Source organism: Nomascus leucogenys, chromosome 12 (genome assembly GCF_006542625.1).
Source record: "Nomascus leucogenys isolate Asia chromosome 12, Asia_NLE_v1, whole genome shotgun sequence".
Taxonomy (NCBI): domain Eukaryota; kingdom Metazoa; phylum Chordata; class Mammalia; order Primates; family Hylobatidae; genus Nomascus; species Nomascus leucogenys.
In genome coordinates, this window is record NC_044392.1 from 49,064,196 (window position 1) to 49,136,284 (window position 72,089).

The 72,089-nt window shown below is 40.1% G+C and overlaps 2 protein-coding genes and 1 pseudogene across 2 annotated transcripts; all 3 read left to right on the top strand.

The window, feature by feature from the left end:
* The first annotated feature begins 27,093 nt into the window (after positions 1-27,093).
* Positions 27,094-27,757, top strand: LOC105740563 (annotated as a pseudogene).
* An 8,968-nt stretch (positions 27,758-36,725) lies between these two features.
* TCHH (trichohyalin) lies at positions 36,726-44,310 on the top strand. The gene is made up of 3 exons (XM_030824503.1): positions 36,726-36,771; positions 38,051-38,217; positions 39,080-44,310. The coding sequence occupies exons 2-3, from the start codon at positions 38,080-38,082 to the stop codon at positions 44,156-44,158; spliced, it is 5,217 nt and encodes a 1,738-aa protein (XP_030680363.1). The 5' UTR covers positions 36,726-36,771; positions 38,051-38,079; the 3' UTR covers positions 44,159-44,310.
* Positions 44,311-62,461: 18,151 nt separating this feature from the next.
* On the top strand, positions 62,462-67,362 carry TCHHL1 (trichohyalin like 1). The gene is made up of 3 exons (XM_003259259.2): positions 62,462-62,500; positions 63,346-63,503; positions 63,962-67,362. Exons 2-3 carry the CDS (start codon positions 63,366-63,368, stop codon positions 66,536-66,538), a joined length of 2,715 nt encoding a protein of 904 aa, XP_003259307.2. The 5' UTR covers positions 62,462-62,500; positions 63,346-63,365; the 3' UTR covers positions 66,539-67,362.
* The last annotated feature ends 4,727 nt before the right edge of the window (positions 67,363-72,089 follow it).

The following is a 72,089-nucleotide window of genomic DNA, read 5'->3' on the forward strand; positions in this document are numbered from 1 at the left end:
TCCAGGGGATCAAGACTATTGATTCGTAGCTCCTAAGACCTGAAAACTCTTCTCAAGAAAATCTATGTGCAGATTATGAATTGTATTAAAATATCTAATAAATAATTGATGAGCAATGACTTTCATGACTCCTTTCTTCAATGTAGGGTTGTACTATTTTCACTTTTGAGCCATTTTCCAAAAATAACACCTTATTTCTTGACTTCTAAAATGTCTTTGTTCCCTGGGTTCTTGGGCACTGCAAAAAAATAAGAATCAATACAAAACAAATAATAAAGAGTCAAAATGACACTTATCTAAATATAATTTTCAGCTCCTCCTCCCTCTACTGAGTCATATTTTACCTTTACCACTCCCTCACCACCACATTCAAATTGTCATTGAGTCTTCCCAACTCTACATCCCCATAACTTTTGAATCTCTTCTCACATCTCCATCTCCACTGCCTTAATGGCTCTTCTCCTCAGTGGCTCCCCAGTGACTTGAGAAAAAAATTTACATCCCTCAATGTGGCACATAGGCCTCACTATCTGATCAGATGACCTACCCAGCCTACTCACATGAGAGGCCCCTCCCAGGAGCATCCAATGCTCCAGCCACACCAAGGACTTGGCCTTTTCTTGGTACACTTGATCTTTCATGAATTCATATCATTGAATGTGCCATCCCATCAGCATGGAATACCTCCCCACTATTTTCTGCCTGACAAAAACCTAGGCATCCTCTGGGTCCCAACTAAAACATCACCTCTTCTAAGCAGCCTTTCTGGACACTCCAAATTCTGCTTTCTCTAAGTTCACACTCACTTCTGTTATATCATTTGGCCCACACTCTGGTAATTTTCTCTCCTGGAAAATTGGGAATAAGACTATATCTTACTCAACCTTTTACTGCTCAGCACTTAATATAGCCAGTGATGTCTAGTAGTACCCATTGTTTTTGAATAAGTGGACAGATGGAGGAAATAAGTCTGGCTTTGTAATAAATTCAACTGGACATTAATTGGACATCTACTGCATATAAACCAAAGGGACAAACAAGAGAGACTGAATTAACTCCTCATTTAGTTATGGCTCAAGGAATGAAACAGTAACATTTTTAGGTCTTTTAAACAATAAGGGCTTTACTGCCTAGAACAATAAGGGCTGAATTATTAGAAATTAGAAATCAACCCCTGGGACTATTGAGTTCAATACATCATCAGACTTACAATCCAAAAATCAGAAACGTGATTCAGAAGCCTCTGACATTGCTGCCAAAATTGCCTATCAACATGTCTCTATAACCTTATTTGCAAAAATAAAAAAATAGCCAAAATCTTGGTATGATTGTCTCTAACTCACTTTCACCTTCCAAATATCATCCAAATATGCCTAATTTGAAAAACATTAATTCACATCTAGAACTCTAGCTGCAAAGAAGTCTAGGAAATATAGAAGGAGATAGGAATGGATGCTGAGGGCCATCAGATTGTATTTACCATAGGAAGAATATAATAACTCATAACAACAGCTGCTTTCCTGAAGGAAATAAAAATATAGTAAGACAAATATATATAGCAAACAACCATTATGCAAGGCACAATGTCATAAGTACAAAAAAATTACTGTTATGACACCAAGGGAGTAAGTAGCTATACCTAGAAGGACTGAGAAAGAGTCCTAAGAAGGACTTAGAAGAAAGGCATCTAAGCTAGGACTGTGATCCTGGGGGAGAGAGAAATGCAAAGGGCCATGGCTTGTCCTAGGCCTCAGGATCAACAGGAACGCCCATATGTTGGCTGCTGTTTAAATGACATATGTGTTCATGTGTAAGATGAGTCTCCTTCACAAATATTCTCTATAATTTAAACTCTCCCCAGCAAACTAAATCAGAAGGTGGAGAATCAGGGTGAAAGAACTCAAAATCTGGAAGCTGCTCAATATTCAGTGCATCATCTACATGACAAGTCCTTTTTTTTCTATCTCAAAATACAAAACAGCCCAAATCCATGATTCTTTTCATCTCTACTCCTATCATCCCAGTCCAGGTCACCTCTCCTAGAATACAGCTTCCTGATGGGACTCCCCATCCCTTTTAAAAAGGTAGACCACATTATGCCACTCCCTACTCGAAATTCCCAGTAGTTTCCCTCCACATTGAGAATAAAATCCAACTTTGTTCTCAGGACCTTCCTATAGGATGGGGCCCTGCAAAGCCTCATCTTTCACCATTGTCCTGTGCATCACTGTTTTCTAATCACTCTGGCCTTCTTTTCATGATTCTAGCAGGACAAGCTGATCCCCACCTGGAGACCTTTGAACCAGCTATTTCTTTTGATCAGAATAGTCTTCTTCTCGATCTTGGTGTGGGTCAATCCTTATTTCATTCAGGTCTCAGTTAAAAAGTCACCTCGTGAGAGAAGTTTTCTCTGGCATTTATTCTAAAAAGTATCACCCCAATCAGCCTCTACCATATATTCCTCATTTGTGCTGCCAATGTTTTTAACACTTTTCATATCTGATACCTTGTTTTTACACTAATCATTTATTGTCTTTTTCTCCCTACTGGAATGTAAGGCCCATAAGAACAAGGATTTTGTTTGTCTTGTTTGCTGCTGTACTCTTGCATTTCAGAAAATAGCTTCTCATGATGTACATCCAATAAATAAGTGTTGGTTGAATGCTTGTAGAAGCCGTCCATGATCTGACTTCAGTGTACATTTCCAACTCAGTTTCCAGCAATGCCCCTAGACTCCAACTTAACAGGACAACTTCCTAGCCTCCATGTCATTGCTTATACAATTTCTTCCACTTAAATGCTGTCGTGATCTTTGTCTGCCAAAATCCTACCCATTCTTGGGACTGGCACCACCCTCTGCACCTATCATCAGCATACAGCTTATCAGATTGTATTGAAGTAAATTTTAAACCCAACTGTTCCCCATCAAGCAATAAGGTCCCAGAAGACAGAAATTGCATCTTATTCACAGTTGTATATTTCACATCAAGCACAATGACTGACCAATTACATACATGGAGCTGAGATTTAAAATTTAAAAAAGACTTATATTTAAGACCTGCCTTCACCACTTACCAATTTTATGATCTTTAAAAAAAATTGTCTCTTTAAGTCTCAGTTTTCTCATCTGTAAAATGGGGTTTAAAAATCCAGTTTAAAAAACAAAAATTAACAAGTGGAACCTAATCAAACTAAAGAGCTTCTGCACAGCAAAAGAAGCTACCGACAGAGTAAATGGAAAACCTACAAAATGGGAGAAAATGTTTGCAAACTATTAATCCAACAAAGGTCCAATATTCAATATCTATAAGGAACTTAAATCAACAAGAGAAAAACAAATAACCCCATTAAAAAATGGGCAAAGGACATGAGCAAACACTTTTCAAAAGAAGACATACAAGCAGCCAGCCAACAAACATGAAAAAATGCTCATCATTAATCATCAGAGAAATGCAAATCAAAACCACAATAAGATACAATCTCACACCAGTCAGAATGGCTATTATTAAAAAGTCAACAAATAACTGATGCTGGCAATGCTGTGGAGAAAAGAGAATACTTATACACTGTTGTTGGAATATAAATTAATTCAACCACCATGGTAAGCAGTTTGAAGATTTCTCAAAGAACTTAAAACAGAGCTATATCCCATTACTGGGTACATACCCAAAAGAAAATAAAGTCTCCTACCAAAAAGACACACGCACTTACATGTTTATTGCAGCACTACTCACAATAGCAAAGACATGGAATCAACCTAGATTCCTATCAATGGTGGATTGGATAAAGAAAATGTAGTACATATACACCATGGAACACTACACAGCCATAAAAAATGAACAAAATCATGTCCTTTGCAGCAACATGGATGCAGCTAGAGGCCATTATTCTAAGCAAATAAATGCAGAAACAGAAAACCAAGTACCAGATGTTCTCACTTATAAGTGGGAGCTAAACACTGAGTACACATGGACATAAAGATAGGAACAATATACACTGGGGACTACTAGAGGGGGGAAGGAGGGAAAGGAATGTAGATTGAAAAACTTCCTATTGGGTACTAAGCTCAACACCTGGATGATGGGATTCATACCCCAAACCTCAGTGTCACACAATATATCTATGTAACAAACTTACACATGTACCCTCTAAAGCTAAAATAAAAGCTGAAGAAAAAATTCCAAAGTTTAAAAATTCTAAAGTTTCTTAGAGATAAATACAGATGATATATACAAAAGTGATTTATAATCTGGTCTCTCCTTGCTCATTTACTTGGTATGCATTATCTTTTCTTCTCCTACATTATTTTAATAGAAGCTTAACAAATACATTTTGATATGATTTGGGTGTGTGTCTCTTCCAAATTTCATGTTAAAGTGTGATCCCCAATGTTGGAGGTGGGGCCTAGTGGGAAGTATTTGGGTCATGGGGGCAGATTCTTCATGAATGGCTTGGTGCTGTCCTTGTGGTAATGAGTGAGTTCTCACTCCATGAGGTCATGTGAGATCTGGTTGTTTAAAAGAGCCTGGGATCTCTTCCTTCTCTCTTTTGCTCTCTCTCCTGCCATGTGACATGCCTGTTTGCCCTTCAATTTCCATCATGACTAAAAGTTTCCTAATGCTTTCACCAGAAGTAGATGCTGGCATCAGACTTCTTGTACAATATGAAGAGCTATGATCAAAAATAAACCTCTTTTCTTTATAAATTACCCAGTTTTTTATTATTTCTTATAACAATGCAAAATGTACTAATATAGAAAATTGGTACTGAGAGTGGGGTGTTGCTATAAAGATACCTGAAGATGTGGAAACAGCTTTGGAACTGGGTAATGGGCAGAGACTAGAAGAATTTGGAGGTCTCAGAAGAAGACAGGAAGATGAGGGACAGTTTGGAACTTCTCTGAGACTTGCTAAGTGGTTGTGACCAAAATACAGATCAAAATATGAACAGTGAAGCCCAGGCTGAGGAGGTCTCAGATGGAAATGAGAAACTTATTGGGAACTGGAGCAAAGGTCACCCTTGTTACACTGTAACAAAGAGCTTGGCTGCTAGGGATCTAACGAAGCATGAACTTAAGAGTGATTACCTAGGATATCTGGTAGAAGAAATTTCTAAGCAGCAAAGCATTCAAGATGTGGTGTGGCTGCTTCTAACAGGTTATGATCAGATATGGGAGCAAAGAAGTGACTTAAAGTTGGAACTTGTAATTAAAAGGAAATCAGAGCATAAAAAATCAGAAAATTTGCTACCTGGCCCTGTAGTACAGAAGGAAAGAGGCTTTTCAGGAAAGGAATCCAAGCAGGCTGCAGAGCAACCACTTGCTAAACAGATTTGAATGCCTAAATGGAAATAAATTGCTAATAGTCAACACAATGAGAAAAAAAGTCACAAAGGCATCTGAGAAGTTTTCAGGACAGCTCCTCCCATCACAGGCCCAGAGGCCTAGGAGGAAAGAATGGTTTCAAAGGCCAGGCCCAGGACACTGCTGTGCCATGAAGCCTCAGGACACTGCTCCCTGCAATCAGGCTGCTCTGGCTCCAATTGGGGCTCTAAGGGCCCCAGGCACAGCTTGGGCCCTGCTCCCGAGAGTGCAAGCCATAAGTCTTGGAGGTGTCCACATGGTGTTAAGCCTGCAGGTGCACAGAATGCAAGCATTAAGGAGGCTTGGCAGCTTCCACCTAGATTTCAGAGGATGTATGGGAAAGTCCAAGTGCCCAGGCAGAAGCTTGCCACAGGTGCAGAGCCCCCACAGAGACATTCTACTAGGGAATTTCCAAGGAGAAATATTGGGCTGGAGATCCCCAACATAGAGTCTGCACTGGGGCACTGCCTAGTGGAGCTGTGGGAAATGGGGCCACTGCCCTCCAGACCCAAAAGTGGTGGAGCCACCAGAAGCTTACATTCTGAGCCTGGAAAAGCCACAGGCACTCAATTCTGACCCAAAAGAGCAGTCACAGGGGCTGCACCCTGCAAAGCCACAGGTGCAGAGCTGCCCCAGGCCTTGGGAGCCCACCCTGTGCATCAGTGTGCCCTGGATGTGGCACATGGAGTTAAGGATTATTTTGAAGCTTTAGGGTTTAATGCCTGCCCTACTGGGTTTCAGACTTGTGTGGGACCTATTGCCCCTTTTTTGGGCCAATTTCTCCCTTTTGGAGTGGGAATTTTTATTTATTTATTTATTTATTTATTTATTTATTTATTTATTTATTTTGAGATGGAGTCTCGCCCTGTTGCCCAGGCTGGAGTGCAGTGGCATGATCTTGGCTCACTGCAACCTCCACCTCCTGGGTTCAAGCAATTCTCCTGCCTTAGCCTCCTGAGTTGCTGGGATTACAGGCATGCGCCACCACACCCAACTAATTTTTTGTATCTTTAGTAGAGACAGGGTTTCATCATGTTGGCCAGGCTGGTCTCAAACTCCTGATCTTGTGATCCACCTGTCTTGGCCTCCCAAAGTGCTGGGATTACAGACGTGAGCCACTACCACTGGCCAAGGAGTGGGAATGTTTACCCAATGCCTATGCCACCATTATATCTTGGAAGTAAATAACTTGTTTCGTATCTTACAAGCTCATAGGTGAAACGAACTTGTCTTGAGTCTCATGAGAGATTTTGGACTTCATGTTGGAATGAGTTAAGACTTTCTGGGGCTGTTGGGAAGAGATGATTATATTTTTCAATGTGAGAAGAACACAAGGTTTGGTGGGTTAGGGGTAAAATGGTATGATTTGGATGTCTGTCCCCTCCAAATTTCATGCTGAAATGTGATCCCCAATGTTGGAGGTGAAGCCTAGTGGGAGGTGTTTGGGTCATGGGAGCATATCCTTCATAAATGGCTTGGTGCCCTCCCAGGTAATGAATGAGTTCTCATTCTGCTACTTCATGTGAGAGCTGTTGTTTAAAGGAGACTGGCACCCCCTCCTCTTTCTCTTGCTCCCTCTCTTGCTATGTGGTGCACCTGTTCTCCCTTTGCCTTCTGCCATGATTGTAAGCTTCCTGAGGGTCTCACCAGAAAGAGAGTAGATGCTGGCATCATGCTGCTTGTACAGCCTGCAGAACCATGAGCCAAATAAACCTCTTTTTTTAAATGAATTACCCAGTCTCAGGCACTCCTTTATAGCAACATAAAACTAATACACGTTTCTTCAAGAAAAGGTTCATGCCTTATTCATTGTATCACCTAGAATACTTCAGGTAAATATTTGATGGATGCTTGCCAAATCAAATTCAACTGAACAGACTCTCTCCATCACATCATGACTCTCTTCCTCCATGCCTGGTCTATGCCCATTGTCATATCCTACTGGTAATGTTGCTTTCATTCACCTCACTTTCTCCCAATACACAGTACCCAACATTTTTCTCTCTCAGATTTCCTATGCGCTGCATCCCAACAAGCCCCTAAACACCCCTTAGGGGTAGCTAGGTTCCCCTTAGCACCACCAATGCCCTCCCTGAATTGCAGGATCCCAGGTCGTGACCATTCTATTTTCTCACTCCTTAGACACTTCCTTACTTCTTCCTCTCCCTTGGAGTTCAAACCCAACAATTCCTAACCATCAACTCCTTGAAAGGCCAATTCAAAACTTATCTTCTCTAATCATCCCTCAATGACAAACCCCTCTTTCTACTGTTGATTTTCATGTACTCTGGCTGAACTGTGTGCATTTTGCTTTCTGATGTCAGCATATACAAGTGTTCTTCTGTCGTTTCTGTTATATATTTCATCGTTCCTTTAAAAAGCTGTAAGGTCATTAAGAGGCTGACATGTCTCCTGTTTTCTTTGAGAACCAAGCAGAAAACGAATTTACACCATTTTTATTAGGTAACTTATTACAAGACTTATTAAGGCAGTAGGAGCCTAACTTGAATTAAGCATTTACTGAGTACCTACTGTTAAAATACAATATCTTAAAAAGTAACTTGCATTCCTAAGAGAAAAAGGCACTAAAAGCAACAATTAAACAAATACCAAAACCCCTCTCTCACACCACTCACAAAAATTAACTTGAAATAGATAATAAACTTAAATGTAAGACTGAAACCATAGAACTCCTAGAAGAATGCAAATCAAAACTACAATGAGCTAGCACCTGTTAGGATGGCTACTGTCAAAGAAACAGGAGATAACAAGTGTTGGGGAGGGTATGGACAAAAGGGAATCCTTGTACACTGTTGGTGGGAATGTAAACTAGTAAAGCCATTATGTAAAACAGTATGGAAGTTCCTCAAAAATTAAAAAAGGAACTACCATATGATGCAGCAATCCCATTTCTGGGTGTATATCTGAAGGAAATGAAATCAGTATCTCCCAAGAGATGTCTGCCCTCTCATGTTCATTGCAGCCCTATTCACAATAGCCAAGAAATGGAAACAACCTAAGTGTGAGTCAATGCATGAATAGATCAAAAAAATTGTGGTGTGTGTGTGTGTGTGTGTGAAAGAGAGAGAGTGTGTGTATGTGTGTTCTGTAATTCGCCATAAAAAAGGATATCTTGCCATTTGCAACAACATGGATGAAGCTTGAGGGTATTATGCTAAGGGAAATAAGTCAGACAAAGACGAATACTGTATGACTCACTTATATGTAAAATCTAAAAAAGTCAGATTCATAGAAACAGAGTAGAATGGTGGCTGCTGGGGGCTGGGGAGTGGAGAAATAGAGAGACATTGGTCAAATAATACAAACTTTCAGTTCTAAGATTAATAAGTTCTGGAGATCTAAATGTAGAGCATAGCAACTGTACTTAGCAATACTGTATTGTGTACTCGAAATTTGCTGATATTCTGATAAAAAAAGAAATTTGCTAAGAGAACAAATCTCAAATGTTCCCACCACAAAAGAAAAAGATAACTTTTAACAATTTTTATTTCTAATATTTGTGGGTACATAGTAGGCATATATATTTATGGGGTACATTAAATACTTTAGTATAGGCATGCAACACATAATAATCACATCATGGAAAATAGGGTATCCATCCCTTCAGGCATTTATTCTTTGTGTTACAAACCATTTATACTCTTTTAGTTATTTTTAAATGTACAATCAAATTATTTTGACTATAGTTGTTTGGATGTGTTATAAAATACTAGGTATTATTCATTCTTTAAAATATTTTTGTACCCATTAACCATCTCCACCTCCCCCCAACCCCCCACTACCTTTCTCAGCCTCTGGTCACCATCCTTATACTCTTTATCTCCATGTGTTCAATCGTTTTGATTTTTATATCCCACAAATAAGAGAATATGCAATATGCCTGGCTTATTTCACTTAACATAGTGATCTCCAGTTCCATCCAGGTTGCTGCAAGTGACGGTGTCCAATTCTAAAAAAGGTAACTATGCTTTAATTAACTTGATAATGATAATCATTTCACAATACATATGTATATCAAGTCATCAGGTTGTACACCTTAAATTTATACAATTTTGTTTATCAATTACACTTCAATGAAGGAGGAAAAATTAAATTTAAGATACAATTTAAAAGATTTTTTAAGTAGCATCAGTTAAAGAGAGAGAGAGATCCCTGGACTGGGAGTAAAGAAATTTGAATTCTAGTTCTGGCACTGTTACTAATACCACATCCAACCTTGGGTCATCTGTGTCACCAGACTGTGCTCCAGTTTTCTCATCCTTAAAATGAAGAGCTGAAACAATGCAATCTATAATGTCTCCTTCATGACTGTAATGCTATGATTTCATAACTAAATATCTAGATCAATCAGTTAGCCTGGTTAAGTAAATATTCCAGAGGCTGAAAACACCCTGGATGCAAACTGGAGAAAAATATTCCATGCAGTTCTAGTGCCGCCTGCTGGTCAATGGATTCCTTAAGACATTCCCTCCGTAAGAGATATCTAAGCAAAGTGACAAATACTGTTACAAAAACAACAGATCACAATTTGGTGCTCTCTGCCCAGTGAACAAGTAATACTTTTGTTGTATAGACTGGTCACCAGTTTCTGCTGAAACAGTTAATTGGTGTGAAAAAGGACACGTGCTGGTGGCTGCCTGATTGGGTGTCCCTGGCAACTGTTTTTGTTTGTCTTTTTGGTTTTCTATATCACTACCCTAAGCCCAATTATTGTAGGGCTTTGCTCTAGTTTGGCTTGCCACTGAATGAGACACATTCAGTTCATTCAGTAAATTCAATCCCAAATAGCTATTGAGCATTTTACTAGATTCCCTAACTGTGCAAACAGATGTAGTGTGCTATGAAGTTAAGAACAGAGGTTTCGAGTCCAATAGAAATTGATTCCAATCTTGGCCCACCTACTTAACTTCCTGTGTGACTTGAGCCTTGGTTTCCTCACTTTAAAATTTCAATGATATCTTCTTTATCAATTGCCTGTAAGGATTTGTGGGGTGGCTGGCATGGAACCTGGTGTGTTGTAGGCACTAGAGAACTGAAGACACAACTCATGCCCTGAAAGAGCTTGCAGTTAGGCAGGGATAGAGGCAGGTGCTTAGCTATGCATGTAACAATGATTCAGTGTAACAATGATTCAGTGTAACAATATTTGCTGATCACTTCATGTACACCCAGGGCTGTAACAGACGATGGTAAGACCCTAAGAAAGAAAACACAATGGAGGTTCAAAAGAGGGGCAGATCACTTGAGGTAGGGCAAGACAAATGTCTTCATTGCAGAGAAGGCATCTGTCCTGGATTTTAATGAGTGATAAGAATTTAAATAGACAGATTAATATTGTCCTTGTCCTTAAAATCTCACTTCATACTTCATCTCCATAAAGCCATTCCCTACTCCTACCTTAGTCATCAACTTTTCCACTCCACCTTTCTGCTCCTATTATTCTCAATCCTCTATTGTGGAATTCTAACTCATTCTGCTTATTTTAAAGTTCATAATGCACTAAAAGCAACAATTAAACAAATACCAAAACCCCTCTCTCACACCACTCACAAAAATTAACTTGAAATGGATAAGTCTTAAATGTAAGACTGAAACCATATAACTCCTAGAAGAATGCAAATCAAAACTACCTAACATGTAGGCTAGCACCTACATGTCTCCTGTTTTCTTTGAGACCCAAGCAGAAAATGAATTTGCACCATTTTTATTAGCTAACTTATTACGAGACTTACTAAGGCAGTAGGAGCCTAACTTGAATTGAGCACTTACTGAGTACTATTGCTAAAATAAAATCTCTTAAAAAGTAACTTGCAGTATGCCTTTCATGCTGAATCACAATCTCCCTAAAACCAAGGAAAGCATTGGTCTTATTCATTTTTAAGGCCCAGCAATGCAATGCCTGCTAATAAAAGCAACATCGTACATATGTACCTTGGGGCTGCAGTTCAGAAGCCTTAGATTCATGCATTCATTCAACAAACACTGATGACAACAATTTTCTGGACACTGTGCTTGGCACTAGGGGTACAGGTGCCAGATATCTTCTATCAAGGATTCACAATCTACGAGCAGGAAGACAATCACAATTCCATGTGATTAATTCAAAAGAATAAAACAATTATTTACAAATAGGAGTAAAAAACATAACCACTACTAGCTTTCCCTGAGCATTGAAGTGTGGCAGGCACAGTACTGAGTGCCACGTGTATCCTTATTCCATATAATCCTCTCATGAACTCTAGTAACTTAGATGCTTTTTATCATGTCCATTTATCATATGAGAAAGCTGAGGCTTACAGAGATTAATAACTTGCCCAAAGTCAAATATCTTCTAAGTGGAGAGAAAAATCATTCAAATCCATGTCTGACTTCAGGAGTCTATGTTTCTAAATCCCTTCTTTGCCTCCCAAATCAATGAAAAGAGCCTACACAATGGGTCCTGCAATCCGTGGAGCAGAGTCTTTTATGTAACTAAATCAAGCCAAGTCTTTGATAGAACAGCCACACATAAGACATGATGCACAAACATGAATCATGCCATCCCTGCCCTCAGAGTTCATAGCCTACTAAGAGATGTAGTATATTTAAATCACACATTTAATTCAAAGAATACTGTGCTAGGCCTATAATCAAGCACAAGGGCCAAGGGAGCACAGGTAAAGAGAAAATTACATCTGGTTGGGGAATACTAGTGGGACACTTGCTGGAAGAAGCATTTGACCTGAGCCTTTGAGAATGAGTAGGTTTTGGAGAAGCAAATGTGAGTGAGGAGGAAAAATGAAGGTTATCAGCTTTAACAATAGGTATGAGAGATATGGCTGGGGCTTTCATTGATTCTAATCATAACAGGAAGACAGCAAACTATAATTGCAATACCATTCAGGACATAGGCATGGGCAAGGACTTCATGTCTAAAACACCAAAAGCAATGGCAACAAAAGCCAAAATTGACAAATGGGATCCAATTAAACTAAAGAGCTTCTGCACAGCAAAAGAAACTACTATCAGAGTGAACAGGCAACCTACAGAATGGGAGAAAATTTTTGCAATCTACTCATCTGACAAAGGGCTAATATCCAGAATCTACAATGAACTCAAACAAATTTACGAGAAAAAAACAAACAACCCCATCAAAAAGTGGGTGAAGGATATGAACAGACACTTCTCAAAAGAAGACATTTATGCAGCCAACAGACACATGAAAAAATGCTCATCATCACTGGCCATCAGAGAAATGCAAATCAAAACCACAATCAGATAGCATCTCACGCCAGTTAGAACAGCAATCATTAAAAGGTCAGGAAACAACAGGTGCTGGAGAGGATGTGGAGAAATAGAAACACTTTTACACTGTTGGTGGGACTGTAAACTAGTTCAACCATTGTGGAAGACAGTGTGGCGATTCCTCAAGGATCTAGAACTAGAAATACCATTTGACCCAGCCATCCCATTACTGGGTATATACCCAAAGGATTATAAATCATGCTGCTATAAAGACACATGCACACGTATGTTTATTGCAGCACTATTCACCATAGCAAAGACTTGGAACCAACCCAGATGTCCATCAATGATAGACTAGATTAAGAAAATGTGGCACATATACACCGTGGAATACTATGCATCCATAAAAAAGGATGAGTTCATGTCCTTTGTAGGGACATGGATGAAGCTGGAAACTATCATTCTCAGCAAACTATCGCAAGGACAAAAAACCAAACACAGCATGTTCTCACTCATAGGTGGGAATTGAACAATGAGAACACTTGGACACAGGAAGGGGAACATCACACACCGGGGCCTGTCGTGAGGTTGGGGGAGGGGGGAGGATAGCATTAGGAGATATACCTAATGTAAATGACGAGTGAATGGGTGCAGCACACCAACATGGCACATGTATACATATGTAACAAACCAGCACGTTGTGCACATGTACCCTAGAACTTAAAGTATAATAAAAAATAAATAAATAAATAAATAAAAATATAATTGCTTTAAGAAAAAAAAAAGCAGGCTAAAGCAACCTTAGGTTAAATTAATAGAAGTAGTATCTAGATAGGAAGGAAATAGAACTCTCTGCTCTGTCACTGCTCAGTCCACACATTATGAGGAACATTGCAAGCTGGAGTTCTAAAGGATCATGATAAGGACTTCTCTGCTAGAGAAGACTTATAGAAGGTTAGAGGCTTTTGCAAGTATCTGAAGGCTGTCATGTGGAATGAGGAGCTATTCAACATTGCTTGAGAGAGCCAACAAGTACAAGTTTAAAAGAAGATGCCACTGCACTCCAGCCTGGGCGACAGAGCGAGACTCCGTCTCAAAAAAAAAAAAAAAAAAAAAAAAAGAAGGCAATTTTACCCATTTTAAAGAGACATGCCCTTATATTTATAAGCCCACTATTTCAGGAAATAGTAATCTTCTCATCACTTGCCCTGCATAAGAAAATGCTGCATGGCCACCAGACAGGATTACCACAGAGGGGCTTTTGCAATGGGTGAGATTTGAGTTAGATGATTTCTAAGTTAAACTAGATGATCCAACTCCACGATTCAATGATTTAAAGGGGTCATCTAGGGCAACCTCCCACATAACCCAGAAATCTCTGCCTTGGCATCATTGCCAAATGGTCTCCCAGCTTCTGCCAGAACGTAGTTTTAAAATAATAAAGCTGTGAGATATTTTCACTATGTATCTTACTCCCACTTATGGTATAGCCAGATGAGTTTGTGGTGAGTCAGTTGAGAAATAGAAGCAGCCACACTTGATACCTAATCCCTCTACGTGTCTGAGCAGAGCACTGAGGGGCTTGTAAATCACACCACAGTTGCTGTCCTAGTAGGTCCAATGGTCTATGCAGCTACTGCCCATATGCTTGCTCTGAAAAAATTCAGCCAAGCTCTTTTGGGAAACATCTATACTTCCAATCCTGCCAGCCTCTTCAGAGAGTTATTTCCCCACATTTACAAGCTAAAATGGTCTAATTCTTCTCCCTTCATTTGTCTTTGAAGTTCAAAGAAAGGGTCCTCTATTTTTATAAAATTTGCTCCCAAGAAAGATAGGAATTTCCAGAAGACTAGGAGTCACATTCAGGAGCTTGAAATAAGATTCAGTGAACTACTAACACTCCTCTTCTTTATAATTCGTTTCCTTTGAGGGGAAAAAAAAAAGCCAGAAAGCTGAAGAGCCATCTCTCCATGGAAATTAAGAAGACTTTTCACCACAATTTGATTAAATAAAACTCTATAAAGAAACCAACAGGAAACTAGTATAAGGAAAGGAGTCAGATTCCTCGACAACCTACTGGGTCTTTACCAGCTTGAAATATCCTGGCCATTGATAAGTATACTTTATTCAGCATTTATTTGTTAAGTTATTCATTCAATAAATATTGAGTGCCTACTATGTTCCAAGAACCATGGCACCAGGGATATAACAATTTTTAAAAACAGACAAAAAACATGGTCCATATACAGTTTACATCCTAATGAAGAGATAGAAGGAAATAAATAAGTAAAATACATATTATGTCAGACAATGATAATGCTACAGAAAAAATAATAAAGCAGTGAAGGAAAATAAGGAATGTTGAGGGTCACAACTTTAAGATGGCCAGTGAAGGTCTTCTGAGAAAGTAACATTGGAGCAAAAATCTGAAGAAAGTAAGAGAAAGAACCAAATGAATATCTGGCAGAACATTCCAGGGAGAAGGGACAGCAGCTGCAAAGGCCCCAAGGCAGTAGCATGCCAGATGTGTTCAGAGAACGGCAAAGAGGCAAGTGGATATAAAGTGAGTAAGGGTGTAGTCATAGGACATGAGGTAAGAAAAGTAACTCTGCAGGCCCACTAATTGTTCAGGATCTGGTTGGCTTAAGAGCTTTAGATTTTCCTCAGAGCAAGGGGAAGAGTCATCAGGTGGTTTTGCCTCAAACCTTTTCCATTTCCTGCACCTAGGATTTTCCCTTATGTGTTTGAAGCCTACAGATCTGGACTAGATGATACTGACTCAAGTGACATCTCATGCCTCTGCAGGCTGTCATCTGACCCTTGGTTCTGCTCAAAGGTCCAGAGGTCCTGTCACCTAGGAGCACCATCATCAGGGATGCAGCACTTGGTTAACCAGCATGAGACAGCCAATGTTATGTGGCTACCTAAGAATCACAAGAGCCAACTAAGCTAAACAGGGTCAGAAAAGAAACAAAATATAATTTCTGTCTTCAAGGGGTTTATAATACAATTGGAAAAATCAAACAAATACACACATACATACACACACACACACACTTTGGAATGCTTGCAAACAACCAGCTACAGGTGTAAAATTTAATAACATCACTCTATGGAATATCACATGTACAACATGATGTTTTGTTATATGTATACTTTGTTAAATGGTCACCACCCATCAAGTTAATTAATAGATCCATCACTTCACATAGTTACCTTTTTTGAAGTGAGAACATTTAAGACCTACTCTCTTAGCAAATTTTAAATATACAATACAGTATTATTAACTATGTTCAAACCATGCTGTACATTAGATTTTCAGAACTTATTCATCCTGCATAACTGAAACTTTGTACCTTTTGACAAATACCTCCTAATATAGTTCATTGTTAGTATACAGAGATGCAACTGATTTTTGTATGTTGATTTTGTATCCTGCAACTTTACTGAATTCATTTATTAGTTCTCACGGCTGTTTTTTTTTTTGGTGGAATCTTTTGGGTTTTCTATACATAAAATTATATCATCTGCAGAGACAATTTTACTTCATCCTTTCCAATTTGGATGACTTTTATTTCCTTTTTCTTGCCTAATAGATCTAGATAGGACCCCAATACTATGTTCAATAGAAGTAGCGAGAATAAGCACATTTGTCTTTTTCCTGATCAGAGAGAAAAAGCTTTCAGCTTTTCACCATTAAGTATGATATTAGCTGAATGCTTGTCTTATACGGTCCTTATTGTGTTGAGGTACATTTCTTCTATATCTAGTTTTGTTGAGAGTTTTTACCATGAAAGGATGTTGAATTTTTTTCAAATGCTTTTTCTGCAGCTTTTGAGATGATTGTGTGATTTTTTTTTCCTTCACTCTGTTAATCTGGTATATCACATTCATTGATCTGCATATATTGAATCATCCTTACATCCAAGGAAAAATCTCACTTAATCATGGTGTATCATCCTTTTAATGTGTTAGCAAATTTGGGTTTTTAGTATTTTCTTGACAATTTTTACCTCTACGTTCATCAGAAATTTTGGCATGTAATTTTCTTTTCTTGCAGTGTTCTTATCTGGTTTGGTATTAAGGTAATACTGGTCTCATAAAAGATGTTGGAAGTGTTCCCTTTCCTTCAATTTTTGGGAAGAGTTTGAGAAGGATTGCATTAATTCTTCTTTAAATGTTTGTTATAATTCACCAGTGAGGCAATCAGGTCCTTGGCTTTTCTCTATGCTAGGTTTTTTAAATTGCTGATTCAATCTCCTCACTTCTTGACCAGTTCAGACTTTCTATTTCTTGGTGAGCTGTGTGTTTCTAGAAATGTATCCATTTCTTCAAGGTATCTAATTTGCTAACTTATAATTGTTCATAGTAGTCTCTTCTAATCCTATGTATTTCTGTGGTGCCAGTTGTAATGTCTCCTCTTTCATTTTCAGTTTTATTTATCTGAGTCTTCTCTCTTTTTTTCTTAGCCTAGCTAAAGGTTTGTCAGTTTTATATTTTCAAAAAAAAAACCATCTCTTGTTTTTGCTAATCTTTTCTATTTTTCTAGTCTTAAGTTTATTTATTTCTGCTCTGGTCTTTGTTTTTTCCTTCTTTCTTCTAACATTTCATTCTTTTCCCACTTCTTTCAGGTGCAAAGTGAAGTTTTTTGAAATCTTTCTTTTTTGTTAATGTAGAAGTATATCACCATAAACTTCCCTCTTAGAATGGCTTTTGCTGTATCCAATTAGTTTTGGTATGTTGTGTTTTTATTTGTCATTTGTCTCAAGATTTCAAAAATTTTCTCTTTGATTACTTCTTTGACCCATTAATTGTTTAGGAGTATGCTGTTTAATTTTCACATATTTGTGAATTTTTCAGTTTTTGCCCTGTTATTGATTTCTGGTTTCGTACCATTGTGACCTGAAAAGATACTTGATATTATTTTAGTCTTCTTAAATTTGTGAGACTTGTTTTGTGGCCTGACATATGAGCTTTACTGGAGAATGCTCCATTTGCTGCTGTTAGATGAATGTTTTATATGATGTTTGTTAGGTCCATTTGCTCTATCGCGTTGTTTAAGTCCACTGTTTTCTTACTGATTTTCTGTCTGGATGATCTTCCCATTGTTGAAAGTGGGGAATTGAGGTTTCCTCCTATGATTGTATTATCTATTTCTCCCTTCAGTTATGTTAATATTTGCTCACTCTCTCTCTCTCCGATATTGGATATATATAAATTATTATATCCTCTTTATTAATTGACCCATTTATTATTATATAATGACCTTTGTTTCTTGTGACAATTTTTGACTGAAATTCTGTTTTATCTGATATAAGTATAGTCTCCTCTGTTCTCTTCTGGCTACAATTTGCATGGAATAGCTTTTTTCATCCGTTTGCTTTCAGCCTATGCATATCCTTAAAACTAAAATGAGTTTCCAGTAGGCAGCATATAGTTGGATCTTGTTTTAAAAAAAAATTATTTCAGCCAGTCTACATATATTAATTGGAGAATTTAAAGTAAGTGTTGACAGGTAATGACTTACTCTTGCCACTTGTTCACTGTTTTCTGCCTGTTTTGTAGTTATCTTATTTCTCCCTTCTCTCTTCTTGTCTTCTTTTGTGATTTGATACTGTTTTATAGTAGTATGCCTGATTCCTTTATTTTTATCATTTGTGTATCTACTGTATGTTTTCCATAATTATCATGAAGCTTACATAAAATATCTTATAGACATAATATTCTATTTTAAGTTACAACAGCAACTTTGACCACATACAACAACACTTTAACTTCTTTTCCCTCAAAATTGCATAGTATTGATAACACAATTAACACATTTTTCATATTGTGTATCCATTAAAAATTATTGTATTGTTATTTTTAATACTTTTGTATTTTACTTTTTATACTAGAGTTAAAAGTGATTTATGCATCACCAATATTGTATTAAAGTATTCTGAATTTCACTATATTCTTACCTTTATAGTAAGTTTTACACTTTCGTATGTTTTCCTGTTGTTAGTTAGTGTGCTTTAATTTCAACTTGAAGAACTCCCTTAAATTTTTTTGTAAGGTAAGTCAAGTGGTAATAAAGTTCCTCAACTTTTGTCTGGGAAAGTATATTTTGCTTCTTCCTTTCTGAAGGACAGCTTTTTTGGGCGTGATATTCTTGGTTAGTAATTTTTTTTCTTTCTTCACATTGAATATATCATGCTATTCTCTCATGGTCAATATGATTTCTGCTGAGAAATGTACTGATAGTCTTAAGGAAGTTCCTTTGTAAGTTGCTTTCTCTTGCTGCTTTCAAAAGTCTATTTGCCTAATTTTCGAGGATTTTATTACAATGTGTTTTAGTGAAGATCTGTTTATGTTTAATCTATTTGGAGTTGTTTGGGCTTCATATATGTGAACAGTCATTTCCCTACCCAGATTTGGGAAGTTTTCTGTTGTTATTTCTTTTTTTTTTTTTTTTTTTTGAGATGAGGTCTCACTCTGTCACCCAGGTTGGAGTACAGTGTTGTGATCTTGGCTCACTGCAACCTCCACCTCTCAGGCTGAAGTGATCTTCCCACTTCAGCCTCCCAAGTAGCTGGGACTACAGGTCCATGCCACCATGCCCAGCTAATTTTTTGTATGTTTGATAGAGACTGGGTTTCACCACATTTCCCAGGCTGGTCTCAAACTCCTGAGTCCAGGCAATCCCCCCATCTTGGCCTCCCAAAATGCTGGGATTACAGGCATGAGCCACTGTGCCTGGCCTGTTGTTATTTCTTTAAATAGGCTTTCTTCTCCCATTCTCTTTATCTGCTCCTTCTGGGAATCCTATGATGCATAAATTGCCTCACTTGATAGTGTCCTATAAGTTGCACAGGATTTCTTCACCATTTTTTATTAATTTTTCTTTTTGTTCCTCTGATTATGTAATTTCAAATAACTTGTCTTCAGGCTTGCTAATTCTTCTGCTTGATTGACTCTACTTTTGAAATTTCCTATTGAATTTTTTAGCTCAATCATTGTGTTCCTTAGCTCCAGAATTTCTGTTTGGGTCTTACACATGGTTTCTATCTCTTTGCTAAAATTTTCACTTTGTTAATGTGTTACTTTCCTAATTTCATTTAGTTGTCTATCTGTGTTCTTTTGTAGCTCACTGAGCTTCTTTAAGATAATCATTTTTTAATTCTCATGGTTACTTTTAAATCTATGAACTGTCTGGCAGTTCATAGATTTCCATTTCTTTGGGATTATTTGTTGGTGCCTTATTTTGTTTCTGTGGTTGTGTCATTTTCCCCAATTATTCATGATCTCTGTGGACTTTGTGTCAATGTCAGCACATTTGAAGAATTAGGCACCTTTTTCAGTCTTTGCAGACTGGCTTTTGCAGAGAAAGCCCTTCATCAGTCAGCCTATCTAGAAATTTTGGGTGACCCAGCTGGCAGGGTCCTTGGGTAGGCTTAATGCTGAAGTCCTCTGGTGGGCTATGCTGGTGTGTGGGTCAGTGGGCATGTGGGTCCTGGTGCCTGGGTCCACTAGACCTGGGCATGACTAGAGTTTGGATACACATGGGCAAGCCTGGCACCTATGTTTGCAGAGGCCAGCCTGGAGCCTGGATCCTCTGAGTCTGACTTGGTGCTGGCATAGGTCTTCAACCTGCGTCCACAGGGATGGGACTGAAGCCTGGGTCCCTGGGGACCAGCCTGGAACCTGAGTCTGTAGGTGCTTAGCTGAGAGTCTGGGACCATGAGGGCTGGCCTGGCACTGGGGTGCATCTGGTGACTGGGTATAAAGGAGCATGTCTGGAGCCTGGTTCCATAAGCAGTGACCTGGCACTGAGCAGACCTGGAGCTTGGGTTTGCAAGAGCCAGCCTGGAGTTTATGTCTGCAGGGGCCAAACTTCTCCTTGGGCCCATGGAGGTTGCCCTGGTACTGAGGTCCATGGCAAAGTCAATTTCTCCTTTCATTCTCCTTCCCTCATATGAAGGGTATCTCTCCATACAATGCTGCACAGGCTTGGGTAAGGAGTGACATGATTAATGTGAAACTGTCCCTTCTACCCTCTCCAATGTGTCTTTTCTTATTTCTGCACTGCACCCAAGTGTTATAATCTCTAATTTGGATTCCTTAGCTTTTAAGAAGTTATCTTCATGTGTGGATGATTGCTCAATGATTGTGAGAAGATGAGTGCTGGAAGCTCTTATTCTTCCACCTTGCTGATGTCATTCTCCCACATATGTAGCTTTTTACATTCTCAAAACTCATATCAATCCTTAAAAGTTGTTATTGCTATGAACATCTTATAGATACAGAAACTAATGCACTTTAGTGACCTCCTCAAGATGTTCCAGCTTATTAACATGTAGCAGAACCAGGACTTGAACTCAAATCTTCAGAGTCTAAGTCCAGGACTTTTGGCACTGTCTCACAGCTGGGCCATTTTTGACATAGAACTAAATGCATAAGGGAGTATCTAAAGGAGAGTAATTAGAATTGGATAAAATTGATCAGATATTTCTTAGAGGAGGAGATTTTGAGCCAAACCTTAAGTTTGGGCTGAATGTGGATTGACATCCTCAAGAAGGGCAGGAATCCTAAGCATCAGGAGTAGTTTGAGCAGAGACACAGATGAGCATCTACCAACTTAAATGCAGGAAAAAGCAAACAAATTAGGTGGCTATAGGAAAGAGCCATGTTAAGGAGTAACTGAAGATTGATTAGAAGAGCACTGCTCGTTGCTTTCTTCTTGACTTCTCACACACTTAGTGTCCATAATGCTCCCTTCTCTCTAGGTTCTCTTATTCCTCTGGAAATGTCTTAGGCTTCTCCCTCATTTAGTCATCTTTAATGAGGCATTTCCTGCTCCTTTCAGTCAAGTGCTTCTCAACCCTTGCTGCCACTTTATCATCTGGAGAGTTCTGAAACACTGGTGCTTGGGTTCTATTCCTAGAAATTCTAATTTTATAGGTCAGTGTTGTGACCTTGGAAATCTGGATTTTTAAAAGTTCCCCAGGTAGTTCTAACACACAGCTAAAGGTGAGAACCACTGACCTACACACTTCCTCTGGTCAATCTCATCTTCTTATCACATTCCTCCTAATGGCTTCCAAATCTATATCTCCAGCCCAGATTTCTCTCCTTAGTTTCAGATCTAGATATCCTACTACCTCCTGGATCCCTTTACCTAAGTGTCTCACAAGCATCTTAAACTCAATATGCACAAAATTGAACATCTCCTTCTATATCCTTCTACCTGTATACAATCCTACTGTCTTCCCAGCTGCTCGAGCCAAAACCCCAGACTTCCCCAATTATTTCCTCTTCCTTACCTTCTATATCCAATATGTCAGCAATCCCTATGGGTTTCTATTTCTTAAAGTTTTCCAATTCAAATGATTTTTTCTCGGCCCAACTGCAAATATCTTAGTTCAACCCTCCATTTCTCACCTATTTTACTACAACAGATTCCTAAGTGACTTCACTGTACCCTACCTTGCCCTCCATCAACCCATTCTCAATGCTACTGCTACAAAGACCTTTCTAAAATGAAAATCTGATTATGTCATCATCTCCTGCCCAATATCCTATAATTGTTCTCCATAGCCTGTGGGATAAAATCTACCTTCTTTACCTTTGCTCACAAAGTCCTTCATGATCTCCCCTCCTTAGTTCTCCCAACTTCAGCTCTCATCCCATTCTACCTCACACCATATACCCAACTTGTCTGACAGGATTTGTCACAAGCACCACCTTCTCTAAGCTACCTTCCTTAAGCCCACTGTATGGGTGAGGTGTCCCTTCAGTGAGCTCCCATAATGCCCTCTATCATAGCCTTTATTATCCTGGGTTAAAATAATGGGTTGACCTGGATGACTCCCTGACCACACTGTAATCTCCTCAAAGGTTAAGATCACATATTATTCCTCTTTACATATCTGATTCTTTGCATATTACAAGTGCTTAATTAAGGCTTGTTGAACAAATGAGTGAATGAATAATGGCTGAGGAAGGCCAGCTGTTAAGGAAAGTTTACAACTGACTGACAATTGTACATTTAGCAACAGAAGGTCACTGTAAGCTTTTTTATCAGAAGAATGACATAAATGAAAATAATTAAGGAAGAATGATTTGATAATAGAGAATATGGTACAAATTTGTCACCACATGAGGGACACTGTATAAATCACTAAACTTCATGAGCATCAGTAGAATGGAGGGCTCATTTAAAAGAGTTGGAATATCATTATCTGTGGTGCCTACTTCATACAGTGTTGCAAACATAAAATAAATAAAATAAAATTTTTGAAAATGTTCTGAATCCATAAATCACTAGACAAGTGTAAGAAATTATAATTATGCAAATAAGAGGTGTAGCCACCAAAGAGTTTTTAGTAAAACCCAAAACAGCACGGCATAGTGAAAAAGAGCATGGGTGAAATGACAGCTCCACCCCTTCATTATCATGTAACTTTCAGCAGATCATTTGGCCTTTCTATGCCTCAGTGTCTTCATCTACAAAATATGAATACTACACTCATAGGTTTATTATGTTATTTTTGTGTCTTGTATATAGCATGACAAATGGAAGGCATTCAATAAATTATAGTTTTCCTTCCATCTTGAGCAACCACTCTACACTTGTTCTTATGACATATTATCCCAAGCCTCTGACACAGGGACCAGAGCCCAGAGAAATTGGGGTAGATAAAAGAGTTGCACCTACTGAAACTCGTATTAGTACTTAAGTAGAAAGAGAAGTGGGAAACTCTTGGCAACTAAGTGAGAACTACAAGGAGATAATGGGGTAAATCGTGCTTTAGATAAATGAATTACATCAAAGATTAACAATGGTTGGGAGAGGGTAACAAAACAACTTTGGAAACCGATTTCCAAGCAGGTAGGTCCATGGGAAGGAATGAACAATAGGTGTGGGGTCTGGGAGTGAGGTCACGTGGGAAGAATCTCTCACTCACATCCCTCTTTCTCTCTTGTGCTTATGGGTCACCCTGTGGCCTCAGGCAAGTCCTTCCAATCTCTGCCTCCATCTTATGCTCTGAAAATGCACATTGTGATAGCCAAGCACAGTAGAAAACTAAATGGCTTGTCTTCCTGACAGCACAAAGCTGCTGAGATGTCAGATCCTGATGGTCTGAGATAAAGAATATTCTAAGATGCCAGTCCTGGAGTTCCTGGGCACATGGTAAGAAAAGGCCAATGGAAGAACAAATCTTCAGCAATATTTTTGAATTTCAGCAAGTGGGTATTTACTAAAGGTTAATGAAGAGACATTGTCCCGAATCCTAACACATAGTAGGAAAAAGATTTAATGCAAAAATGTAAAATAATCAGACAATACCTCAGAGTCACAGAAACTGATTATCAATTGACAGATAACGGAAAGAGAATACAAAACTCACAGCATTCACAGTGGTTTCAAGGAAGGAAATGTTCCACATGAAGATTTGTGAAAGCAAAAAGCCTCTACCAATTACACACATAGGAGTCTCTTCTTGACGTCACCTCTCTCTTCATGGATCTGTTCCCAGGATTCTGTGTTTAGAGACTAAAGAAAGAAAAAGAACATGAAGAAACTTAACATTTCTCCTCTTGATTTTTTCCTATAAATTCAAAAGTACCTTAGTTCAGCCCTCTATCAGTTTATGATCTCATTCCTTCTAGCACACCCCACTCTCCACCCCAAAGAGGAAGCTGGAGTCATTATTGTAATTTTATAGACAGATACCTGGGGCCCAGAGAGTTTAAGTGACTCATGTAAGGTCACAGAGAATAACAATTTCTCAGCTGGACACATATACAAGACCCCTGGGCTCTCAATTTACCACATGGCCAGCTAGAATATATTTAAAAATTAACAATTGCTGAAAAACAAATTTTTACATCGTGATGCCATCTTGTACAAAAAAAATACACAAAGACCATTCTTATTATTTTGAATTATTGATAAAAATGACTTCAAGACATTGTCCATAATATAGTACAATATATATCACTTGATATATGCTCCTAAGGTCTCCATGGTAACATATGTCCTAACACATACCCTATAGTCAAAACTCACTTATTACATCACAGTTGGTGTAATGGGACAGGGCCAAAAAGAAAAGTTCCGTTCAGAAGACATCTAATTTATTTTCTGGGTTTGCCTACAAATTCATATCTAAATAGTTTATGCAGTAAGGAAGATATTTCACCTGTGCTTCCTATGAGAATTTTGGAGACAGCATTTTCTCCTGTTCTATGAACAGAACGAAGCCCAGGAAGGAGCCACAGAAACAAGGAAGTGGACTGCATGCTGCCTGTCTGAAAGAGGCATGCTCAGTTGCATTTTCTCAGGGGTGTTCTACAGAATGTCACTATCAGAAGATAGGTCGGGGATGGGGAGGGGAGAGACAGTCGGTGGTCTACGAGTTTCAGAAATGCTTTATCTATAGCCCCCCTTTGGAAACCCTATACACCCACATACACCCTATACATGCATAATAAACAAATAAATAAATAAATAAATAAATAAATAAGTTGTTTTAATTTGCTTAATCCCGAGTTCCCAAATTTAGTTAAAACTAGAGCCTGAGGTACCTGAATACCTAGGAAGATCCCACGAAACTGGTGTCTTCACTAGAAACCTATGAAGTATAAGATGTTATTATGATACCACCTCCAAGCAAAAGAGAGTTACCTTGAGCTCCTCCAAATGGCCTCTAATGAGTATTATCAGAACCACCCATCACCTGTGCCCTTCTCTAAATGCCTGGAACTTGGAATCACTTGTTCAGGACCAATTCTTTCTTTTGGAAAGTAGAGGAAAAGAGGGTATGTAAAAAAGGGAGAACCAAGAAGAGAGAGAGGAATGACAGAACTCTTCTACTTTTGATTCATCGAATTCTTGACAGCAAAAGCAAAATTCACACTGGAAGACAAAACACAAATTTCAAACCACAAAATCTACTACCTTCCATATCTGTAAGGTACCATTTCATTAGCTATAAATCTCCATGGCTCCTATATCAACTAATTGATCGACCTAAAGGAGCAGACTTCATCTGTCCAATCCAGCAAGTTAGAACCAAAGCTCAGCCACTGGGTGACCTCTGACAGGCAACTTAACCTCAGAGTGGCCCCATTTCCACACCTGAAAGCAGAGGAAGTAGCCCTTCTGTCAGACTGGGCTGGATAGGGAACAACTAATAAAAAAAGGATCGTAAAACCCTTTGAAATACAATCAGTGTCCTGTAAAAACTTAATAATTATAATTAAGCTGTAGCTAGAAGTCTGCGAGGTCCATACATGACAGTCAGCAGTCATCGTGCTGGTATCTGATAAGAGGACACCCTCTGCTCTGGTGCCATCAGCTGCACAAACTGGTCTTGGCTGTGTCTGATTTCTTCACACAAAGTTGTCAGAGGAAAAATATTGCTGCAGTCAAGTTGTCTTGATCTAATCATCACCATGTTTCATTAGAGATAAAATCCTGCCAGCCTCCTAAAGATCATGAACCTTTGTTCCCTGTAGCTGGGGAGACTTCCTTTATGAAACGAGCACCTGCTGCAGAAGCCACCCCACTGCAGAGCATAGGTTTGTTCTAACCACATCAGAAGGGGCAAAAGCACTCACCAAACTACAGTGGGGGCGGTAAAGACAACATCTTCTAACTGGTACTTTCCATAGCAAATTATCATCTCCATGCAGGTAACAATGAATTAAAGTAGTAGTATTGAATAATGGTAGAGTGTGGGTTTTAGAGGCTGACAGATCTGGATTCAAATTCCAGCTCTGCCACTTGCCAACTTAATTGACCTTAGATAAGTTACTTAGCATCACAAAGAGTCAGTTTCTCCATCTACAAAATGAGACTATTCATGCTTACTATACAGGATTGGTGTAAGAATTAAATAACAAAGACAATAGTTACTTTTGTTTCTGGCTTATAGTGATTGATGATGATAATGATGATCACAACAAAAAATAGAGTCCCCATCACCATGTCTCATAGGTCAAAACTTCCCTCACTGAACTGGAGATGAAGGGCAGACGTATATTTGGCCATATTTGAGTTCTCAGAACCTGAACCAATGCCCATTAAATTTAATTAGACTGAATTGATCATATAATGCTCAGTGCAGAAGATCAGGATGAAATATGTCAGATGCTTGGATTAGAAGGTGAGGTCTCCCTCCCAGCTAACACAGTGAAACCCCATCTCTACTAAAAATACAAAAAGTTAGCCTAGCATGGTGGCACACACCTGTAGTCCCAGCTACTCAGGAGGCTGAGGCAGGAGAATCGCTTGAACCTGGGAGGTGGAGGTTGCAGTGAGCCAAGATCATACCACTGCACTCCAGCCTGGGTGACAGAGCAAGACTCTGTCTCAAAAAAAAAAAAAAAAAAAAGGAAAGAAAGAAAGACGAGGTCTCTTTGCTCCTCACTCCCACACTCCCACCCAGGTGGAGAAGGCAGCACCATGGGAGCACCCCCACCCCCAACTGCAGCCCATCACCCACCTCATCTTTGACATGGATGGCCTTCTTCTGGATACTGAATGGCTATATTCAGTGCTGTTCCAAGAAATACGTGATTGTTACGAAAAGAAATACAGCTGGGATGTAAAGTCCCTGGTAATGGGTAAGTAGGCATTAGAGGCCACACATATTATAATAGACATCTTGCAGCTCCTGATGTCCAAGGAGGAGCTGGTGGAATAAAGCCAAACGAAGTTAAAGGAAGTGTTCCCTACAGCTGTGCTCATGCCAGGGGCTGAGAATCTCATCCTCCACCGGCAGAAACACAGCATTCCCTTTGCCATGGCCACCAGCTCAGGGTCTGCCTCATTGGAGATGAAGGTGAGCCAACACAAGGAGTTCTTCAGCTTGTTTTCTCACATTATGCTGGGAGATCACCCTGAAGTACAGCACAGCAAGCCAGACCCCAACATCCTCTTAGCTTGGGCCAAGAGGTTCTCTCCCTGTCCTCCTAGGGAGAAGTGCCTTGTTTGAAGGTGCTCTCAATGAGGTGGAGGCAACCCTGGCAACCGGGATGCAGGTGGTCTTCGTTCTAGACAGAAACTTGAGCTGAGACTTGAGGAGAAAAGCCACCCCAGTGCTGAATTCCCTGCAGGACTTCCAGCCTGAGCTGTTTGGTTTGTTCCCCTATGAGTGAGAGGGAGAGCCACCCCCAGCCCACTCTCATGGTCCACACTGCTGGGGGAAAGGGAAAGGAAATCAACAACTCCCAAATCCCACACTGCACAGTAATTTTAGCCTCCTAAGGTTTGCCTTTCCATCCTGTGTTGGCTTGCCCCACTCTAAAGTGTTGATGAAATGTCGCTTGACAGTTTAGAGAAACTTAGTAGAGACGAAAACAAAGCCCAGAACAAAAATTGAACTTGAATTACCATCTCAAAAACGAAGCTGATGGAGTATGTGATAAAGTGAATGTACATGCATATATATATACATATACATATATATAGATACATATATATATATCTCAGTATGTTCATATGCATATAGGCATTACATGTATATGTAGGTAGATATATGCATGTCTGTATATGTAAGATGTATACTTTTCTAAGACAAAATGGAACATGATTTCTCTTTTGTTCTAGTTTCTCTGAAACCCCAGCTGGAAAAATGTAGACTATGTATGCATATAAGTATATGCTTCATGTGTACATATGTATGTATTACACATATATTTATACCAATCATCTGCATCACTCTCCTCAGTGTTGATGTCAACATGCAATGGCAACTGACAAAGTGAGATGGTAGTTCTGGCTGGTCTGCAATATGAGTGGGAAAGCCATGTTTTTGGTGAGCACTAAGAGATAATTCTCCTTATTAGTTAACATTAAAATTCTTTTTGTGACCTCAGAATATCTCTGGATTTTCACTCATCGACTGACTCTGAGCTACATCATCTATAATTTGCTATTAGTGTGAACACAACTGTAGCATTTTTCTTGTATCTACATCATTATCCACATTGGAGAATGTTTTCTACCTCATAATAACCATTTGCCTCATTTAAGAACACTGATTGCCTACACTTTTTGTATAGAAATAGAATTTGATTTCAGAATGTATACTTAGTGAGACTGAGCGCCCAGGAACACTTTTGGAATCATTGATCAGACATTGCACTTCTGTGATTATTCACTTTTATAGATTTACTCAGTCTTTAGAATTTGTCTATGATTTGTCAGAGAAAAATGGTGATAGCCATGGAAATGGGGAGTGAAGAAGTGCTGCTCAGTTGTGGCTCAGCCATTCCCCATGGCCTCTGCCCTTTGACATCCTTGAGCTACTCTTCAGCTCTGGAAGTTGTGGACAAACCATAGGAATGCTTGTGTGTGTCTGGTGGAGTGACTGCGGATGACAGGCCCTGGCTATTGATTGATTGTGCATCAATTTAGCAAACTCACTTTCTCATTCCTTTTTTTTTTTTCTGAGATGGAGTCTCGCTCTGTCACCCACGCTGGAGTGCAGTGGCATGATCTCGGCTCACTGCAACCTCCGTCTCCCGGGTTCAAGCAATTCTCCTGCCTCAGCCTCCCAAGTAGCTGGGACTACAGGCATGCGCTACCACACCTGGCTAATTTTTGTTTTTTTAGTAGAGATGGGGTTTCACCATCTTGGCCAGGCTAATCTCGAACTGCTGACCTCAAGTAATCCACCCGCCTGGGTCTCCCAGAGTGCTGAGATTACAGGCATGAGCAACTGTGCCCAGCCCATTTCCTCATTCCTGATGGCCTGTATACATGTCTGCACTTTGAATTCTCCTTCAAACCAGTTGTAATGTCTTATTGTTTCCCTCACAAATTGAATTAGTTTAATAACATTTTTTAACACATGTTAAAAAAAAAAAGAAGAAGAAGAAAAGATCAGTTCTCTTTCATAAGCCATTGAATACATGTGGGCAAAACCAGTTCACTTACCCTCTCCTAGGCTGATGCCCCAGGCAGTTTCCTCACTGAGGCAAATTCTGCTTATTCAAATCCTTATTTGAATAATAGTAGCAGAGGAAGTTCAGGCTGGCTCAGATGATACTCTTGGAATTGCTTTTAAGATACAGATACGAAACCAGTCCCATGGCAAAAATCATTTCTCCAACCTCTATTTTTAATCTCTAAAAAACCACACTGATCAGGCCAGTGTAGGAAGAAGTAGGATATTAATTTTAATATTAATGACTGCTCTTGCCTTCCTCATCCTCACTCCCACCTGTTTTGTCCCAACAATCTAGCCAATCATTCAGTACTTTCAGAAAGACTTTTAAAAATAAAATTGTACCCTCTCTCCATCTTATGGCTTATTGCTACTTCTCTCAAGTGTTCCTTTTCTACTCCATCTCTTCTTCCCAATCCCGCTATCAAAAACTGACTTCTTCTAAACTCTTACAGGGCTACTTTCTAGTCATGGCATTTGCATATAGTCTTGTATATGACAAATAAATGCAATTCATTCGTTCTTTCAATTAACAATTATTTCCTGAGGGCCTGCTCTCTATCACTGGGAACACAACAGCAAACAAAACAGAAGTGGAACCTGCTTTCATGGAACCTACAACTTACTGTATTCAATTCCTTTCTTCCTGAATGGATGGATGGTTGAAATCAACCTTCTCTTCTGCAAGGCCAACCCTTGAAAGGATCAAGGCGACATGGCCCTTTGCCAAAGAGTGATAAAGTCTCCACTATAGTCTGACGGTTCAACTATCTTTTTCTCAAACTATCTTTTTCTCAAAATATGCTTTGCCCATTCCTACTCCCCATCTTTCCTCACACTGCCTGGAATGCCTCCGTTTCACTTGGCCTGCCTGAAATCCAGTCACCCTATCCAGAACAACTCCCATCTCCTCCCTGAAGCCTTCTTACACCACTTTACCCAGCAGTAGTCTCTTTCTCCTTGTAGAGCACTTGTGGATTATAACTGAATGTCACAACTATATCATACCTTCTGAATGCCTTGAACAGGTCTTTTCCAATGCTCTATACTCTTTCTCCTTCCATTTATCAGGTTCTTAATGAAAGTTTTTGATTAGCTAATTAGCAAGGCAGTGTGAACATTCATGGAACAGATGAGGATAAATTATTTAGATTGATGAAATCAGTATCTAGGGCTTGTATTCAGAGACTTTCCAAGAGTTTTGAGCCTTGTAAAACACAACAAAAGAGACTTTAAAGACTAATTTTGAAATGTTGGCCCTGAAAGTATGGATTACATTTATATTAGAATAACTGAATTTTGACTCATGAGAAGTTGTAATTATTCCCCATTTGTCATATCTATAGGATGTGGTTCACTTCAAAGATCAAATTTGTGCTGCCAAAAGCATTTGTTTTTTATAATTTAGGAAATACTCTCAAAAAGCTGGTTGTAGATGGGCTATTAGTGGTTCACCCTCTGCCCAGAGCTAACAGTGAGCCCACTGAGAGCCCAGAGCCAGGCTGGGCTTAGTCAGACACCCAGAGAAGCAGCACCCACAGCACTCTTCATCTGCAGATAAGGAAGAGCCTCAGAAAAAATCTGTAAAGTTCTAATCATACATCTGACAAAATAGCCAAAAGACTAACACTTATTGTACAACCATTTTAGTGACTGTTAAGGTTTTTTAAGGGTCATTTAACTTTATCACACTTAAAAAATTTTATTAAAAATGTATTAAGTGCCGAGTATCCTGCCAGGTATAATATAAGCTGAGTAAATAAAATACATTATCGTCTTCTCTTTATTTCATCTCCTTCTCTTGGAATCAAACTTTTATTTTAAATGATTCTATGTATTTAATTTGCAATAGGTAACATTCACATGGTTTAAATATTAAAAAGTATAAGAAAGTATACAGTAAAAAGGCACTTCCCCACCCCTCTTCCTATAGGTAACCACTGTTGTTAGGTTTGTTTGTTTTCCTAATTCTTACAAAATATTATAGCATGTACAAGAAAATACCAATATGCAGTCTTATTTTTGGAATTAAACCTTTCTTACCATAACATATCCCACTTCAAATCATCGGGAGGTAGGGTGGAGTGCCCCCTGCTACCATAAACAATGCCTACAGTAGAACAGAGGGCTCAGTAAATGCTTATGAACAAAGAGAGACTCACTGAGAGAAGAACCAAGAAGGACACAGCCTATTTTCTGCTTCTTTACCAATACTACTATGAACTCAATCAGATCCTCACTTGAGGGAAAGGGACACAGACCTTGACTAGTTCCGCTTGAGGTCTCTTCATCCCTATCCTATTTCCCTACCTGAGATTAAATGGTTTTGAGAGTGGGATGGGAAAAGAGAAATTTAAAAAGAGAAGAGAAGAGGAAATAAGGAAAGGAAATAAACTGAAAGAAAGATGCTGAGGGAGAAGGGGAAGGCAGAGCTCCAGAGAAGCATGCACCACTCTGAGAGGAAGGATCAGAAGGAGGGAGACCAAAACACTCAACACTGCCATCCACCCTACTGCCTTGTTCCACTGCCATCCTTACTTCAGGGACAGAGTAGGATTCATGGTGCTGAAACACCCAAGATTAGGACTGAATAATTATATCATGACATGAAGCAGTTATAGGATGTCTGGGCCTGAAGAAAACATTTCAAGCTAGACTGGCACATGCCTGCCTATGCTCTTTTCCACATTTGGGAGGCCATGGCCTTTATTCCCACACCCAAAGTATGTATTATGTGTGAAGCCTCAGTTCCAACCTTTTTATGGTATGCCTTTTTGTCAGAAGCAAAATCTCCTCAAAAACATTTTTTTTCAGTTCTTCACACAAATCCTCTTATCCCAAAGAGTAACTTACAATTCTATTAGAACCACATCTAAGTCCAAGAAAAATCTGGAATGTCACACAGCACCTCTACATTTGAGGAGCTATGGCCCTTCTTTTACACTGCAGTTGAAAACCTCTTTATAACAGACACCATAAAGCCTCTATGGCCCAGTGAAAGATACCTGCTTCCTTAATTCACAGTATTAGACGAATGACAAAAATTCATTTGTACCATTTAGTGTGTCTCCGTGAAACTGAGGAGCTGCTGGTTAGGATAAAGATATTGTTATTGAACAGAGAATACAAATCACTTGAAATCTATAACCAGCTTAACAACAAAGACAGCCAGAAGTCCTCTGCTACTCTGGGTGAGAGCAGGACCAGGCAAATAGTAGAAATGTCCTCCCTGGCACCCATGCCCAGTCACCCTGCATGGCATGACGTAAGATGAAGGCATCTGCTGACTCTCAGAGGTATAATTACCACCAGGGTGGGGGTGTAATTAAAGTAAGGGTAATTTACCTTAAAGAAGATAAAAATTAAGGATTATTAATGATCATAATAATTAGCTCTTTTATATCTAAGAATCACAAAATGCTTTACAAGCTGCAATTATCACAGCTCCCCTCTGAGGAAGGGATTCATATCTTACAGTTCCTCATTTAACAGTGGGATGAAGCAATGGGCATCAGGGAAGGCAGAGGGAGGTGGAGTACTGCCTCCTCTGTCATCTGTCCTGTAAGTGGTGAAACTAGAAAGAGGCCCCAGAAGGGCTGACTCTTATTAAGGTGAGTACCTTCATCCCCAAGCCATCATGCAAACAGATAGTCCATCCCAGAAAAAGTGATTCATCTCATTCTGGCCTGTTGGCCATTTAAACTGCCACAATGCAATAAAATTACATCTCAGCAAGCATTTTTTAAAACATCTAGTAGAAATAAAAGATACAGCACTACCTTCAAGGAACTTAAAACCTAATTGAGAAGACAAAACAAGCACCCATTAAACTAGAGAAGAATATGAAAATTACACATTAACTAGTACTAGATTGTATGATGCTGACTATGTATGCTGTGAGGGAAAAATTTTAATTGAAAGATCATTGCGTGTAAAGGTCAAAGAAGGTTTTGGAGAGGAGATGGAACTTCTCTGGGGCCTAAAAGAAATTATATTAGGTTTTAGACTGACAGAGGTGAGGTCCAGGAGGTAGGTCAATGAATAAAAATAAACGATAGGAAAACTTGAAAGATTTAACACATAATTTTTTTAAGAAGTCTTTGATGGGGAGGTGTTTGAAGTACCTTACATTTTTTCAAAGCCATGTAGAATCACCCTACTTTGAACATTTTCCCATCGTAGTTCATGCTGGGTTCTGGAGAAGTCCGTTAGGCTAAAGATGACAATAGAACCTTCTCTGCTTTATCTAAATTTGCATTCTGGAAGTTATCCAGTTGAGCTGAGTCAGGGCCTGGGCCAGGTAAATGCCACAGGATGTCAAATCTATTCTCTTCTTTTCCAGGGTTCTAACAGGAAAGAATAGGAAGTGAGCCCTTGAATGAGATAAAGACCAGGAAAATCCAATACTCTTGGTCCTTTATGTGTTTGTTTGTTAATCCAACAAAGCCCCACCCCTAAAGATTTCAAAAGTGACAAGCCTTCATATTGATATAATATTAAAGCATCTAAGTGATATAAATTTTATTTTCTTTTTTCAATTCCTCTGTAATAAAGAACTCAAGTCTCAACGTCAAGTGCCAGGATAATACTATAGCTATGCTCTGGACTGATAAAGAAGGGCATTCTTGCAGAAATGGAGCGGGGGCACCCAGGTCATTCCTGGGCCAGTCAGTAGTATTCTCTGACCTTTCAGTGTCTCAGTCTCCAGTCTTAAAAAAGAGTGATATTGGAGCTTTTTGTATGGAGATCTTTCAGATTATAACAATATTTTTATTTTTTAATGGTCTATAGTAAAGGAACACTACTACATTACAAGAATTCCCAGTTGGTCTTAACTAAAAATAGACTGAACCAATTTGTTAGGATTTGATATAATTTTCTATATTCTTTAGCATTTACCAACATTTTGAAAAACTAGAAAGCCATGGAAACTATTTCCCTGTCCAAACCTTATGTCACGGACTCCTTTTAAAATGATATTCTCAAATAATGACAGTGTGTAAAATAAAAGAATATTATGTAGCAATGAAGCTACTTCACTAGGAGAATTTCAAACTTGATCTTGGATTTAGCATATGAATCTATTTTACAACCTTTCTGATGATGGACCAAGAGCAGGAAGGCCAATTCTCTTAGGTTTATTTTCCTTTATGCTGAACTGACTTTAAATAAAAGTAGGTAGGAGAACCATCACTGAATTTAAGATCTAGCTTCATTCAGAGAGAAGAAAGGGTTTTTCTGTTATAATAAATGCAACTTGGGGTATTTTTTCAAGGCTGTTCAAAAGCATGGGGATGGGGAGAATTGCCATTCCAACTATAATTTTTGAATGGTTAATGCTACCTTTCCCTTTATTTTCATGGAACCTAAAAATTTCCAGTTCCCTTTTGGGTTTATTCACTATAGGAAAGTAATGGAGTCATGCAAATGCATCCCATCACCTGAGCTGAGGTTTCCCAATAGATCACACACACGAGGATTCAAACAAAAGCAGATATAAGACAGTCCTTGCCCAGGTTATTCCTTGAAGAACACTCATACAAAAGGCTATTGCCCTCTGTGAGAGAGTGAGCTTCCATGATCACATGATTGCAGTGTGGTCAGTGCTTATGATGGTCCTATCTTAGAATCCAAAGAGTAAGAGAGCTGCATAAAACCCTAAAAAGAAGGGGAAAAAATGAGAAGTCTTCACCCTTCACCAAGGAATTGCCACATCAAGTTTGCTAATTGAGCCCAAGAAATAGTGACAGTTCTGACAATCCTAGGAAAACCACTAAATCGTAGACTTCAGTGTTGAAGTCCTTAAGAGGCAGAAATTAGCCTTGCTTATAATTGTCTTCCCATTCCCTGTCACTTCTACCTTCCTCTGTACCCCACATCTGGGATGGCAGCAAGTGAGGGGGCAAATAGAGTTCAACTGCATTATCATTTGGACCAATCTGCACATAAAGAAATAGCCATCAAGATTTAGATTCCAAATGTTTGCTCATGCCATTGAAGGACCCTTCAGTTGCCTCAAAATTTAGAAAACCAATACTTGCCTCTGTTGGACAAAGGAGGAGACAAAAGTGCAGAGAAGCCATTGAATCGTTTAATAGTCTTCATAAATTATGAACCAAAGTTTCATATAGTCTGAAATGTAAGGAAGGAAGTCACTGACAACCACGAATAAAATCCAATTCCTTACAATAAAACAGCACTGAAGTTTGCAAATGATCAACCAGATTGAGAAAGCCCTGATGGATATAATGGGCTAGAATAACCAATTACCTCAATGTACTTCCAGGAGAAGCAGACTCAAGTGTTTAGGTGTCATAACCATTAGTAACTTAGGCTGAGCAGGATGATTATATCTACAATAATGCATTACACCAGCTCTTTTCCCCCAGGGGCATCAATATGCTAATGAGAAAACTAATGAACAAACTTCATTTAGGTTTAATGTCTCCAAGAATGAAATTTCACAGATTTCAAGTTTTCTTATGAACGGTTTAATAAAAATATATTTCTAAGGTACCCTTCCAAACTTTACTGAGGAGGCAGTCCCCAATCTGTAGGAAAACCATCATAAGACCCGGGAGACAAATGTAAAAATTTTTCCCACCTGCATTTTTAGAAAAGAAACTAACCAATTCTTTACATCTCTCTCATTGCCCTAGAATTGAAGCAACTGCTTCTGGCAGGGCTTATGAGCAGCTTACCATGGACTGTCACATCCCATGGAGAAATCAATTGGTTTTCATCACTTTATTTCAAAGTTTCTGCTTAATCCCAAACTAGAGATTGTATCTTTTATAAAGCAAATGGCTTAGAGTTTACTCCTTTGTAATGAAGTAATAATCAATTAAGATTGTGAACATTTAATACCTTTGTTTTATTATTTAATTTAGTTTTAACAATTAAAGAAAATTGGAGATTCTGCCAAATATTCTACCGTACCATCTTAGGTGGGGCCAGTACCCTGTCAGGAGGCAAGGTCTGTGAACCTCGTGCCAAATAGCTACGTGAGCAAATAGTGAGATAAACAAGCCATTTGTGGAGACAGAGGTGGAGCTGGGCTTGGTTAGGAATGAATCAGGCCATCCCACAGAGTGGGTGTCTCCTTCCCAAGTTGCTTTCCAGGGCACAATTAAAACCTCTATAAAAGGCCCAGCTCCCAGTTACCCAGTACACTTGCCTGTGGTGTCAGCGAGCATTCGACTTCTTCCTCTGGTGAAGTAGGTAAGTCCCATTCTGTGGGATAGTGGTCTTCTTTATGATTCTCCATTTTTATGGCTATTTCAGTTGTTGGGATATGGGGGGAGGTTCTATGTGCCAGAAGGTATCAGTATTTTGCAGGGATAAATAAACTTTCACTAACTCTATCCCATCTTCTTATGGTTGGAGCCATCACTTGAACTGAAGCGTGACCCTTCTCCCTGGGCTCTGAACTCTATACTTTTGCACATCAAGGATGATCATGTGTGGCTCTGACAGGGTTCATCTTCCTAAAAACTGCTATCTCAAAAGTTTGCCAGCCCTCTGTTCTCTTTTACGTTGGTTCTACCTAATATGGGCCATCTTCATACAGTCACAGCATTTAAGGTATTGGAGTTGAGAAGTACATAAAGAAGTTAGCTAGATGAACCACTACACTTATCCCACCAGCAAAGCCATTCCATGTATTCTTATAACATTGATCTACTGCTGGCTAATGTTTTATAAAAGGCCAAGATTCCAGTGATGCATTTGGGTTTAACAAAACCAATATCATTCACAGTTTTCTGGATTCAGTTTGGTTTAGAAAGGACCTCTCAGAAGCTTTCAATACTTCGATATTCGAATAGCTGTACTATATCTGAGTTGAGGCAGGTAATGTACAGTCTCTGTTTTCTGCATGTGTGTATCTGAATGTTACAATGCCATCTTTTGACTAGGAAGAAGTACTATTTAATCTTCGAATTGCTGACTTACAAATTACATTCTGTAAGAGTTCCTAAATCCTTTATGGACTGTAATGTTGAGGAATCATTTATATTCCCTTTGCATTGTTCTATTTTCACCAACTGTTTTGCTGACACGGCCTCTATCCACTTTAAGATACTCTCAAGTTTTCCTTCACCTTTTGGCTTTTACCTGTCCTCTTTGCTCAACTTTAAAGGAAGATGTGTAGAAATATATAAAATTTTAATTTCTGCACTCCTCTCTTTATTTTCTACTCTGAAATACGGTAGAGAGCTGGAAGAAAGAGAGAAGAAAAGGACATAGATAATCCACATTGGGTGGACAATCAAAAGCTGACAACAGGATAGTCTGAAGATGATTCCCTGGCTTGGAATTTCTCAGGATCGCTCTTTCTCTTTCTGATACAATATTCAAGGTTTAAAATGCTCTGAAAGTCCAGGTTGAAAATACTGCTATAAATCCAAATTATTTAGGGATCTGCCTGAAATAGTGTGAATGAAGCCTTCCCAAGAGCAGAAAGGGGATTTTGATTCTGGATCTTATTTTATTGTTCTAGGTTTACTTGAACTTGAAGGAAAGAAAAAAATGTCTCCACTTCTAAGAAGCATCTGTGACATCACTGAAATTTTCAATCAATATGTCTCACATGATTGTGATGGAGCAGCATTAACTAAAAAAGACCTGAAGAACGTCCTTGAAAGGGAATTTGGAGCTGTGCTTCGGGTAAGAACTAACAAGAAAATGAGATCTACTGACTTGAGGCTATGAGATTTATTCTCAGAGGAGACAAGAGCAAGGAATGGTGGCTTTATATTCATTTTACACCACAACAGGTCTACACTACATCCCCCATTCATTTCTGAGTCAAAAGGTACTTACTTGACATTGTAGTCTGAATAATAAAGTATTTCATGTACTTGATGGCATGGCCATGTGAACGAGCTCTTCATGGGACATTACCACAAAAGTTGTCAAATCAAACTAGACTTGGAGGAACTTAAATTTGTTTCCAAATTTCAAAACTGAGATCAGCCTGATCTCTATTAAAATGGTGCTACCCGTAAATGTTTTGTTCTGTTTTCTAATATGGAATAGAAACCAAATCAAGAATACTGGCTGCTTCAGACAGAAATGGCTACTGCAAATCTTCATAAATTTCTATTGTATCTCTCTCAAGGATGAGTTCATTCTTTCTCAATTAAAGAGAACTTGTGTTATTCTTTCTTGATGTTGAGTAGCTTTGTTAATTTTACACACAAGTTAACAATGCTGTTTTGAATCTTCACCTCAAGCTCTGCCTCTAAGGTGCGCAGGCTTACCTGCTATTCTACTTTGTGTCTCTTCCTGCATCCTTCAGTTTGATCAGCACTAAATTACGAGATGCAAAAATTTCAAACGAATATATGCTTTAAAGTGAGGGTTCACATTTTACATGGGGACAAGACTTGATACACACTGGACATTTTTGTAATTGCTCTGAATGTCTCTTGAATATCAGCATAGCATAAAATATATCATGTGTGAATACAATTTTACCACCTGTAAATAGTGCATTGTGAAATTTTTGTTTTCACCATTTTTATAGAGACCACATGACCCCAAGACGGTAGATCTGATCCTGGAACTTCTGGATCGTGACTGTAATGGGCGTGTCGATTTCAACGAATTCCTCCTATTTATTTTCAAAGTGGCTCAAGCTTGTTACTATGCTCTTGGCCAGGCCACGGGACTGGATGAGGAGAAGCGAGCCCAGTGTGACGGAAAGGAGAGCCTGTTACAAGATCGCAGGCAAGAAGAAGACCAAAGGAGATTCGAGCCCCGGGACAGACAACTGGAAGAAGAACCTGGGCAACGACGCAGGCAGAAGAGGCAGGAACAGGAGAGGGAGCTCGCCGAGGCAGAGGACCAAAGTGAGAAACAACAGCGACTTGAGCAGCGCGACAGGCAGCGCCGCGACAAGGAGCTGTGGCTGCAAAGGCGAGAACGGCAAGAACAGGAAGAGCGCCGTGCGGAGGAAGAGCAGCTGCAGAGGTGCAAGGGTCACGAAACTGAGAAGTTTCCAGACGAAGAGCAACAGCGAAGGCGGGAGCTGCAGGAGCTGAGGAGGGAGCGCCACGAGAAGCAGCAGCAAAGGCGAGAGCGGCAAGAAAGAGTGCTCCAGGAGGAAGAAGAGAAAGAGTGGAGGAAGCGCGAGAGAGTGCTCCGGCAGGAAGAGGAGCCGCAGCGGCAAAGAGAGCTCCAGGAGGAAGAAGAGCAGCTACAGAAGCTGGAGCGGCAAGAGCTGAAGAGGGAGCGACAGGAGGAAGAGCAGCAGCAGCAAAGGCTGAGGCGCGAGCAGCAACTAAGTCGCGAGCAGAAGAGGCGCGAGCAGCAGGAGGAGAGGCGCGAGCAGCAGGAGGAGAAGCGCGAGCAGCAGCTCAGGAGCGAGCAGTTGGAGAAGAGGCGCGAGCAGCAGCTGAGGCGCGAGCAGGAGGAGGAGAGGCACAAGCAGGAGAGGCGCGCGCGGCTGAAGCGCGAGCAGGAGGAGAGGCGCGATTGGCTGAATCGCGAGGAGGAGGAGAGGCGCGAGCAGCAACTAAGGCGGGAGCAGGAGGAGAGGCGCGAGCAGCGGCTGAAGCGCCAGGAGGAGGAAGAGAGGCTCGAGCAGCGGTTGAGGCGCGAGCAACTAAGACGCGAGCAGGAGGAGAGGCGTGAGCAGGAGGAAGAGAGGCGTGAGCAGCTGCTGAAGCGCGAGGAGGAGGAGCGGCTCCAGCAGGAGGAGAGCCGCGAGCAGCGGCTGAAGCGCGAGGAGGAGAGGCGCGAGCAGCGGCTGAAGCGCGAGCAGGAAGACAGGCTCGAGCAGCGACTGAAGCGCGAGCAGGAAGAGAGGCTCCAGCAGCGACTGAAGCGCGAGGAGGAGGAGAGACTCGAGCAGGAGGAGAGGCGCGAGCTGCGGCTGAAGCGCGAGGAGCGGGAGGAAGAGAGGCGCCAGCAGCTGCTGAAGCGCGAGGAGCAGGAGGAGAGGCGCGAGCAGCAAGAAAGGCGCGAGCAGCGGCTGAAGCGCGAGGAGGAGGAAGAGAGGCTCGAGCAGCGGCTGAAGCTCGAGCATGAGGAAGAGAGGCGCGAGCAAGAGCTGGCTGAGGAGAAGCAGGAACAGGCCCGGGAGCGGATTAAGAGCCGCACCCCGAAGTGGCAGTGGCAGCTAGAAAGCGAGGCCGACGCACGGCAAAGCAAAGTCTACTCGAGGCCCCGCAAGCAGGAAGGGCAGAGGCGCTGCCAAGAGCAGGAGGAGAAGAGGCGGCACCGGGAGCGTGAGCTGCAATGGCAGGAGGAGGAACGGGCTCACCCGCAGCAGCAGGAAGAGGAGCAGCGCCGGGATTTCACATGGCAGTGGCAGGCGGAGGAAGAGAGCGAGAGGGGCCGTCAGAGGCTGTCCGCCAGGCCCCCATTGCGCGAGCAGCGGGAGAGGCAGCTGAGGGCCGAGGAGCGCGAGCAGCGGGAACAACGGTTTCTCCAGGAGGAGGAGGAGAAGGAGCAGCGGCGCCGCCAGCGACGCGAGAAGGAGAAAGAGCTGCAGTTCCTGGAGGAAGAGGAGCAGCTCCAGCGGCGGGAGCATGCCCAACAGCTCCTGGAGGAGGAGGACGGCCTCCAGGAGGATCAGGAGAGGAGGCGAAGCCAGGAGCAGCGCCGCGACCAAAAATGGAGGTGGCAACTAGAAGAAGAAAGGAAGAGACGCCGCCACACGCTGTACGCCAAGCCAGCCCTACGAGAGCAGCTGAGGAAGGAACAGCAGCTGCTGCAGGAGGAGGAGCTGCAGAGAGAGGAGCGCGAGAAGAGAAGGCGCCAGGAGCAGGAGAAACAATACCCCGAGGAAGAGCAGCTGCAGCAGGAGGAAGAGCAGCTGCTGAGAGAGGAACGGGAGAAAAGAAGACGCCAGGAGCGGGAAAGGCAGTATCGGGAGGATGAGGAGCTGCAGCAGGAGGAAGAGCAGCTGCTGGGAGAGGAACGGGAGAAGAGAAGGCGCCAGGAGCTGGAGAGGCAATATCAGAAGGAAGAGGAGCTTCAGCAGGAGGAAGAGCAGCTGCTGAGAGAGGAACGGGAGAAGAGAAGGCGCCAGGAGCGGGAGAGGCAATATCGGGAGGAAGAAAAGCTGCAGCAGGAGGAAGAGCAGCTGCTGAGAGAGGAACGGGAGAAGAGAAGGCGCCAGGAGCTGGAGAGGCAATATCAGGAGGAAGAGGAGCTGCAGCAGGAGGAAGAGCAGCTGCTGAGAGAGGAACGGGAGAAGAGAAGGCGCCAGGAGCTGGAGAGGCAATATCGGGAGGAAGAGGAGCTTCAGCAGGAGGAAGAGCAGCTGCTGAGAGAGGAACGGGAGAAGAGAAGGCTCCCGGAGCTGGAGAGGCGATACCGCGAGGAAGAGGAGCTGCAGCAGGAGGAAGAGCAGCTGCTGAGAGAGGAACAGGAGAAAAGAAGGCGCCAGGAGCGGGAGAGGCAGTATCAGGAGGAGGAAGAGCTTCAGCGCCAGGAGAGGAAGCGGCGATACCGGGATGAGGATCAGCGCAGTGATCTGAAATGGCAGTGGGAACCAGAAAAAGAAAATGCAGTTCGTGATAACAAGGTTTACTGCAAACGTAGAGAGAATGAACAGTTCCGGCAGTTGGAAGATTCCCAGGTGCGCCACAGACAATCCCAGCAAGATCTGCAGCACCTGCTAGATGAACAGCAAGAGCGAGATCGTGAGCAAGAGAGGAGGCGCTGGCAGCAGCGCGACAGGCATTTCCCAGAGGAAGAACAGCTGGAGCGAGAAGAGCAAAAGGAAGCCAAAAGGCGCGACAGGAAGTCCCAAGAGGAAAAGCAGTTGCTGAGAGAGGAAAGAGAAGAGAAGAGACCCCGTCAAGAGACAGACAGAAAATTCCGCGAGGAGGAACAGCTGCTCCAGGAAAGGGAGGAACAGCAGCTGCGCCGCCAAGAGCGTGACAGAAAATTCCGCGAAGAGGAACTGCGCCGTCAGCAACAAGAGAGAAAATTCCTCGAGGAGGAACAGCGGCTGCGCCGCCAGGAACGGGAGAGAAAATTCCTTAAGAAGGAACAGGAGCTGCGCCGCCCGGAGCGCGAGCAACAGCTGCGTCAGGACCCCGACAGAAAATTCCGCGAGGAGGAACAGCTGCGCCAGGAGAGAGAGGAACAGCAGCTGAGCCAAGAGCTTGACAGAAAATTTCCTGAAGAGGAACAGCAGGTGCGCCGCCAGGAACGAGAGAGAAAATTCCTGGAGGAAGAACAGCAGCTGCGCCGCCAGGAGCGCCAACAACAGCTGCGACAGGAGCGCGACAGAAAATTCCGCGAAGAGGAACAGCTGCTCCAGGAAAGGGAAGAACAGCAGCTGCACCGCCAAGAGCGTGACAGAAAATTCCTGAAGGAGGAACAGCAGCTGCGCCGCCAAGAGCGTGACAGAAAATTCCGCGAAGAGGAACTGCGCCGCCAGCAACAGGAGAGAAAATTCCGTGAGGAGGAACAGCAGCTGCGCCGCCAGGAGCGCGAGCAACAGCTGCGTCAGGACCGCCACAGAAAATTCCGCGAGGAGGAACAGCTGCTCCAGGAGAAGGAGGAACAGCAGCTGAGCCGCCAAGAGCGTGACAGAAAATTCCATGAAGAGGAACAGCAGGTGCGCCGCCAGGAACGAGAGAGAAAATTCCTGGAGGAAGAACAGCAGCCGCGCCGCCAGGAGCGCCAACAACAGCTGCGCCGAGAGCGCGACAGAAAATTCCGCGAAGAGGAACAGCTGCTCCAGGAAAGGGAGGAACAGAAGCTGCACCGCCAAGAGCGTGACAGAAAATTCCTAGAGGAGGAACAGCAGCTGCGCCGCCAGGAGCGCGAACAGCAACTCCGCCATGACCGCGACAGAAAATTCCACGAAGAGGAACAGCTGCTCCAGGAAAGGGAAGAACAGCAGCTGCACCGCCAAGAGCGTGCCAGAAAATTCCGCGAAGAGGAACAGCAGCTGCGCCGCCAGGAACTGGAGAGAAAATTCCGTGAGGAGGAACAGCTGCTCCAAGAAACGGAGGAAGAGCAGCTGCGCCGCCAAGAACGCGACAGAAAATTCCTAGAGGAAGAGCAGCTTCGTCAGGAAAGGGAAGAACAGCAGCTGCGCCGCCAGGAGCGCGACAGAAAACTCCACGAGGAGGAACAGCTCCGCCAGGAGAGGGAGGAACAGCAGCTGCGCAGCCAAGAGCGTGACAGAAAATTCCGCGAGGAGGAACAGCTCCGCCAGGAGAGGGAAGAACAGCAGCTGCGCCGCCAACAGCGTGACAGAAAGTATCGCTGGGAAGAAGAGCAGCTCCAGCTTGAAGAACAAGAAGAGCAGAGGCTGCGGCAGGAGCGAGACCGGCAGTACTGGGCGAAGGAGCAGTTTGCCACGCAGGAGAAGAGTCGTCGTCAGGAACAAGAACTATGGCAAAAAGAAGAGCAGAAACGTCGCCAGGAACGGGAAAGGAAATTACGGGAAGAACACATCCGCCGCCAGCAGGAGGAGGAACAGAGGCGCCGCCAAGTCGGGGAGACACAATCCCAAGAAGGGAAGGGCCATGGGCGGCTTCTAGAGCCCGGCACTCATCAGTTTGCCAGCGTCCCAGTGCGCTCCAGCCCTCTCTATGAGTACATCCAAGAGCAGAGATCTCAATACCGCCCTTAAGAGATGTTGCCAATATCCTGACACCTGCCAAAGCTTCGAGCACGGGAAAATGAGAAACACTGGGTACCAAGTGATAACCGAGATGTTTCTGGTTGTGGGAAAACTCTCTGATATTAGAATGTCTTTTCTTCCAAAATCTTAAACTACGCTCATTTTATGTACTTTGTACTCCTGCTTTTTATTCTTCCTCAAGTAGTTCTTTACTGCAAGATGTCTTTCTTTTGCTCTTTGATGCAGATGTGGTGTGCATTAAAAAAATATAAAAATCATTTAATTTGTTTAAGAAATTTTGTTTGAGGAACATGTTCATTTATTGCTTTGAGAAATAACAAGAATAATAGGATGATTTCAGATTCTAAACAACGGGTTCGTTTGTTTAATGACTGACCCATCTTGTGGAAAGTGCAGATACTTTTAATGTTCAAGTTGCTATTTCTTCTTGAACCTAAATTGATCATTGCCTCCAAACAGCATTTCATCTTTTGTGGCATGATTAGCACAAATTCCAGGTAACTAAATTTTTATAACCCTTGAATAGTGCAGGGGGAGTGACCTCTGCATAAAAACTTGCTGTGAAATCAGCCCATTACTGGAAGAAATATCTGTTAAGAATAGGTTTAGCTTTGAAGATTTAGAATTCAAATTAGATTTTTTTTACACTCAACTCCACTTAAACACATAATCTTATGAAGAAATAATGAGGTGTTTCTCAAACAATTTCAGAGTTCAAATTTTAAAACTATGTCTGTTGTAGTCTATAGTGTTCATTCTACTTCCCCAAGTTTTCATGAGTTTGAGAATATTACGAACATTTGTTAATTTTAGCATATTAGAAGGAAGCTGCTCAGAATCCCATAAACATCTGTCTTACTCTAGGGCCAATAAGAGATCACATAGAGCATGTTGAGGGTGTAAAAGGGAAAAATGTGTGAACATAGGGGCAAATATCTAGAGGCCCTTTGAGAAGACCCATTTGCCCACAATCATTTGAGGCCTATTGATAATACCTTAGATATATTCTTGTTGAAATAATTGGACTGTGAAAAATTAATAATAAAAGTTTGGCAAGTAACTACTTTTGTCTGTTTTAACTCTGCATCAATCATAACTCAAGATCTCATGGTCTGGAAACTAACACAAGTTCCCAATCACATAAGGGCATTTTGTTACTTATCTATGTCCAAATATGAAAAAAGAGGGGAGTGAATTCTTTGTTTCCCGCCCCCCACCCTTTTTTTTTTTTTTTTTTTTTTTTTTTTTTTTTTTTTTTTTTTTTTTTTTTTTGCAGTTAGGCTGAACTCTATTTCCATCCCCACACTGAGATTCTCTTCCAGAGTGTTTTTGTTCTTGACCCCACAGCTTTCTATGCCATTTCTTGCAGCAACTCACTGGTCATGACAAATACTGGTGCTCCCAATATTTGTTAATATTTCCTTTAGAGAATGCAGCAACTTCTTAGTCTCTGATGTCTGATGAGCCAATGATAGAAAATGGCCTGAAACTTCAGATCAGCACTATAAAAACTGTAGATGTCCTGTTAATTTAAGCAACATAATCCATGAGGTGACTGAGTCAGAAGGTACTTAATAGTAATCAGGCTGAAGTATCAAATTATTATCTTGTTAGATAATAATTTACTACAGTTTACTAACTAGAAATAAGCCCAAGAAGGCCCTGATCAAAACAATATCATTTCTAAGATCATGATGAGAAGATGCCCTAAAGTTATAGTCACTCAACATTTTGATCAGTGGTGGAGACAAGCTAAGCTTATAGCTCCTGAGTATCATTCTGATAGAGTAAGATGGCATTTTCTTCAAGAAGCACAGCCTCTCTCTTTCTCTCACTTTAACAAATGGCAGATGCCCACCAAAGACATAACCTGGGAATCCCCTGACATTGTCTTGGAATTTCATCTCTTTCAAATGATTTCTAACTGCAAACTATTTTTCCCCTAAAGTATACTCTTTTTCTTACTTAAAGACCTTCAAAGAAATTCTGGAAGAGCTTCACTGACTTTCTTCAGGACCCTCTATGGGTACTCATTCAAGAGCCTCCTTATAAATGCCCAGCCTCAGGATACCACTGAAATATACACTTCATCAGCTAAGCTACAGTTTAACAATGATAATTATGGTAAAAATAAGCAAAGCCCTGGGGACTTGTAGCACCTTACAAGAAGGTAAAGCCAATTTCCAAAGAAGAAAGTATTGTTTCATCACAGTTATAATAACATGTAGTTTAAAAAAAAATGTGTCAGCCAGCCCATGCCCTCTAGCTGTTATTTTAGCATGCTGGCAGGAGAACATGCAGGCCAAGCCTCCTGCTCCACCTGAATAATGCACATGCATGTGCAGAACCTGGAGGCTGTTGGGCAATTGCCTACTTAATTATAAACTGGGAACTCTATTAGCATCACTTAGGCTGCTGCTGGGGAATGCGATCAAGAGTTTAATATGCAGTGATAGAAAAGCTGGTCTCTCTGTGTTGTTGTGACCTCCCCACCCCCACAGAGCTTCATGTGTTGAAGTCTTAACCCTCAGTACCTCAGAATGTAATCATATTCGAAGATATGCTATTTATAGAGGTAATTAATTAAAATGAGGTTGTTAGTTTGGGCCCTAATCCAATATGACTGATGTCCTTATAAGAAGATGAAATTTGGACACAAACATGGACAGAGAGAAGATGATGTTAAGATACAGGGAGAAGATAGCCATCGACAAGCTAAGGATATAATCCTAGAACAGATCCTTCCCTCATGGCCCTCTGAAAAAACCAGCTCAGGCAACACCTTGATCTTGGACTTCTAGATCCCAGAATTGTGAGAAAATAAATTTCTGTTGTTCAAGCCACCTAGTCTATGGTACCTTGCTATGACAGCCCTAGCAAACTAATATAATATGTATCAGCAAAATGGCATTATGTTGCTAGGTAAGCTTATCTGTATCATGATGATCATTATCCTTTGACATTGTGCAAGCAGGTTCTGGTTGCTCAAATATAAATCATTTTCCCATTAAATCTGCCATAATTTATATGGTAGAGTAGAAAGAATGCTACAAGGAATCAAAAGCCTTGGGTTTATCCATTTATTCACTCAATAAGTATTTATTGAGCTCCTGCTATGTGCCAGGCATTGTTCCAGGCAATATACATACAGTGGCTTGTTTCTTCACTTTACTATCTGTATGTCCTTGTCCAAGCCACTCAAGGTTTCTGGGCCTTCATTATTTTGTATTTAAAACTATGAGGCTGGAATAGCTATCACCGAGGTTATTCTCAGGACTGAAAATAAAATTATTTTAATACCAACATTCAGCTTGTTCAATAGAAACTCTCAAAGAAACTCAAATAATGCCTAACATCAACTTCTACCTTTAGCTAACACACACAAAAAAAAAGAAAAAAGAAATGACTGATGAAAGTGATTATCAGAGCCTAGTTCTGGCTTCAAAGATCTTCCCTTTCTGCCCAATCACCTCTGAACTTCCCTCCATTTGTCTCCCAAACCCCTTCCCAGAGCTCCCTCCTATCATCCCACGTTTATTCACTGAGGGAAAATACCCTAAACCTACCCCATTTTCTTTGACCCTGGTACTACCAAAGATCATTGTCCCTCTATTTATGAACTTGACATATACATTTAATTATTCTCTTTCTTTTCTGAAGAGAAAACTAAACTGAGTTCTAGAATTGGGTCCCACTCAAACTAAAATTCAGTAGTCAGTATTTAAGTACTGTAAGTACCCATCTCTTCTCCATCTTCTGCACTAATTGCACATTGCTAATATTTGCATTAAGTCACGGTAATTATAAGTTTTTTCAGCAAGTATACTCTGTCAAATATTGTAATCTATGCAATATGTAATAAGCACTTTTCCCTTGTTAGTAAAGAGCTGATAGTCACATGTAATAATCTGAAACTACCCAAAAGATAGATTTTTGAGCAGGTTATCATTTTCCAAACCCTTAAAACATCCATGACAAGAATTCAAATAACAAAAGATTTTAAAAATCTGATTTGTCACCACTCTTCTTTTAAAACAAATTGTGTGGCAATTTCTGCAAGACAAAATCCAAGATTTTCAGTTTGGAATTTAAGGCCCTCCACTATTTAGTGTCAATCCACCTTTTAAACCCTGGCTCCCATGATAATTTCTGCAGCCAAGCATGTGTTCAAACCAGACTAGTCTATTTGTTGTCATTATGATGCCTTATGATTGTCTTTACTTCAAAGACATATTGGCATACTTTTATCTATTTGGAGTGCTTCTCTCCTTCCTGGCTATCTGGACAATTTCTATGCAGTTTATAAGACCTAGGCTGAGTCCCACCTCCTCCCTAAAATCTTTCCCTAATCACCCTGACACACAATGATCTCTTCATTGAGATTCTAAGACAAACATCTATTATCTTCACTACTCATTAATTGGTTACAATATTTTGCCTTAGTTGGCTTTATACTTTTTTTTATTTCAATAAGTTTTTGGGGAACAGTTGGTGTTACTAGATGGAGTTTTGCTCTTGTTGCCCAGGCTGGAGTGCAACGGCATGATCTGCGTTCACTGCAACCTCCGCCTCCCAGGTTCAAGCGATTCTCCTGTCTCAGCCTCTCGAGTAACTGAGATTACAGGCGCCCACCACGCCCAGCTAATTTTTGTATTTTTAGTAGAAATGAGGTTTCATCATATTGATCAGGCTGGTCTCAAACTCCTGACCTCAGGTGACCCGCCCGCCTCGGCCTCCCAATGTGCTGGGATTACAGGCATAAGCCACCACGCCCAGCTGAAGTTTTCCTAACTTCATGCTAAAATATGACTCAAGGACTCATGAGAATTAGATGCACAATGCAGACACTCAATAGATACATAGTAAATGAGTGAACTAATATATCCTTTATAGCTCTTTTCTGTTGAGGGCCTCTATTGCTTATCTGTGAAATATGCAGCCCTCCCTTCTGAATATTGAATCCCTAAGTCCTTTCTTGTATCTTGAAAATTCCTCAACCTTGGGCATTACTGAGGCATTATTTCTTCTCCATCTATTTTAAGTTCTACCTGGGAATTACAGTGAGCGCTGGTCTTAGCATCTGTCAGTGCCCCTTAGTGGGATGAGAATGCAGACGTAGGTGGAGGGAAAGATGAGTTGTTGTCCCATGTATTGTTGGGGTGTGGGTGCAGTGAGAAACAACTGAGATTTTAACTCCAGGTTGTGGCTGGTTTTCTCATGCACTTGAGTTCAAATGCAATTCATTACTATGAGGATTATTTTCCTTATGAAAGCCTCTTTTTCTGGTATATATATATGTCAATTTTATTCCTCCTATTAACATTACTTTGACCCTATTTCTTATGAAATAATAACCTTGGTCTTATGCTAAGAGTACACTTGCCTCCCTTTTTCCCTGGCGCACCTTACAAAATGTCTTCACATTTGCTTTTTTTTTTTTTTTTTTTTTTTAACAGGGTCTCGCTTTGTCACCCAGGCTGGAGTGCAGTGGCATGATCTCGGCTCACTGCAACCTCCGCCTCCCGGGTTCAACAGAATCTTGTGCCTCAGCTTCCCGAGTAACTGGGATTACACCTGGCTAATTTTTGTATTTTTAGTAGAGACAGATTTTGCCATGTTAGCCAGGCTGGTCTCGAACTCCTGGCCTCAAGTGATATGCCCACCTTGGCCTCCCAAAGTGTTGGGATTACAGGCATGAGCCACTGCACCCGGCCACATTAGCTTTAGTATGTGGACCATGACCAAGTCAATCCCCAGGTTTCGTCCCTGACCATATATAAAGAGGAGATGAGTAGAAGTAGGCTAGTGAGATGAATTTCACACCATCTTGCTACGAACGCAATGGTCAGAGAAGCTCAGAGTTAATAACAACAGAAATATCTAACTCAGTTTAGCAGGGTCAACAAAGGCTTCCCTAAGGTAACTGGTGTTAAAGCTGAAACCTGAGGATAGGGAGGAAGTTACCCTGGTGAACAGGAAAAGAAAGAGTGAAATTAAGTCTGGAGGCAAGAGAAAGCACATTGGGTTCAAGGAAGTCAGCATTAAATCTGACCAGAACCTAGAATACCAAGAGATAGATGGAAAACGTGAAGTTAGCAAGGTTTATGAGGGCCTTGCAAACCATATTAAGTTTATCTTGAGGGCAACAAAAAATCATTGTCATTTTAAACAGTGAAGTGATTAACCAGATTGACAGTTTATGAGGATCACTCAGGCTGCAGTGTGGAGAATGGGTTGGAGAGGGTCACAACGGAAACAAGGAAAACATTAGGAGGCAATTACAGTAGTTCCATAAGAGACAATGATGGCCCAGCTAGGATAATGGGGGTGGGGAAAGAGAGCAATGAATACATTCGAGAATTAAAATCAGTAGGAGTTGGTAATATATTGAAGGGATGATGGAGAGGAGATAAAAGATGATATTAGATTTACAGTTGGGGAAACTGAGCAGATAGTGGTGTCATTACTGAGATGAAAGCACAAAGGAGGCTCACTGTAGCGATGGGAGATGACAAATTCAGTTTTACCTACATTGAGTTGGAGGTAACTTTGAGGTTTCAAAAACTGATATCTTTTTGGCAATTGGTTTCATCGGTCTGGAGTTGAGGTGATAGGTTTGGATTTTATATATAAATGGAAAATATCAACATATCAATAGTAATCAAAGCCATAGAGTAGATGAGATTATTCAGCACATACAGGAAGAAAAAGATGGAGAACTGGCCGGGTGCAGTGGCTCATACCTGTAATCCCAGCACTTTGGGAGGCCAAGGTGGGCGTATCACCTGAGGTCAGGAGATCCAGATCAGCCTGGCCAACATGGCAAAACCCCGTCTCTACAAAAAATACAAAAAAAAATTAGCCAGGCCTGGTGGCGTATGGTGTAGTCCTGGCTACTGGGGAGGCTGAGGCAGGAGAATCGCTTGAACTCAGGAGGCGGAGGTTGCAGTGAGCCGAGATCACACCACTGCACTCCAGCCTGGGTGACAGAAAGACTCCGTATCGGAAAAAAAAAAAAAAGATGGAGAACTAGTCTAGGACAGACCTTGAGGAATAGCAACATTTTTAAAAATGGCAAAAGTTAAAAAAAAAAGAAACTAACTAAAAAGGAGAAATGAAAGAAGCAGTCAGAGAGGTAGATCGAAAACCAGGTATGTATGGCGTCACAAAAGCTAGGAAAGAACATGCTGCAAGGAAGAGGAGGTAATTATCGTCAAGTATTTCTGAGAAGCCCAGTAAGATAAGTGCTGAAAAGCACCTGATGATTTGGTAACATGGTGATCAGTGACGGTCAATGGAATGGGTTGAGGAATACAAGGAAAATAAGTAGAAACATAAAAAGATAAATTTTTCAAGAATACTAACTATGGCAGGGAATGATGGCTCACGCCTGTAATCTCAGCACTTTGGGAGGCCAAGCCGGGCAGATCACCTGACAACAAGGATGCTACCTGACAACAATAATTTCCTCCTGCTAAGAAGAATGTCAGCAGTTTGAGACCAGCCTGGCCAACATGGTAAAACCCCATTTTACTAAAAATACCAAAAAATATTAGCTGGGCATGGGAGCAGGTGCCTGTAATCCCAGCTAGTTGGGAGGCTGAGGCAGGAGAATCACTTGAACCCAGGAGGCAGAGGTTGTAGTGAGCCAAGACCATGCCACTGCACTCCAGCCTGGGTGACAGAAAGAGACTCCATCTCAAAAAAAAAAAGAATACTAACTATGAAGGGGAGGAGAAATGCCAAGTGGGGTTGTGTGCACAAGGCAGGATTTAGCCAAATGAGCAAGACTTGAGTATGTGTAAATGTAACGGGAAAGAACCAATGAAGAGAGACTGAAGTATAGAAAACTGAGGGAATGATCAACATTGCAAGTTTCCCGAGAAGGCAGGAGAAGATAACATCCAGGGAGACAGATTATGCTTAGATGAACACTTTTCTATGTAACAGAAAGAAAACATGAATGCAAATAAATGCCAGCAAGTTTGTGATTCCATGAAAGTTTAGGAATTTTGATTTGTTGATTTTTCTTTTCTTTTGTTAATTTTTTATGTCAATAGCTTTAGGGATACAAGTGGTTTTTTGTTACAGGGATGAATTATATAGTGCTAAAGTCTAGAATTTTAATGCACCAGCCACCTGAGTAGTATATGTTATATCCAGTAGGTAGTTTTTCATTCCTCACCCTCCTTACTTCCCCCCTGCTTCTGAGTTTCCAGTGTCCATTATACTACTCTGTATGCTTTTGTGTACCCATAGATTAGCTCCTACTCATGAGTGGGAACATGCGGCATTTGGTTTTCAATTCCTGAGTTAACTCACCCGGAATAATGTCCTCCAGTTCCATCCAAGTTGCTGCAAAAGACATTATTTCATTCTTCTTTATGGCTGAGTAGTATTCCCTGGTATGATTTTTATTTTCTTTATAAAATAAAGAGACAAGACCACCTTTTAAGAGTGAGAAGGGAGAGGAAGGGGTCAAATAATTAAAGAGAGTAGAGATGGTTTAAAATAACTGTTGTAGAACACAGAAAACTAACCATAGAAGCTGTATGATCACCAAAAAGTGAGTTTCCATTTGAAGTTAGAAATTATGAATTTGTCATGGCACCAATGTATTCAGCTGTGGGACTTTTCTCCAGCCACGCTCAGTAGCACAGATGCAAAAAACAGAGTGAGACCCAACCAGGGCTGAGATTTTTCCTGGCAGGTGTGACTGAAAGATAAACAGGGAAAGGGAACTGAGGATACCAGCAAGAAATGGGTTTGTTGAAGTAATGGACCATGAAATCTGTATCAGTCAGGGTTAACTAGAGAAACAGAATCACTTTCATATAAAGAGTGTGTACATATAAAAAGAGCTTTATTTTAAGGAATTTGTTTACCCAATAAAAAAGGCTGGCAAGTCCAAAATCTGCAGGGTGGGCTGGCAAACTTAAGACCGAGGGAAGAGCCAATACTGCAGTTCAAGCCCAATAGTCATCTGGTCGCAAAATTTCCTCCTACTAACAAGGATGTCGGTCTTTCATTGTTTTTTCTATTCAAGCCTTAAACTGACTATATAAGGCCTACCCACATTATGGAGGCAATCCTCATTATTCAAAGTCCAGATACTTAAATGTTAATATCATCCAAAAACACCCTCACAGAAACATCCAGAATAATGTTTGAGCACATATCTGGGCACTGTGGCCCAGCCAAATTGACATATAAAATTGACCATTACAGAATCTAAGCATGGAAAAAAAAAAGTGAATACAGTCAGAGACTGAAAGATAAATGTGTGGACTGTGGGTTCCAAAGAGACAGAAAGTGCAATGTATTGAGAATCAGCAAAATGGGAGAGCTTTAAGGAGAGGAGGCAGTGGAAAACAATTGTGAAAACTAAAGGTATTATTCCAGTCACTAGATGGTCTGCTCAGCATCTCTGGAGAGCTGACAGTGAAAGGTTTTCCCAGACAAAGCCAGTCTCCACAGACTGGAATAGTACTCACTTCTTCAAACACATAGACCGCCACATAGACACAAGGATCAAGAACATTCAAGGAAACATGACATCACCAAAGGGACACAATAAAGCACCAGTCACCGATCCTAAAGAAATGGAGATGTATGAACTACCTGACAAATAATTCAAAATAATTTTTAAGGAAGCTCGGTGAACTTCAAGAAAATACAGTGAGACAATTAAATGAAATGAGAAAAGCAATAAATGACCAAAACAAGAAATCTAACAGACAGATTGGCATTATAAACTTATTATTACAGAGGTGGAGGTGATTCCAAGTAATGATAAGTTCCAGGGTAACATATAACAAAATAATACTTCTTTACAAAATAGTTAGACTAATATTTTTCCCTAACACTTTTTTCTAGACATTTAAAATACTGATTGGCCCACTAAATATATTTGTAACCAGTGTAGAGTAGAACAGATTCATGAGCTTTTAGAGTTTGGAGGGGACTTGTTATTAACTGAATGCTTGTATCCCTTCAAAACTCATCCCTAACTCCCAGTGTGAAAGTATTAGGAGCTGTGGCCTTTGGGGGGTGATTAAGTTATGAGTGTGGGGCCCTCATTAATAGAATTTATGCAGTCATAATAAGGATCCCAGAGAGCTCTTCCACCATGTGAGGACAGGGAGAATATGGTCATCTATGAACCAGGAAGCATACCAGGTTCATAGTTGGACATCTATGAACCAGAATTTAACCATGCTGGCACCCTGATCTCAGATTTCCAGTTGCCAGAACTGTGAGAAATAAATTTCTGTTATTTGTAAGCCACCCAGTCTTTGGTACTTTGTTATAGCAGCCTGGGCTGACTAAGCGAGGATTCTGGTTATTAACAGGGAGGTAACAGTATAACAGAAAGAATTCAGTTGTTAGAGTCATGAAAACCCAGTCAGTTTACATAATACCTTTAAGCTTCAATTTCCTTATAACAATCCATAATTATCAGGATTATGAAGAGTAGAAATAATGTATGCAAAATACAAAGTAAGTAGTCAATAAAGGAGATTACTATTATCTAGCCCATCCACTTCAGTTTTCATGAGGATACTAAATCTACAGAAGTAAAGACTCAAATTTATAGAACTAGAAATAGGAATAAGTCTAGTTCTTTTACTTCTGGTATCTTTCATTTTAGTACACTTCTCTCAAACTTTTTTCACTAAACAAATATTTATTGAGCACTTAATATGTTTCAGGCACCAGACTGGTGATATAACTGTGATCAAGGTAGACATAGTCCCAGCCTTCCCATGGTTGTTAATTCAGCAGAATGCACTACAAACCAAACATTTTTGCTAAATGTTTTTACAGATGTTACTTCATGTAATTAACATTACAGTTCTGGAATTCTGGACAATGTTATCCCCCTTCCCCATTTCTGAATAAGGAAATCAAGCTCAGAATAGTTTAGAAACTTGTCTAAGATTAGACAATTACTGAAGTTCAGAGGTAGATCCATATGGACTTCCTCATTTGTTCATTCAACAGCGATTTCTTGGTCACCTAATAGGCATTGAAAGAATCCCTGTAATATGGACATAAATACACCGTATACGTTGATTATACAAGGGCCTCAATACGCTATTAAGTGCTTGCACAACTCATGAAAACATTTCTTCTACTTATACACAAAATGATATGGTAGCTATAACAAACATCAACCATTTCATTTTCAAAACTGTGCTTGTTAAAAAGGGCCTTTTAAGAAGGGATAATTTGGAGGAGACTATGGCTCTTTAAAAGTTTGATTACAGTGTGCACAAGGATTTAACTACAAGATATTCATCATACCATGACTCATAATAGTGAAAAACTGGAAACAAGATATCAAAAAAGGGTGGTTACATATTCTGTAGTATATTCGTAGAATGAACTGCTATGTACATATCAAAACATATAGAAAGATACTTAATGTTCTAAAAATCTGTTCATCTTATAAAACAAAGAAAATTACAAAATGGTATGAACAGAATGATTTCAGTTTTGTAATAGCAATTTGAGAGAAAATGAGAAAAAATATATACACAAAATGTAAACACTGGTGATATACGGATGATAAGTGGTAGAGGTGGGTTTTGAACCAAGATTGTCTAATTCTAACTCGAGTGGTTTTTTTTTTATTATATTTCTTCTAGAAAAGCTAATTACCACAAATAATCTGTAATTCAGTCTCTCCCTCCAGGTATTTAAAATGCAGTTGGGAAGATAAGGTTTGCACACATAAAATGCTTATTAAGTAAGGATAGTTGATAAATGTTAATTTCTCCTCTGTATATTCTGTAATAGGTATTCATAAAATCAAAAAATTATTATATTAAACTAATTCAGAATATAAATGATAACATATCAAATAGTATAGAAAAGCTTACCATAAAAATGAATAAATAAATAAGTGTCCTGCTCCACATTTCTTCAACCCCAGTCCCATTCCCCAGAGGAAAAGCTCTCTTTAAATGTTTTATGTTTATTCTTCTGGCAGCAATCTCTGAGAGTAAAAATTACCAATTTTAAATGATATCTCCAGTATGGCAGGCAAGGATTTAAGTCACTTATACACTACCTCACTTCTCCTTATCTCAATGTTTGATGTTTTTATTTTTTTAATTTTGTTACTTATCTAATTCTAAATAATACACTTATTTTGCTTTTTCCCTCAACTTTTGACAGTATCTCTTACATTTTTACATTTCTACTACAAGCAAATATGCCATATTTTTTCCATGGACAGACGCTAATATTTGATGATATGGTTTGGCTGTGTCCCCACCCAAATCTCATCTTGAATTGTAGCTCCTATAATCCCCATGTATAGTAGGAGGGACCTGGTGAGAGGCAATTGAATCATGGGGGTGGGTTTTCCTGTGCTGTTCTTGTGACAGTGAATAAGTCTCATGAGATCTGATGGTTTTATAAAGGGCAGCTGCCCTGCACATGTGCTCTTGCCTGCCTCCATGTAAAATGTGCCTTTGCTCCTCCTTTGCCTTCCGCCATGATTGTGAGGCCTCCCTAGCCGTGTGGAACTGTGAGTCCATTAAAACTCTTTTTTTTTTTTCCATAAATTACCCAGTCTTGGGTATTTCTTCATAGCAGTAGGAAAACGGAATAATACACTAGGTAACCAGTAAATATCTATATTGTGATATTGAGCATGTAGGCATAGAAGTAAAACTGCCTGAGAGCAAAAACTGGGTTTACCACTTACTAAATTTATAGCCTTCAGCAAGATAATTTATTGTTCTTTTCCTCATTCTTGGTGTTCTAAAATGTCCAAGGATAAATCTAGTGAACATTTTGTGGAAGTCTCTAAGAAATATTCACCAATTCTTTGATAAATGTATTTCCTTTTTTTCCCATTTTATCTTTCCAAGTTTCTTATTACTTGAAAGTGGGATCTCTTAAGTTGATTATATATGTTTCTTCTTTTTCTCCCATCTCTTACATTTCTTTCTCTTTTTGTCATACATTCTAAACTATATTGTCCAATAAGGTAGTCACTAGCCACATGTGGCTGCTTACATTTAAATTTTAATTAATAAATATTAACTAATATTAAAAATTTAGTTCCTTAGTCACACTAGTCCCATTTCAAGTGTTTAGCAGCCATATATAGCTAGTGGCTACCATACTGGACAGTGCAAATATATAAAGTTTTATTGGATAACACTATTGCAAAAGATTTTGTCGACTTTTTTTTTATTTTAGAAGTTACTTCAAATCTAAAAATACTTTTTTGTTCTCCAGTTGCCTCTTTTGCCTTTTGGTCTTGTCTCATTTAAACTCTTTGTCATACATTAATTAGAATTGTTTTTATTTATTTTTAAATTGATAAACCAAAGTTGTACAAAAAAGTATTGTACTTGGATGATGGACACCCTAAATACCATAACTTGACCACTATATGAATTTTTTATACACATGTAACAAAATTTCACATGTATCCCATAAATTTGTACAAATGTTTTACAAAGAAGAAAAGACCTATTTAAATGAAAATAATAAGAAAAGTTTCATATATTTATGATGTACAATGTGATGTTTTGATACATGTGTAGATTGTGAAATGATTAAATCAAGCTAATTAACACATCCATCACCTCACATGCCATGCTTATCTCATTTAAAATCTACTCTCTATGCAATATTCAAGTATACAATACATTATTATTAACTATAGTCATCATACTGTAAAATAGATCTCCAGACATAATTCTCCTGTCTAACAGAAACTTTGTATCTTTTGGCCAACATCTCCTCATTTGCCCTTTCCATGCAGTCCCTGGTCACCACCATTTTACTCTCTGTATCTATGAGTTCAACTTATGAGATATGCAGTATTTATCTTTCTGTGCCTGGCTTATTTCACTTAGCATAATGTCCTTTAAGTTCATCAGTTTTGTCATAAATGATAGCATTTCCTTTCTTTTAAAGGCTGAATAGTATTCTATTGTGTGTGTGTGTGTGTGTGTGTATCACATTTTCTTTATCTATTCATCCATTGATGGACACTGTAGGTTGAGTCTGTATCTTGGCTATTGTGAATAGTGTGCTGCAGTGAACATGAGAATGCAGATATCTCTTTGACATACTGATTACATTTCCTTAGGATATATAGCCAGAAGTAGAATGCTAGGGGTTAATATACAAAATACATAAGGAACTCAAATAACTCAATAGCAAGTAAACAATCCAATGTAAAAATGGGCAAAGGATCTGAATAGACATCTCTCAAAAGAAGATATACAAATAGCTAACAGGTTATTTGAAAAATGCTCAGCATCACCAATCATCAGGTAAATGCAAATTAAAACCACAATAAGATATCACCTCACACCTTTTTAAATGGCTAGTTTCAAAAAGACAAAAGACAACAAGCTTTGGCAAGTGCGTGAAGAAAAGGGAACCCTAGTTACACACTGGTAAATATGTAAAGTGGTGCCATCATTATGGAAAACAGTATGGAAGCTCCTCAAAAAATTAAAACTATTAATTAGAGTTTTTTAACTTTTCTTCTGTTATCTGAATTATTTCTATTTCCTCTAGGGTCAGTTTTTTTAAGTGCAATATTTTTCTTTCCAGCTGTTGACTTATTCATATGCTTAAATAGTCTTCGTTGCCCATTTATATCAATAAAAAGACCTGGTTTTTCCTGATTTGCATAAATAGGGCCATTTTTACACTAAGTAGGGATTTTGTGGCAGGTTTGGGGAAAAAGTCTTTCAATTTGCAAGTAAATGGCTATCAGGCTACAAACTTCCCCTACCTCTAAATGCTATCATAAAGCAGGTTTTCCTGTAGCAACAATATTAATACTAGATGTCTTTCAGACAGCCTATTAGTTGGTCAACAAATACTGACAGAGCACCTACTACAGTCCAGGTACTCTCCTAACTTCTGAAGATAAAGTGGAAAATAAAGCACACAGAGTCCTGCCCTCAAGGAACTTACATTTAGTATTTGTAAGAAGTTTGTCCAATTTCTTTAGGAGAGAGTCATGTGGAATTTTGCCAGAGAGATTAGAAAGTAGATGCCCATATGTCTATGCTCCATACTGTAAAGTGGAGGAGGGAGATGGGAATGACCACTGAGACAGAGTCCCTTATACAAACCTTCAACTACTGTGCCTGTTTACAGCCCCACTTCTCATTCATACTTCCATCATACCTGCTAATTCTGAGTCCAGTGCTTTTCCAGGTTCAGATTTGCCTTCACCTCTACCATGCCCTCATAATACATTCTGGGCTGAGGCTTTCTCCACTTATTTCAGTCATGAACATTCTACCATCCACTTTCCATTTTCCATAAATTTATTGAAATCTCTTACTCAGTTATGGTTCTCCTTTATTTCTGTTTATAATTCCAGTATATTTTTTTCTTTTTGTGTATTGATCCTTTTAGAAGTTTAGAGACTTTAGAATATACATTTTTTTAGTCCATCATCATCTTGAACAAACTCCTGTTACTTATGTAAGTAAAAAAGATAATGAAAATATAAATATAAGCTGAAGCCCTCTTTTTTTGCTTGCCAAATTTTCCAGTATTATAATCATTAAAAATTGTTTTATTAGCCATTTGTTTTCAAAGTAGCCATCATAGGTTTTATCTAAAGCCCTCATTCAAGACTTCAGTGGTGACCTTTGAAGAGTTATTGGCTCTTAAAGATAGTTCTATATTAATCAATATATTTTCGTTGTGTTCTTTACCCTCAGCCTCCAACCCCACCTCGCCTCTTCCTTTCTATACTATCCCCATATAAAATTAGACAGGGCTGTTAGAGGGATCTGTTTTGAAGGAGAAGAAAGGGCAAACAAGATCTTCTCTTTGGTAATGGTTGAGTTGTTTGTGGCTTTTTGTACAGCAATCCAAATACTTTTTTTTAAACACTGGAGAGAGAGCAATCTCTTTCCTCCTGTGGCCATCCCTCTTAGTCACCACCCACCCAGAGTATGGGTATTAATTAAATGGTCTTGAGTAAAGCACTAAAAAAGCAGGAATGCCTATAAAAGACTTACAGAGCCACTGTTTAGAGACAAGGCAAGATCCAACTCTAACTTTCTAAATAGAAACAGTAACATAAAACCATAGACATTTAAAGTTGAAAGAGTTCTGTACCCTTCACTGTAAGCCACTCCTCTCTTACGTCTTCCCATGGCAAGACTTCTCCCAAAACCTAGCCAACAGATCATGATTCAGCCTGTATAGGAACAGTTCATTGCTCTAGTAGTGGCCCAAGTCATTGTCAGACAACTCTGCTCCTTAGAAAGTTCCTTAGAGCTAGAGTCTGCTTTTTAGAAAGTTTTAAGCATTGATTCCAGCTGTATTACCCGGCATTACACAAATAAGAAACTCAAGGTAATGAAAAAACTATGACTTCAGAGACATACTTTCTTTTTTTTTTTTTTTTTTTTTTTTGAGACAGAGTCTTGCTCTGTCACCCAGGCTGGAGTGCAGTGGCATGATCTCGGCTCACTGCAACCTCTGCCTCCCGGGTTCAAGCAATTCTCCTGCCTCAGCCTCCCGAGTAGCTGAGATTACAGGCGTGTGACACCATGCCCGGCTAATTTTTGTATTTTTAGTAGTGATGGGGTTTCACCGTGTTAGCCAGGCTGGTCTTGAACTTCTGACCTCAGGTGATCCACCCGCCTCAGCCTCACAAAGTGCTGGGATTAAACATAGTTTCTTGAGGCGTTTCATTTCTGAATCCTGGCTCTGCCATTACCTAGTAAAGGTACATGTCTGTAGGCAAATCGCTTAACAGCTAAAAGCCTTAACTTCCTTATCTGTTAAAAGAGGATAATAACTACCTAAACGGGCTGTGAGGATTAAGATAGCCCACATAAAGCTCCTGACATGTCATAAGTTTTCAATAAACATTAATTCCTTTCTCTTCCACACCCATAAAAATCCTTCAAGTATTTGAAGACAGTTATTATGTCTCCCATAAGTGTTTCTTTCCAATCCAGCCTTGAATATACCCAGTTCTTCATGAGACTGGCCCGTGAGCTCCAGGGCAGGAAGATATAACTTACTCAACTCTAAACACTCCAGTTCCTGGCATAGTGTTGAGAAATAGCTGGTACTCTGGGGATATTAACTAATCAGAACTAAGATGACCTTCACATGCCAATTCCAGTTCCCAGAAGTCTTCTCCCTTTGGGGGGATGCTGAGAAACTGTTTGTAGGTGTAAGGTATCAGTATGGATGTTTTTCCCCAAAATTTAGTTCCCTTGTATGTTCCTTGATAATCAGGAAATTCAGAATAAGGTTTTTGCTCAATAGCAATGCGTCCCTTAGCTTCAGCTTTCTTATATAATTACCCCCATTCCCACCCCATCTTTAACTTGGTCTGTGTCTTTTATATTTGTTTGCATTGATCTGTCTATTTCTTTCATCCTTTGACAAGGAGGCAAGGGAGTTTTAAAACATACTCTATTTTTCTAAAAATCTAAGAAAACCATTGAATCTAATTCTTATTTTTATTAAATATTCTCTACTAAGAAGGACCCAGATCTAGGAGACAATTAAAATGTTTGCCAGTTCAGCGTCTCAGACTCACTTCTGCTCTCAGCTTGATGATTTCAACATCCCCCTTTCCCCTTTACAGGGAGAACACAGTAGTATAGATTATTGGTTTCAAGCTCTTTGGATAGTAAAAATGTCTTTAGAAAGCAAATATCAATCACATTTTTAAAATAGCACAACTTAGGTAAGCAACGTTTTGAACACCAAGCAAGAGATTTTTTTTTTCTAACTCTGCCTCTGGGCAAGGAAAGCAAAGCATTGAAACATCTGAATCAACTGGTATCTCCACTTTTGTCACATGGCTAAATGGGGGCCTTTATTTTTAAACACATGATTGACACCCATCTCTCAGGTTTGAGTCAAATACAGGCCATCTTGCAGGCAGACAGACGAATCAGATGACTTGTGAGGTCCCTGCCAGCACTATGATTTGTCAGACAGAAACGTAATTATGTCCTTAGGCTAAAAAATGGGGGAGGGAAGCCAACACTACCTTGAAGAGCCTTCAAAACTATAATCTGCAAAAGTCAGTAAATGAATCAAGAAACCCCTTCCCCTTTCTTTTGATGCATCTGAAGCTAAGATTTAATTGAAACTGCCTAAAGAATGAAATAAAATTAAGACAACTGACAACAGAGGAAGGAAGACTGGATTTGGTGGTGATGTCAGGTCATTAGACCCGGAGGGTGTCTCCTTCTTAACTGTGCAATTAGGACCTCAATAAAAGGTTCCAGCTCCTGCTGTCAGCTCACAGCCCACTGCCCCACGTTCTACCTGCTCTCGCTTGTGAACTAGGTAAGTCCATCTGCTTGAGCATACTTGGGATTTCAGCTGCTGTTTTGCTTATATGTGAGATTGCAAGAGGAGTTCAGAGGAAACACACTTTAAGTCTATGTCAACCCCTATTAATAATAATGAACTGGGAGAGCCAACCACCCAAATGCATTCCTTGATTATGGAACTTCTTTGATCATTTTCTTTTTTAAAAAAATATAAGTTTTAGGCATGAATATTACTCAACAAGGCACAGGATCAGATCTCTATTGCAATGAAAATGTAGAAGCATTTAAAGGATGGGAAATGAATGATTAAGGGGTCGGGACATGGAATCGTGTCTTCTTGGTTAAAGCATGTTGTTACTACCTGCAAACATAAGGGTTAATTTTCTTGGTGTGACTTATCTTTACACTAGAAGCTTTACAAACTTCAAAGGTTATACCCTCCTAACCGCAGGAGGCTAGAGTGAGCCAAAGGGAGAGGAGAGCAGATAGACATTCTTGGATGAGGCTGGAAGAATGCATCCAACTCTATAGGCTTCATTTGTGCATTTCAATCCTTATGCTTGAGTTCTCTTATCACCTTCCTTTTGCAATGAAGCTTTCTCTGAGCACATGAATGTTGCTGTTTACTGAAGGGTGGGGTGAATTGTCTCTTCTAATACCTACCTATGCTGGGTCTGATTTCACCACAATGTCTGGTACAAAACTAAATCACCCCTGGAGTTCAGATATAATATTTTAAGATACAGAATAGAGCAGGGGTTGCAGTGGAGATGGGGGAGGAACAAAAAGGATGATCTTGGTATCTCCTCCCTGAAGGACCCATCCTGGAAAATGAGTTTTGTTTATTCTTTCTCACAGCCTCTCCTGAGTTTGTAAAGATGCCTCGGCTCCTGAGAAATGTCCTCTGTGTAATTGAGACATTCCACAAATATGCCAGTGAGGACAGTAACGGGGCAACACTGACCAGCAGAGAGCTGAAACAACTCCTCCAGAGAGAGTTTGGGGACTTTTTTCAGGTGAGCTGCTCACAGAGCTGTGTAAATTCTTTCCCACTCACCCTTTCTTTATAATCCAAGCAAGATGAGCATATATGATCCCCATCCATTTTACACCTAGCCAACAGTTCTCAGCACTCACTGTCTCTTGAACAACTATTTTCAGTCTCAGTTCCATACTCTGTGCAATTACTTAGAGAAAAAGAGGTTTTCGTCACTGGGATTATTGCTTCTGCAAAGCTGATTTCTGAAAGGAGTCATAAACCATTATGCATCAAAATGCAACTCACAAGTGTTGTAAATGCTCTTTCTCAGGCATAGCTCTCTGATGAAAAATGGCTTGCAGAACCAATAAGTTCTTGCTGTTCTGGGAAAGTTAACCAGTTACTGAGGAATGAGGTCAGAAAAATAGGATTCTTGGGAGACACGACACTTGATCACATATAAATAAGCTGATTTCTCACTGTGTTTTCATGCAGCCATGTGTCCTTCATGCTGTGGAAAAAAATTCGAATCTTCTGAATATTGACAGTAATGGCATCATCAGTTTTGATGAATTTGTTCTTGCAATCTTCAACTTGTTGAACCTCTGTTGTCATGACGTACAATCATTACTAAGTTCTGAACTAAGACAGGTGACTAAACCAGAGAAGGAGAAGCCAGATGATGTGGATCTTCAGGCAACCACCAGAGATGGTCAGTGGACAGCAGGAACTTCACCAACTCAAGAAGAGAGGATGCTTCCTTCAGGAATGGCATCATCATCTCAGCTCATCCCTGAAGAAAGTGGAGCAGCTGGAAATAACAGAGTGGACCCATGGAGAGAAGCCAAGACTCACAACTTTCTAGGAGAAGCATCTGAACACAATGACCCTAAGAACCAACACCTGGAAGGAGATGAACAAAGTCAGGAAGTGGCCCAAGATATACAAACAACAGAAGACAATGAAGGCCAACTTAAGACAAATAAGCCAACGGCAGGATCAAAACAGACCAGCAGTCCCACAAAGAGGAAGGGACAAGATAAGGAGATCTCCCGGGAGGGAGATGAACCAGCCAGAGAGCAAAGTGTTTCCAAAATAAGAGACCAGTTTGGAGAACAGGAAGGAAACTTGGGAACCCAAAGTTCACCATCAAAAGAAGCAACACAAAGACCATCTGAAGATCAGGAAGTTAGAACGGAAAAGCAAAAACACTCTAATACACAAGAACCACCCCTGCAAGGAGAAGGTGAGCCCAGTTCAGAGCATGCTGACCTGCCAGAACAAGCTGCTGCCAGGACACCATCTCAGACACAGAAATCAACTGATCCCAAAGATGTCTGTAGAACGTTTGACACTCAAGAATCAAGAAAGGATGCTGACCAGACACCAGCTGAGACAAAGAATTTGGGTGAACCTGAGGATTATTGCAGAACATCTGAGACCCAAGAAAAAGAATGTGAAACAAAGGGCCTGCCAGTCCAATATGGTAGCAGAAATGGTTCAGAAACATCTGACATGAGAGATGAAAGGAAAGAGAGGAGAGGTCCTGAGGCCCATGGAACAGCAGGGCAGAAAGAACGTGACAGAAAAACTCGGCCACTAGTCCTGGAAACCCAAACACAGGATGGGAAGTATCAGGAACTCCAAGGATTATCAAAATCAAAAGATGCTGAAAAAGGTTCTGAGACACAATATCTAAGCTCAGAAGGAGGAGATCAGACTCACCCTGAACTTGAAGGAACAGCAGTCTCAGGAGAAGAGGCAGAACACACCAAAGAAGGCACAGCAGAAGCATTTGTAAACAGCAAAAATGCACCTGCAGCAGAAAGGACAGTGGGGGCAAGAGAAAGAACACAAGATTTAGCACCACTTGAGAAGCAGTCTGCAGGAGAAAATACTAGGGTCACCAAGACTCATGACAAACCAGTTGAGGAGGAGGATAGTTACCAGGGGGAGGACCCTGAGTCACCATTCACACAGAGTGATGAGGGGTCTTCTGAAATTCCCAACAGCCTGGCTTCAGAGGAAGGCAACAGCAGCTCAGAGACAGGTGAACTGCCTGTGCAAGGGGACTCCCAGAGTCAAGGGGACCCACGTGGAGAGTCTGCACAAGGAGGTGACAATAATAACTCAGATACCCAGAGGCAGGGAACACCTGGTGAGAAAAACAGAGCTCTGGAGGCAGTGGTGCCAGCAGTCAGAGGAGAGGATGTACAGCTCACAGAGGACCAGGAACAGTCTGCCAGAGGAGAACGCAAGAATCAAGGCCCAGGGACCAAAGGCCCAGGTGCAGCTGTGGAGCCCAGTGGACACCCAGAAGCACAGGAATCAACAGCAGGAGATGAAAATAGAAAGTCCCTGGAAATAGAGCTCACAGGTGCCCTGGATGAAGACTTCACTGACCAGCTTTCCCTAATGCAGCTCCCTGGAAAGGGAAATAGCAGAAATGAATTAAAGGTCCAAGGCCCAAGTAGCAAAGAAGAGAAAGGAAGAACAACAGAGGCCCAGAATACTCTGTTAAAAAGTCTAGGTGAGGACAATTCAGCCTCCCTCAAGATACAACTTGAAACAAAGAAACCTGTAACATCGGAGGAGGAAGATGAAAGTCCCCAAGAGCTGACAGGAGAAGGTGGTGACCAAAAAAGTCCAGCCAAGAAAGAGGACAATTCTTCAATCCCCTGGCCAAGTCTTGAAAAGCAGATGCAGAGAGACCAAGAGCCCTGTTCTGTGGAGAGGGGTGCAGTCCATTCCAGTCCACTATACCAGTACCTACAGGAGAAGATACTGCAGCAAACGAATGTAACCCAAGAGGAACACCAAAAGCAAATTCAGATAGCCCAGGCATCAGGCCCAGAGCTTTGCAGTGCATCCCTCAACAGTGAGATCTCAGATTGTTCTGTCTTTTTCAACTACAGCCAAGCATCACAACCATATACCAGGGGACTTCCACTTGATGAGAGTCCTGCTGGTGCACAGGAAACACCAGCTCCCCAGGCCTTGGAAGATAAGCAGGGTCACCCTCAGAGAGAGAGGCTGGTACCACAAAGGGAGGCAAGCACCACAAAGCAATGAATCATTATCATCTCAGTATGCCCCCGATTTCTCTCCCATCACCCTCAATACTCACGTGTACACATTCAGAGGCAGATTAACAATCTTTTAAATTCCCTTCCTAAATTTCTACAAAAGCAAATAATAAAGTATTCAGCAGTGGGGGCCACCACTAAAGAAACATCTGAGCAAACAAATACAGTCAGTAAAACTCCTACCAAACAATGCTATTTCCAAGTGCCAAAATGGGCTTTGTCATGAGACAGTTTATCTCAATGTACCTGTCATTAAAAATAGAAAAATTATTTCCATATCTTTAGCAGGTGCCAGTTTTTCTAACTGATTCATTGAATTTAAAATAGAGCAGTAGGAAATTATGAGACTCTGCAATACTATCTCACAATCATAAAATATTAATTCATATATATAGATTACTCTGCTTCATGACATTTCCTAGAAGTATTTCAAGTTCATCCTAAAATTTTATCTTTCAAAATAATTTTAGACAACACCATAACTTAATTATGATTTTCTAGCACTTGATTAAAGTAAATTTATGACTCTGCTCATGTTCAGGTGCAGCTGAATCTATCGCCATGGATTCATTCTTTCAATTACTCATCCAACAAATTTTTATTAAATCCTACTCCTTACACAAACTTTTCATAGCTTTTGGCTCAAATAAACAATCAGAATGATTATGAGAGAAAACACAAATCTAAAGTATGTTTGATTTTATAAGAAGCTCTTGTAACCAACCATCCAGTGAGTCTACTAAGTGTTTACATATATGATTTGATGAGGGTATTAAATTAAAATTGATAATTAAACAACCTGATAATCAATTTCTTTTGTTGGTTCATTTATTTCCCCCTCATTCTCCATCTTGCCTTGGAGACACTGATCAAAAACAAAAACAATCTTAGTTATTTGTGTTTTTTCAAAAGACTATAATTAAAGTATGATGCTCTTCAAGCTTAGTCATGATCCAGGAAAGGAATAAAATTGTTGTCATACAATGTTTCCTGAAGCCAAAAAGCAGTCCAATATTCCATCTCCCATTGCATTCTGCCTTTGAGGTTCAGTATTCTTCCACTTCAACCTTCATATTTTCCAGAGCCTAAAATCCAAGGGTATAACCTCTCCCTCCAATATTTCCAGCTCTTTTCATTCTACACTCAAACATGAATTATATCCCTGTCTGAAAAAAATATTACTTTAAATGAGCAAGAGACATGAGACAATTCATAAAAAAATATATATATTTCTTTTAGCTTGTCTATGCTCTAGTATATATATACACACACACACACACACATATATACTACACTAGAGCACAGACTACAGGAAAAAATGATATACATAATTTTTTAGTTTATAAAATTATATGCATAATTTTTAGTTTATAAAATCATATACATAATTTTTAGCTTATAAAATATACATAATTTTTAGTTTATAAAATTATATATAATTATATATAATTTTAGTATAAATAAATGTAAACACACTAGAGCATAAACTCATCATCCCTTTTGGCATGCAATGTAGCAATAGGTATCTGAGTCCATAAAAATGAAAAACTTCATATTAATAAATTCACAAAAGAAGCTATACAGATGGCCAATAGACATCTGAAATCCTTACTAGAATTGAAGAAAATGTGAATGACAAAACAGGTCCAGTGGCAGTGGTGCTGGCAGTCAGAGGAAAGGATGCACAACTCACAGAGGAACAAGAACAGCCAAAAAGCAGAAACGTTTACCTATATGGTTTGCTGAGGGCATTAAATAAATGGGCAGTGGCTCATGCCTATAATCCCAGCACTTTGGGAAGCCAAGGCAGGAGGATCACTTGAGCTCAGGAGTTTGAGACCAGCCTGGACAACATAGTGAGACCTAATCTCTAATAAAATAGAAAAAGAAATCAAAATTTTCTGTACTAAGCATATTTTATTTTCTTAACTGAAAAAATTAAAAACTTAATAGCGACTATTTTTAAACATTCTCTTAGCATTCTAGCAATCAACCCTAATAGAATGGTGGGCAGAAAGAAGAAAAGTTTGCTGAATATATATATACATGTTTTTGCCATCATCCTTCAAGAAGTATTCCTTTGAAGGTGATGTTGCCCTCCATCCAACAAGCCTAAAGACCTCCAGCTTCCACAGTTCTGGACATTGGGCATTGATGACTGTCTTTCATGAAATACTCCCTTCAGTGGTCTTTCCCCATCTCCCTAGTTAATTCCTCTCATCCAGTTCCCAAGACTGTGCGCCCTTTCCAAGGACTCTTCTTTTCCAAGGACTCGCGAGAACCCATGCTTAGTCCAATTTACTATTATCTCTTTCACACTGATGAGTCTCAATTCACCTTGTTCAAACCTGACTGTGCACTTCAATCCAGTCTCTACAAATGCTCACAGATATGACACCTCCTATTGTCAACCACTTCCAGACAAACTGGCTTCTCTTCTCAATTTCCTTCCTACTGTCATCCTCTCAATCTTCATTCTATCATGCTTCAAAGGCACAAACTTTGGAATCATCATTTGCCTTGTCTTATTCTTCATATCTAATCCACTCTGTTATCTCAATAGTTTTTCTTAAGTCTATATTCTAGATCCACCTTTCATTCTCCATTCCCTGTAGGACTTCATGTAACCTCCACCTAAAATGATATCTTTCCCTGAATGACCAATCCCGTTCATCTTATGGGATCTGATGCCAATGACACTTTATTCATTCATTCCAAATTTTCTTTTAAAAAAAAATCCATGTTAGTGCCAGATATTAGGTGAAGCATTAGGGATACAGCAGTGTCCAAAACAAGTTAGCTCGTCATCTTGGAGGTTGTATTCTACTGAAGGAAGGGAGAGACAAACAATAATAAATAAACAAGACAATTCCAGGTAATAATGGAAGATAATGTGATAGAGAGGAGGCAGGGGAGCAGGGAGGCAGAGGCAGGTAGGATGCAGCTCCAGAGTACTGCGTGAACCCTTCCTGATGCCCTGGCCAGAGCAGATCTTATCCTCCTCTGAACTCCATAGTCTTCATTTGTGCTATTTGAAAAAATCATTCTTTATTGAGTTATAATTATTTGTGTGCTTGTCTAAGCTCTCTTTTTAGACTATAAACTCCTTGATGGCAAGGCTCACAACTTACGCATCTTGCTATTCTTCAGTAGCATGAAGTTTAGTGCCAGGTGTATTTTTTTTTTTTTTTTTTTTGAGATGGAGTTTTGCTCTTTTTCCCCAGGCTGGAGTGCAATGGCACAATATCAGCTCACTACAACCTCCGCCCCCCGGGTTCAAGCGATTCTCCTGCCTCAGCCTCCCAAGTAGCTGGGATTACAGGTGTCTGCCACCACACCCAGCTAATTTTTTGTGTTTTTAGTAGAGACGGGGTTTCACCATGTTGGCCAGGATGGTCTTCATCTCTTGACCTCGTGATCAACCTGCCTCAGCCTCCAAAACTGCTGGGATTACAGGCGTGAGCCACCACACCCAGCTGCGCCAGATGTATTCTACGGTTTCAATAAATGTTTGTTGAATACATGAGTGAGTGCCTATATCATTGCAACAGCCTCTTCTTAGCTGTCCCCCTGCTTCCTGTCCAGTCCCCATTCAATCACTCATGAATTTTGCAAAACACTGTTTGCACCTTTTCACCTCCCTCTGTTCAAGACCTCTCAGTGACACTTTATGCTTTCCTATATGCTACATCAAGTTTAAACTGATCAGACTCTCTATAATCTACCTCTCTAATTATAATTTACCACTAGTTTCTGTAGAAATCTTTCAGAAGCCATAGATTGGTCATCTAATTGTCTTTTAACTTTTAACCCTCACCTTAATCATTTAAATTCTATCCTATTAAGTTTACAGCGACACTGTTGGGATTGAATTCACTCATTCATTCATTTTATTTGAACATATTTATTAAGCACTGGTCATGTGCCAGGCACCATGGTGTACACTGGACATGCCTGAGTGAATGGAACAGTCATGGTCCCTGCACTCATGTCCCTGCAGAAGAGAGGTGGTCTTAAGACAGAAAGTTCTGCAAAGAGCTATTCAAAGGCAAGTTGTTAGTAGTAGTATTACTTCCAGCTCCATGACTCTGCTCTTGTTGTCACCCTCTCTGAAATGTTTTTTTAATTTCCTCTCTACTTCTTCAGTTATACCTATCCTTCAAGTCCTAGACTAAATCTGACCTCCACTAGAAAGCTTACACTGATCTTTTAACTATTATATCATTCATAGCCTGCATCATCCAGATTAATACTTTAATATTTACTGGCTAATATTAGTCACTAATTGTTCTCAGCATTATTTCCCCAAACAAGTAGATACAAGCCACTGAAGAGAAGGAATAATTTTTATACCCTAATACCCCAAGTGTCCTTGAGTAAATTACTTACTTCTGTGACCTCAGTATCTGCCTATATAAAATGTTATTATAACTCACAGTTATTGTGAAGAATTAAAAAGAAATAGAGCTAGTATGCAGAGCATACAAAGTATGCCTATAAGTCAATGAGTAAAAGGCAATCTCTTTTCTTAAAAAAAAAAAAAGGAAAAGACACAAAAGAAGATATTTTTAAAGCCAATAAAAAAGATACTGGCTCAACCTCATCAGATATCAGATAATTGCAAATTAAATCATGTTGAGAACCACTCATACCTATCAAATGTCTGAAATTTACAAGCAATAATGTCAAGTGTGTGCAAAGATGTAATGCAATTAGAACTCACACTAGTAGTAGGAGAATAAATTGATATAATAATCATTTAGGAGAACTGTAGGGCAATATCTCTAAAGCTAAACATATGCAAACTCCATAACTAAGTAACTCCAGCCCAGGCAGATAACCCAACAGAAATGCACCAAAAGACATGTTGAAAAATATTCATTGCAGCATGTTTTGTTACACCCCAAAGGAGAAGACAATCCAAAGATCTATTAACTGAAAATGGACAACAGCAAATTGTGCTATATTCATACGATGCACTATTATACAGCAATGAGACTGAAAGAATTAAACCCATATGCCACAACATAGAAGAATTTCACAAGCATAATGTTGACAAAATTAAGCCAGACACAAAAGCCTTCATACTGAGTGGCTGCATTTACATAAAGTTCAAAACCAACAATCAAAAAAACCCTAATCTATGGCATTAGAAGTCAGGATAATGGTACCACTAGGGAGGAGGCAGGGGGTAGAACATGGGGACTTTCAGAGTCCTGATTAATGTTCTATTTCTTGATTTGGGCAGTGGTTACATGGAAGTGTTTACTTTGTAATAATTCATTGTTATACACTTATAATCTGAATATTCTTCAACAAGAAAATGTGTTTAAAGAGAATAAGTGGAACAATACATATGAAAGTGCCCAGCAAACCACCTGGCATTAGTGGATGCTTAATATGTATCTGTTTACTATTTAACATTGAACCAGGAATAGTACCAAATATGAGAGACACTTTATTCATCTATTAACTTAACAATTGACCACCTACTAAACTATGCATACAGGGTATATGGTGATTAACAAAATAGACAA

Coding starts and splice junctions, on each gene's coding strand:
- TCHH (XM_030824503.1), top strand. CDS start 38,080: ATGTCTCCACTTCTAAGAAGCATCTGTGACATCACTGAAATTTTCAAT. Junction 38,218..39,079: donor AATTTGGAGCTGTGCTTCGG/GTAAGAACTAAC, acceptor CCATTTTTATAG/AGACCACATGACCCCAAGAC.
- TCHHL1 (XM_003259259.2), top strand. CDS start 63,366: ATGCCTCGGCTCCTGAGAAATGTCCTCTGTGTAATTGAGACATTCCAC. Junction 63,504..63,961: donor AGTTTGGGGACTTTTTTCAG/GTGAGCTGCTCA, acceptor GTTTTCATGCAG/CCATGTGTCCTTCATGCTGT.